The sequence below is a fragment of the Rattus norvegicus genome, chromosome 2, assembly GCF_021556685.1.
Source record: "Rattus norvegicus strain SHRSP/BbbUtx chromosome 2, alternate assembly SHRSP_T2T, whole genome shotgun sequence".
In the NCBI taxonomy this organism is placed as follows: Eukaryota; Metazoa; Chordata; class Mammalia; order Rodentia; family Muridae; genus Rattus; species Rattus norvegicus.
The window spans coordinates 224271153-224343241 of NC_141535.1; the positions used below are offsets into that span (position 1 = coordinate 224271153).

Here is a 72089-nt window from a genome sequence, read left to right on the forward strand (position 1 = left end):
GCTAATCCAGTACTGGTCAAACTAGTCACTGATGGTGTGTGCGTGGGTGTTCAGTGCTTTGTCTTTACCCAGCCGTAAATACGTTCTCCTGTCTTTAGACGGTGCTTCTCAGAGGAAGCGAGCAGGTTTACACCATGGCACGGATGTTACTACAGTGTGCATGAGCATCTGGGTTGCTGAACACCTGCAAGTGCCTGAAGTGCCTTGTGGAAAGAGGAGGCAGGGAGCTGCTGCGAGCATTGTCTCTAGGCTCCACCCAGCAGTTACCTAGCAACAGCAGCCAGGTAGGAGCCTGGCTCACTATAAAAAGACAGTTCAGCTTCTCTCTCTCTCTCTCTCTCTCTCTCTCTCTCTCTCTCTCTCTCTCTCTCTCTCTCTCTCTCCCTTCCTCCTTCTCCCTCCCTCTTCTTCTCCCTCTCTCCCTCCCCACTCCCTCCCACCCTCCCTCCTTCCCTCTGCTCATTATAAAAAGAACAGTTCAGTTTCTCTCTTTCTCTCTTCCCTCGTCTTCCATCCCTCCCCCTCCCCCTCCGCCTCTCCCTCTTCTCTCCTCCTCTCCCTCTCTTCCCCATCTGTCCATCTGATGGCTTGCTTGCTAGGAAGTGTGTGTGTGTGTGTGTGTGTGTGTGTGTGCCTGCGCGTGTGTGTGTGTGTGCGTGTGTGTGTGGGGTGTGTGTGTGTGCGTGTGTGTGTGTGCGAGTGTGTGTGTGCGTGTGTGTGTGTGTGTGCGTGTGTGTGGGGTGTGTGTGTGTGCGTGTGTGTGCGAGTGTGTGTGTGCGTGTGTGTGTGTGCGTGTGTGTGTGTGGGGTGTGTGTGTGCGTGTGTGTGGGGGGTGTGTGTGTGCATGTGTGTGTGTGCGCGCGCGTGTGTGTGTGCGTGTGTGTGTGTGGTGTGTGTGCGTGCGTGTGTGTGGGGTGTGTGTGTGTGCGTGTGTGTGTGTGCGTGTGTGTGCGTGCGTGTGTGTGTGGGGTGTGTGTGCGTGTGTGTGTGGTGTGTGTGTGGTGTGTGTGTGCGTGTGTGTGTGTGGTGTGTGTGTGCGTGTGTGTGTGCGCGCGTGTGTGTGCGTGTGCGTGCGTGTGTGCACGTGTGTGTGTGCGCGTGTGTGTGTGCGTGTGTGGGGTGTGTGTGAGCATGTGTGTGGGGTGTGTGTGTGCGTGCGTGTGTGTGCGTGCGCGTGCGTGCGTGTGTGTGTGCGTGTGTGTGTGGGGTGTGTGTGTGCGCGCGTGCGCGTGCGTGTGCGTGTGTGTGCGTGTGTGTGTGGGGTGTGTGTGTGTGCGTGTGTGTGGGGTGTGTGTGTGCGTGTGTGTGCGTGCGTGTGTGTGTGTGTGTGTATTTGGTGTCCTTACACCTTTTAAGGCTCCCCACAGTATCTGCTGGTTGTGGTTATGGGGGAAGTGGTTACTTTTTCTTTTTCTTTTTTTTTTTTTTAATTCTTTTTTTCGGAGCTGGGGACCGAACACAGGGCCTTGTGCTTGCTAGGCAAGTGCTCTACCACTGAGCTAAATCCCCAACCCCGTGGTTACTTTTTCTAATGGAGTCGGTATCCATTAAGTGGAATTTTTCTGAGAGTCCCGGCTCACTGATGGAAGTGTGGTTTGAGAAGTGAGAGACTGAAGGGGCTGCAGGAGGAACATTGATTCCTGGGTGGTCACATGACCACTATGTTTTTCAGAGTAGTCACAGAAACTGCTATCAGTTTGGAAAGGCTAAAGAGCCAAGGAGATTAGAGACAGCTCTAATTACAGGGGCAGCAGGTTTTACTGAATGCTCAAGGAATTCTAAACTCATAAGAAAAGAAGTTAAAAATAAAAACGTTGGTTATTGCTGTCTTTTAAGACAGTTTTTAGATCTATGTGTATGTATGTGTGCATGCGTGCTACCCATGTGATGGCACACCCCTATCGGTCAGAGGATAAGTCTAAGAGTCAGTTCTCTTCCTCGTACTGTGACACTTCTATCAGGGATAGCACTGGGGTCATTAGGCAGCAGCACCTTTACCAGGTGGGCCTCCTGTCAGCTTTGTTAAAAATCATTTAAAACACCATGTGTTTATTTGTGTGTTCACCACCACGTGCACACTCATGCTTGTGTCCCTGGGTGTGGAAGACACAGGGCAGCTTTCTGAGGTGATTCTCTCCTTCTATCTTATGAGCTCCGGGACTTGAACACAGGTCCTCAGTCTTGACAACAAATGCCTTCACCTACTGAACCACTCCGACGGCCCCCTACAAATATAATGAGATAAGAGAATGCTAGATTGAGTCTTATTTTTTTTCTTTTTTCTTTTTTTCTTTTTTTTTTGGAGCTGGGGACCGAACCCAGGGCTTTGTGCTTGCTAGGCAAGTGCTCTACCATTGAGCTAAATCCCCAACCCCCTTAGATTGAGTCTTAAAATTGGTTCTAGTCCGTACGGAGGTTTGTCCGCTAGCCTCAAAGCCACTCACAAAGGGGGAAGTTACATTAGTTGGAGCAACTTAAAATGTACCAAAAGGGTTTGTCAGTGTGAGTGGAGGGATACAGAGTAGGAGAGTGTGTTTGAGCTGTCCACTGGTGGAGGATGTTTTTGTGCACTGTGTGTTCAGATGCTGATTTATACACCCAGAGATCTGGTCACTGTCAGATTTTGGTACTGTCGTTATTATGAAGCATCTTCTGAATCAGCGTTTTGTAAAACATCATTCTCCATCATCTTCTGATTGGTCAAATAAAGAACTGAATAGCCTATAGCTGGGCAGGAGAGGAAAAGAGAGGGAGAGGAGGAGGGAGCGGGACAAGGGGAGGAGGAGGGTCTCCTGTGGGGACCAGAAGAGCACCAGCCACACACAAATGAAGATGCCAGCATGAGACTGAGATGGACAGGTAACAGGCCACGTGGCAGGGTGTAGGCCAGGCCAGTATTCCAGTTAGAATAACTGAGAGTCTGCCCAGCTTGAGTGCCAAAGCTTATAATAAATATAACAAATCTGTGTCCTCAATCAGACCAAGTGTAGGCATAGATAGATAGGGTTACAGACCTCTGTGGAGTCTGTCACAGGTCACTGCAGCTGATGGAGACACACAGTGTCAATCCCTAGGGAATAGTCATCCCAGGAGACTGGATAAAAGCCACTCTAAAGGGGACTGCCTCATCACTCGTGTAACTTCCTTGGAGAGATCACTGATGTGTGTTGTGTGTAGGGTATATGCTGTGGACTCTATGATGTGGCTAAGTCATGGTAACATTGTGGTTATGGGGCCTGGGCTTTATAATATGACTAAGTCATGGTAACATTGTGGTTATGGGGCCTGGGCTCTACATTGTGGTTAAGTCATGGTAACATTGTATTGTGTGTAGGGCATATGACATGGGCTTTATGGGGTGGCTATGTCATGGTAACATTGTGGTACAGGGGCTCCTCTCACACTCCTCTCATGGCCTCATTGGTGCATAGTGATCTTGAGTTAGAGAAGTCATGGCAACTTAGTTAAATCAGCTTCTCTTCAAGGGGGTCTTATAAATACAAAGAAAACACATTTGGTTAATTAGCAGGAGAATAAAGAAAGATGGGGGTAGGAATTGTCATGATTCATTCCAGGCAGGTAGACATTTTAAAAAGAAACACTGATAACGGTGACAAATCGACTTTGGAAAGAATGACATTCTGAAGGATCTACATTGTAAAAGCTCTTTGGTCAGGGCATTCAGAGACTTGGTGGAGTGACAATGATCTAGCCACAGGGTTGGGCAGAAGATATTGTTATCCTGTCCCATTAAAGGAATGTCCAGTGGGACTTGACTTTATGGAAATTTGAAGGGTGCTTTAAAATAGGACATGCTGATGCCATTAGGTGAAGAAAAGTGTCTGTCTCCCTGTGTTCCCTTAAGGGGCCATTTGTGTCCATACAGTGAGTATATCTGAAAGCCTTGTAGCAATGATGATCTGGGATATATTTAGACACTCTTTTAGCATAAAATGCAGATAAGAACTGTTATCGGCCATCAAAGAGCTTCAGATTGATGATAGCCATTGAGCAGATTCCCTGGTGGGAAGTTCCTGAGCATAGCTGGCAGCTTTGACCTGGCACTTAGGGATCTCAAATGGAGCCTGAAGGAATAGACATTGATGCTAGAGCCTGCTTTGCTTAGCTGGAGGACGATGTAAATTCTTAGAATTCCCCAGAAATACTTGGACAGAAGAGACTGAAAGGGCTTGGCCAATTAATCACCCCTTCTTCAGACCAAGAACAACACCATCTATCTCATAGTCTCCAACAATGCACACATGTTTACCCTCATCAGATCACTGACAGAGGAGTGAAATGGGTAATCAAAACATTGACTGCCTAAAATAGAAGACCTGAAGGGCTGCCCTGCATGCTCTCCGAAATGTGTGGACAGGCACACGGATGTCCCTGTTATACTTTCCTCTATGTCTATAGATCTAGTAATGAAAGATAAGTCTCTGGTGATTGTGATGGAGAAGGATTCGAGTATAATGGTACTATTGTTCCTTTCTTACCTGAGCTTTCATCCCTTTCCCCGTGATGGTGGCCATAGGACCTGGACTCTAACTACATGTGCTGAGATCAGGGACCGTTCTAACCAAGAAACTGTTTTCAAACCATTTTTGTTTTAAACTTAATGCTATCTGTACTCTCACCTTCTAGTTACCTTCCAAATTTAGGGAAAAAAATCACCAAACTTAGTAAGTATAGTCACACCTATAGCACTTAAATTTGACCCTTTATAGAATTATTGGGGAAAAAAATCCCATCTCAATTTATAATTTAGAAAGCACAGAATGTATTTCTCTTGGCTTGATTATCCCTGTTCAGGGTGCATACAATGATTAGTACCTCATGACTGCCAATAGAAAGTAATATATCTATTTTCTTTATCTTCCAGTATTCAATGTTTCTGAGAAATGATTTCCTTCTTGGTTAAAATGATTCCTTCCCTTCTTCATGCTTACTGTGTGTTACTGAGGAAGACTGACCCAAAAGTCTTGGAAACTGCATTTTGTAGGTGAAATTTGCCTAATGATTGACTAAGAGATATTTGAGGTACTTGGGGTACTTCTGGAAGAAAGAAGATGAATTGTGGAAGCTTCAAGAGTATATTTCTTGGGAAAGCATGCAACGACTTCATCTCAACCCTGTATGCTGATGTTTCCTATTGAGCAAAACCAGCGTTATCTGCATGAAGCACAATTAATGTCCTGTGTGACAGTCTGCTCCTTAGAACTGGACTTCCCTGGCCAATCCTAAGTGGCTGAGAGTGGGCGTAACTTTTTAGCAGTTTTCTCATGGATAGTCCTTGAATCTGAATTCCCCTATCGGGCTCCTCAGGAGTATCAGAAACAAACAAACAAACAACTGCATTTTTAAAAAGTATCTTTCCGGGGTTGGGAATTTAGCTCAGTGGTAGAGCACTTGCCTAGCAAGCACAAGGCCCTGGGTTCGGTCCCCAGCTTCGGAAAAAAAAAAGAAAAAAAGTATCTTGTCTATTCCCTGTCTTATTTTAACCATCATCTAAGTGTGAGGTTAGCCACACTGAAATGTACTGCATCCATGGTGCCATGGTGCTTGGAACAACTGCCAATGACCACAAAGCATACAGGGCTCAAGACGTGTGGAGCTTAGACTTGAAAGCAGAGTTTGCTTCTATGTGCCTCCTGGACTCTCAAACTCATCTCACAATCATGTAATGGCTGTCACATTGATTCCCCAGAGAAGGACAATCATTTTAATTCTTTAGCGTTGGCATGTCCTCATCAAATGACATTAAGGTCAGAGCTTAAATCTTCATTGCTCTTCAATTCACCATTAATTCTGATCTCTCTGCTCTTAGGTACTGGGATTACGGGCATACACTGCCATGTCCCCAAATATCACTATTTGTTTACTATGGCTATTCTTGTTGTGGTTTTATGGCATTGACATTGAATCTACACATATGCTGGCTAAGTTCCCTATTACTGAATCCTATCCCAGGTCTTTTACCTCTTCAATTGAGGCCAGATGTCCCTAAATTGTCCTGGCTGGCTTCAAACTTGGTTTCACCCCGTCTCTTGCCTCAGCCTCCTCACTCAGTACAGGATTAAAGCCATGAGCCAAACGTCCCAGCTGTCTTTCTAAGTGTGTTTGTTTGTTTGTTTGTTTGTTTTGCTTTTGTTTGAGACAAAGTGTCATGAAGTCTAGGGTGCCTTTGAACTCACTATTTAGCTGAAGATGGCCTTGAATTCTTGGCTATCTTGCCTCCATCTCTTAGTTGTTAGGATTATAGGTGTCTACCATTACAACTGACTTCTCTTTCTGATTTTTTATTGGATATTTTATATATTTACATTTTGAATGTTACCCCTTTTCTTGGTTGCCCCCTCTCCCATACCCCTTCCCCTGTTTCTATGAAGATGCTCTCCCTTCCACCTACCCACTCCTACATCACTACCTTGGCATTCTCCTACACTGGGGAAATGAGCCTTCACAGGACCAAGGAAGGGCTTCTCTTCCTATTGATGTCAGACAATGCCATCCTCTGCTACATATGTGCCTGGAGCCATGGGTCCCTCCATGTGTCCACTTTGATGGGTGGTTTAGACCCTGAGAGCTCTGGGGAGTCTGGTTGGTTGATGTTGTTTTTCTTTCTATGAGGTTGCAACCCCCTTCAGCTCCTTCAGTCCTCTCTCTAACTCCTCCATTGGGGTCCCTGTGCTCAGTCCGATGGTTAGCTGCAAGCATCCTCATCTGTATCAGTAAGGCTCTGGCAGAGCCTCTCAGGAGACTTCCATATCAGGCTCCTGTCAGCAAGCACTTTTTTAAAAAATTTATTTATTATATATAAGTACACTGTCACTGTCTTCAGACACACCAGAAGAGGGCATCAGATCTCATTACAAATGGTTGTGAGCCACCATGTGGTTGCTGGGATTTGAACTCAGGACCTCCGGAAGAGCAGCCAGTGCTCTTAACCACTGAGCCATCTCTCCAACCCAGCAAGCACTTCTTGACATCAGTAATAGTTACTGGGTTTGGTGGCTGCATATGGGGCTTTCTGTCAGCATCTGTTCCACTCTTTGTCCATGTATTTCCTCCCATGAGTATTTTGTCTGCCTTCTAAGAAGGACTGAAGCATCCACATTTTGTCTTTCTTTTTCCTGAGCTTCATAGGGTCTGGTGACTGTGAAGCCAGACACGAGAGCCTGGCAGGAAGTGCACACCTGTTACCACAGCACTTAGGAGGCTGGGGTGAGATTGTTGTTGAATTCAAATTCCACAACAGGTCCAGCCTGCGCAACTTAATGGGATACTATCTCAGAGTGAAAAGTGAAATGAGGCCTAGGGCAACAAAGAACCATGGTCCAGCCTACAAGTCACGAGGTTGCCAGACTTCCTCTTTAGTATAGAAAACCAAACAAACAGACTTCACTTTTTAAACATCACAGAAGGAAGACCCAACAACCAGCTGAGACCTTGCTAATGCCGTGTTCTTACCTTTCATTTGGATTTCATTTTGCCAAAGTGCCTGGGTTCCTTTTCTGCTGCTGTGATAAAACTCGATGACCAAGAGAACTTACCACAGAAAGCGTTTACTTTCGCTCATGGCTTCAGAAGGTTAGGATTCATGATTGCAGGAACAGCTGAGAGGTCACATCTTGGTCTACAGTCTTGAGGCAGAGAGAGCTAGCCGAGACTGGGAAGAGTCTTAGGAAAGCTCTCTCTGTCCACCTGGGGGTGGGACTCAGGTTGTCAGTCTTGAGGGTAGAGCCTTTCCCCGAGCCAGCCATCTCTCTGGTCCCATCTATGTGGTTTATATGCACAATGGGTATGGTATGCATAAAGAAGAATAAAGTTATGTTATTTACAGGGAAATGGGAGATGATCTTTATAAGTGAATCAGGTCAGTCTTACACAGACTTGCCACATGTTCTGTCTCCTTTACCGAGCCTCGGTATTGTCGGTACTTAATGTCACCCATGGGCTGATGACATGAACGTAGAAGCAAAACAGGGAGCAAATGGAACTAATGGGAGGGACAAGAAGGAGGGGGCAGTGGGGTCTGCAGGGAACTCCAAGTACATTATGCATGCATGAAAATGGCCGTCTTCAACCCACTATAACCAAACAGATCAAATAGAGCGAGAAAATAGGAAATATTAAAATAAAAACAAAACCACCCTATGAAGCCAAAGCCATAAATATGTATCCGCATGATAGAAGCACCCCTGATCCTTAAGTATTGCCTCGGAATATTTTCTATTCATATTTCTGAGACTTGATTGCCACCGGCCCCCTACGTTATGTAATATCAGTACTTGGGGGTGGGGGGTAGAGAGGCAGGACACTTAGATTTCCTCAGATTTAAGGCTAGCCTGCTGTACATAGCAAGCACCGGGCCAGGACCACTACTGGGTAGTATTTCCCCCTCCACTTCTCTTTACCAAAAAAAAAAATTAAAAAATAAAAAAAAATCTTGTGTTCATGAAAAAAATCCCTGAATTTTAGGCATTTATCCCTTTATTCAGCAGTATTGATCAACACTGTCTCTGTTCTCTTACTCTGTCCTGAACTTCAGTTCCACTCACATACAGCTGAGAGATCCAGTTAGCAGGGAAGCCCAGGAGTAAATGTCACTTCTTAGTTTCAAGCATTTTGAAGGAAGTAGAGCAAGCCAAAGAGTTAGTGTGACGGTAGGATGTTAGGTTAGTGTGCTCAAGAAATACCAAGAACTGGGCTGGGGAGAGGCTCAGCTTTAAAGGCTAGGCTCACAACTAAAAATAGAAGAAATACCAAGAACCAGCAGGAGGTCATGCAGAAGGTAAAGGAACAAGGTCAAAGGTCAGCATGAGGACTACAAAGTAGCTTGGATGGAATCACTGAACTCTCCCTCCCCCTCCCCTCCTCTCCCGTTCTCCTCCTCCTCTCTTTCTCATCCTTTACTCTAGTGTTGGGACCTCAGGTGTGCACTGTCACCCCAGCCATTTGGGTTGTTTTGAGGACCACGATAGATTGCTGATTACAGCTCTGCACAGCACATAAAATGCCAGTTACAAGAGAGGACAGGACATTCGAACAGCATTCAGTTGCCTGATTATATAATCGGGTTAGTAAGCCTTTATTTCCAATTAATAGAAGAAAGAGTGCCCTTGGGAACCATGAGGGGGCAGGCAGGGTGGGTGGAGCACACCCTGTAATCCCAGTACTCAAAAGTCTAGGCTACATTCTGAGGCCCCATATTAAAGAAAAAACAAAGTCTTGAGTGAATCCATGGGTGTTTTTCTCTTGCCGGACTTTTTTAGATTTCTGAAATCTGTTAGTGTTAGAGGGGCTTTTCTGTTTTTAAAATTTTTATTAAAAATGTCCACAGAATAAATTTTAATATTCTTTTCTTTCTCCTATCACCTCATCAATCCTCTACACCTTCCCACCCACTCAAATTCATGTTCTCTCTTTCCTCCAAAAGGAAATCAACAGAAGAACACAAAGTAAAGGCCAAAACAAAATAAAAAGCAAAATCAAGAAGACAAAACACTAACACAAAGTAAAACAAAACAAAAAGCACGCATGCACATACACATACACAGACACAGACACAGACACACACACATACACACACAGACACACACACACCACACACACAGACATAGACACACACACAGACATAGACACACACACAGACATAGACACACACACACACACAGACATAGACACACACACACACCACACACACACAGACACACACACACACCACACACACACAGACACAGACACACACCACACACACACAGACACAGACACACACCACACACACACACAGACACACACACACCACACACACACAGACATAGACACACACACACACACCACACACACAGACACAGGCATACACACACACAGACACACACACAGACACACACACACACCACACACACACAGACACACACACACACCACACACACAGACACACACACACACCACACACACAGACACAGACACACACCACACACACACAGACACACACACACACCACACACACACAGACATAGACACACACACACCACACACACACAGACACACACACACACACCACACACACAGACACAGACACACACCACACACACACACAGACACACACACACAGACACAGACACACACACAGACACACACACACACCACACACACAGACACAGACATACACACACACAGACACACACAGACACACAGACACACACACACAGACACACACACACATACAGACACAGACATACACACACACACAGACACACAGACACAGACACACACACACAGATACACACACACACACACACACACACACACATACAGACACAGACACAGACACCATGAAGGGAAACTCAGTTTTCATGATTTAGAATTAGCTAGCAGCCATGCTTGGATTCAAGCATGGGCTTTGCCATGAACCTCTCTGCTGCCACAGTGTCACCTGATCTGTGACATCTTACTATTATATATATGTAATATTTATATGTATTTTTACTACTTTTGATATATATATATATATATATATATATATATATATATATATATATGGAAGAAGGGAGGGAGAGAGAGAGAGAGAGAGAGAGAGAGAGAGAGAGAGAGACTTGAGATGTTGAGATGTGCTATGTATCTTAGGCAGGCTTCACACTCCTTGTCCTCCTGCCCCGTCCTCGCAGAGTGGGAATCGCAGGCCTGTGCTACTATGCCCAGCTTCTTCATTTCATCTGCATCTCTATCTTTCTCACTTGTCTGCTTGCCTCCTCCTGCTTCCTCCTCACCTACACCTTCTCCATCTCCTTCCTTTTTAAACACAGGGTCTTGTTGATCTTGGTGGCACATTTCTTTAATCCTAGTATTCAGGAGGCAGAGATGGGTGGATCACTGAGTTAGAGGCTGGCCTGGTCTACATAGAGGATTTCTATCCAGCCAGGGTTACATATGATACTCTGCCTCAAGCAAGCAAGCAAGCAAGAAACAAACAAACAAACAAACAAACAAATAAACAAACACTGGATCTCCTGTAGCCCAGGATGATTCCAAGTCACTATGTGACTGAAGTTGACCTTGAACTTATGACTCTCCTGTCTCCAATATTTAGCTATATTAATTATAGGTATGAAGCACTATGCCTGACACCCCCTTTTTGTCTTTTCTTTTCCTTTCCTCCTTCCCTCCCTCCCTCCTTCCCTTCCTTCCTTTCTTTGTTTTCTCTGTGGTGCTGAAAATCAAACCCTGGGTCTTCTGTGTGCTAGCTTTACCAAAAAGCCACAAACTAGCCCTAAATATCTATCTTCATTTAATTTTTTTATTCCTTTTTTTAATAAAAGGAATTGAACCAAGGGCTTCACACATGCTAGAAAAACATTCTACCAGTGAACTACATCCTTGGATTGAATAAAGAAGGAAAAAAACCCACTTTTTTTGAAACAGGATCTCACTAAGTTCAGTATGCTGACCCCAAACTTGTGATTCTCTTTCATCAGCTTCCAGAGCAGCTGGGATTATGGCCTGTCCCACACACCTAGCTTTCTCCATCCCTAAAAAGCCTGCACTCTGACATGAGTCAGGTTTGCTCTAGATAGAACTGAGAAGCATTACCTTCCACTACCTTTTAATCTTTCAACCCGGTCCTTGTTTCTAGGACCTGGGGTCAGATCTTATTACAAATTGTTGTGAGCCACAATGTGGGTTGCTGGGATTTGAACTCAGGACCTCTGGAAGAGCAGTTAGTGCTCTTAACCACTGAGCCATCTCTCCAGCCTTTAACAGGCATTTTTAACTGGACAGTTATTTAATTCAATGAATAGGGTTGAACCATGAAATGTTCAGGACAGACAGCAAAGAGTTAATCTAGTTAGTCTTTTCCTTTCAGAGTTTTGGCAGAGAATTTCTGGGAGAATTTCTTTGTAAAGGCTAGATGAGAATGAACAAGGAAGACAGACCCCATAGTGTTGCAGTAAAAATGAAGTTGGTAAGCTTTTATCCTGTGCTAGTGCTGACACCATAGGGCCATAAGGCATCTGCGGGGTATTTTCATCTCAGTCAGCAAAGTGTCTCACCTGCTAAACTATATCCCAATCTCACACTGCCGATGGCTACTCTCTGAGCCCGGCAGTAATCTCTCTACCCATCTAGTTTCCAAGGCAGGTCGCTGCCACACCAGTCTCATAGAGAGACCGCCTATCTCACAGCTCTCTTACTGTGGACTCGATTAAGTCACCACATGAAAGAACACGCCACGCAATAACCTCTGATCCAACTGATAAAGATATAATTTGTCTATTTAGACAACACAAAATCCTGTACACACCCGTCCCTTAAAACTAGTCATAATAACCTATATCTATGATCTCCCAGCTCCTCCTCTCTGGCTCTCTCTCCTCCTCTTCCTCCCTTCTAAAACCTCTGTTCCTGCCTCCCTTCCTTCTTGTCCAATGACAGGCCTCGTTTTATCTTGGGTGCCTTCGCCTGCATAATAACATCAACTTTCACCATAGTAGGGAGACCGCATGGGTAATAGAGGAGAAAGCGACTGCCCACCCGTCATCTTGTTGGACTACTGCTGCATGACAAATCACCTCAGAACGTGCTGCTTTCGAACAACATTCTGCTTGCTCACGGTTCCGTGCACGAGGCCAGGAATCAGGTACAGTTCAGCTAGCTGGTTCTGCTTGCCTTGGCCCTGGCTGGTGTCGTTCACTGGCATGTGCAGGATAGAAATTTCAAGAACTCTTCCCTCACATGTGGCACCTCTGTGTCCCCACATGGAGAAGGCCAGAATTTCTCCCAGAATTCTCTGCCAAACCCTCTAGACATGGCTTCCTCTGTGCATTCTGAGTGTACTTCTCACCTGGCAGTGCATTTCTCAGTAAGAACATTTTGACAAAGAGGGGCGGGGGGATAACCCAGAGACTGCTGAAGTCCAACCTTAGTTACGAGCCACTTTTTGTCCCAGTCCACAGAGTCTCTGACACAGACAGATTAGATTTAAAGAAAGTAAGAACAGAGTTTATCTCTTGGCGAGGTGTGGCATAATTAGGAAGACACCTTAATGTCACCACTCGTCCCAGGTGGTCTTCTGGCTTCGTAATTTTGAAATATGACAGAAGATCCCAAGAGAGCAGGTTCTGGCTTTTAGTGTCCTCTGCATCTTAATCTTATGACTGTCGCTGTTCACCTTGGCGAGGTCAGCTTGCATCATGATAGAGCTACAGGAGGGATTTGTTAAATAAAAATGACAAAAGACTAAGATTCTGGAAACCAAACTGGTGTCATCCTGCCACCAGCCAAAGCCACACTGTTCATCTGACCAGAGAGATCAGGACGTAGACAGCAGCCACTTCTCCCAAGGAAATCAGCCTCAGTTGACATGTAGTGAAGCTCCTCTTCCTTAAAAACAAACAGAAAACTAAAACAGACAAGAGACAAATTGAAGAAAAACTATTGAACCTAGGACAGACTGATGCTATTATTATTAAAAATCTATTAATATAATAGTTTATTAACACTAACCTTTTATTTTTTATTAGTACACTTGTTGGTTCTTTTAGAAGGAAAGTAATTTTGAAATGAACAATCAACTTAAAATTTTTATATTATCTATCATTTATGTAATTATTTCTGTATCTCTATAGCACTCTTCCTATTATCTATCTGTCTGTCTATCTATTTATTATCTATGTATCTACCTATTTATGTATGTATCTGTGTATGTATATATGTATCTATGTATGTATCTATCATCTATCTATGTACTTATCCATCTATGTATCTACCTATCTGCCTGTCTATCCATCCATCTGTCTGTCTACCTATCCATCTATGTATGTATATACGTATGTATGTATGTATGTTTGTATGTATGTATGTATCTATCTATCATCTATCATCTATCATCTTTCTATCTATCTATTATCTATCATCTATTATCCATCTATCAATCATCTATCTACCATCTATCATCTATCTATCTTCTATCTATCTATCTATCTATCTATCTATCTATCTATCTATCTATCTATCTATGTACTTATCTATCTACCTACCTACCTATCATCTATCTACTTGGCATTTATTTGTGTTTGTGCATTTGTGCACAGAATGCACTTGCCTATGGAAGTCACAGGACACCTAGCAGCAGCAGGCTTTCTTCTAATAGCATTTGAATTCTGGGCTTGAACTTAGGTTGTCAGGGATGACAGCAGGCACCCTGGCCTATTGAGCCATCTTGCCAAACTATTTTTTGTCCATGCTTGTTCAGTCATTTGTGTCCATAACAACAAGTCTCCTAACTTAGCCCACTAGAACATTCATCTCTATTTCCTGAAAAAAGTGATTAGAGAATTATAAATAAATTAAATCACGATTCAATTATTTGATAGAGATAAATAGAACTTTAACTTTCTTTAAAGTTTCGCTAGTGAGATGGCTCAGCTTGCTGTGCAAGCCTGAGTACCCCGGTTCAATCCTGGAACTTCAGTGGAAAAAGGGGACTGATTTCTGAAAGTTGTCCTCTGATTTGTCACAAACTGTGTGGCATGCATGTGTCTCAGACACATGAATGTATACACATATGTGCACATACATCATGGACATAGTACACTCTGCCTTCCACAAACATATAAAACATAAAGGAGGTAATTGGGAAAGATTTTAAAATTTTAATTAATTAACTTAATTAATTCTGCATGTATAGATGCTTTGCTTGCAGGTATGTTTCTGCACCACACACACTCCTGGCATCTGTAGATGGCAGGAAAGGGAGTTAGATCCGTGGAGATTAGCATTACAGATGGTTGTGAACCAACATGTGGCTGCTGGATTTGAACCTGAGTTCTCTGGAGGAGCATCCAGTGATCTTAATCTCCTAGCCATCTCTCCAGCCCCTAAGAAGTCGCTCATGATCTGGGGGTGTGGTTTATGAGTAAAGAACTTTCTAAGTACGCATCAGGACCGAGTTCTATCCTCTGTGTCAACAAGTAAATAAGCAACTAGTAAAATAACATTTTAAATTTATACAGCAGAGCGAGTAAAAGCCACTTGGCTCTGTTGCTCCATCAATGGTGTAATGTAAAATGGAAAGGGTATGTGTTCAAGACAATGTGTTCCAGAAGCCATTTTCCTGAGTCCAGTCAAGGCAGATCTTTCAGGAATGAAAATGTTTTTCTAGAAAAAGGACTGATTTTACCTTTCTAAAGCTTGAACTCTACACAGAATGAACACAACACAAGTCCTGGGTGCTTGGTAGAGAGGGGTGGGGTTGGGGGAGGTCAGGACAAAAAGACAGAGAGGCTTATGTAAGGATGAGAAAAAGGTGACCTGGGTAAGAGAAGATAACCTTGGTAAATGGTGAGAAATAAGACCCAGGGCATTCTGGGATTTAGCTAATTGTAGAGACTTGCCAAGCATGGGTTTCATCCTTAGCATGAGAGATGGAGAGAGAGAGGGAGGAAGGAAAGGAGAGAGAGAGAGGAGTGTCATGTGTTTAAAGGTGATAGTCTCTTCTTCCAGTTAATTCATTGTTGAAAGTTCAAGACCTTTGCTATTATTGGTAGAACAAATGAGAACCAAACTACTACTTGACAGAATGAACTTTTTAAAGACTGGGGAGCTTATGGGAGGAAGAGACAGGTGAATCTCTATGAGTTCAAGGCCAGCCTGGTCCACAGAGTGAGTTCCAGGACAGGCAGGGCTACACAGAGAAACCCTTGAAAAAACAAAACAAACAAAAAACCAAAACAACAACAACAACAATAGCAATAGTCATAAAGAGGAAAGTAAAGAATGGTACTTTGCCATGAGCCCATTTCATAGAATTTATTAGTTTAATTGGGCAACTATATGTATCTGTTCATTTCTTTTTAAAGCATCTTTTTAGATTTATTTTATTTTAGATGTATGAGTGTTTTGCCTACATGTATGTCTAGGCACCACACATGTTTCTGGTGCTTGCGGAAAAAGGTATCAGATTTTAGGTACCTGGAGTTACCTACAGTTGCGATCAGGGCTGAGCCCAGGTACTCTGGAAAGGCAGCAAGTGCTTTTAACTGGTGAGCCTTCTCTCCAGCCCTGAATAGCTTTTCCTAAATGACATGATGTGTAAGCTACTTGAAGACAAAACGGGGCCTCCTGGGACCACACTGACTACAGACCTCTTTATCACAAATGCCCGTGGCTGCTTGGCCAGTAAAACTCAACTGCCATCTTTAGACTGGTTTTTCTTTCTGAATTTTTTTTCTTATTCTAAAAAAATTTTCTCACCTCCGACTTCCTGATCTTGTTCAACTCCACTTCCTCTTCTGATCATGTGTGTGTTAGAAAGCTAAATCAATGCCCCTGAAAAATTTGGATTAGTATTAATGATTATACAGTTAGCTTCTATACAGAAGCAAAGAGAAATAATTGCTTGGGATGTCTGAAAGTCCCTTGGTGCAACCCAAATTTGAATTTCGGAACCTGGTTAGAGATGGTTGTGAATTACCGTGTGGGTGCTGGGCATTGAATCTTGGTTCTCTGGAAGAGCAAGAGGTCACTGCTCTTAACCACTGAGCCATCTCTCCAACTCCCAAATTTGAATTTTAGGAGAGTGGGTAAGAGATGTGAAGGAAGTGATAACTTCAGTTTTTTAAGTTTTATCTTATTTTTATGTGTAGGGGTGCTTGCCTTTGCGTGAGTATGTACCACACTCATGCCTGGTCAGAAGAGGGCCTCAGGTCTCCTGGAAAGTGGGGTTACAGATTAGGAGCTGTCACAGGGCTGCTGGCAGCAGAACTGTGGTCCTCTGCAAGAGCAGCCAAGCTTTAAACTGCGGAGACATCTAGATTAGGCTCCAAATGTAATCTTCAATCCTGTGCGAGCTAAAGGACTCACAGTAGCACATTATCTGATTATAAGTTTGCCTGGTTTTCCTGGGAAAATTCGCAAAACCCTACTATTTAATGGGTTGTTTAGTATACTATGTTACACAGCCATCGAACCAGGCATTGAAGGTGTCGTCAAGGAATGCTACCCACTGAATTCTCCGGTTACACAGAAATAAGTCTACATTGAAAACCAAGTGCTACGATATACAACGATAGGTCTTAATTTAGCCACCCCTAGAGCCAACCCTTGGTTGTGTGAAAGTGGAGATTAAAGAGAACGGGATATGGATGTAGTTCAGTGTCTATAGACTTTATGCGAGGTGTCTGTAGAGTATGCCTGCTTATGCGAAGCACGGTCCGCAGTACTGAAAAATAAAGACTATTAAAGAGAGCCGGCAGTGGTCCCCGACGGTCACCTATGTGACTGCCCGCATGTCACACACACTGACTCATCTAATCTTCATGCTAATCCAGAGAAGCGGCACCTCAAAGAACGGGCGTGCTTCTTGTATTTGTTTTGCATATGGGGAGTCAGAGGTACAGAGAGTTACTAAGAAATTCGACACGGGGATACCCACAGCTAGAAGATGCAAGAGATTCTGCCTCAAATTTGCATAATGCTCCAGCCCTCAATCTAGCCCCGCCCTCCCCCCTCCCCCACCAGCCCGTAAAACGTGGCTCTTCTAAAAGTAATGATTATTAAAGAACAACTATAAATGGAAGCATGATAACGACACAGACCGAAAATAACTGCTCGCCTCAAATTGTATAAGCAGTTTTCTAACCTCAAAGCTTATTGCCCGTCATTCCTTGGAAACATGTTTCTGTACTAAATGAAACTGAGGGCTTATACAGTTTTAATGTACTTTGATGCGCTTCATATGGAAGAGAGGTAAAGAGAGAGCTTGCGTTTGAGCCTTCAAAAGTTATTTTCAGTGCGGTAAACTTTGCTGCACAATGTCCAACTGTTTGCCCGCAACTCTGCTGGCTGGGATAGCAAGTGGGCCACCAGCCAGCACTGCGCTGCGCCTTCTACCGTACTTAACCTTCCCAAGGTAGAGTCGAAGCATAGCTGTGGCTCGCAGGGCATTTCCTCTTTTTAGCCAGTGTGGGAGTTTGAGAAGGATTGCGCGCGTTGACTATTGGTTTGCAGACAGCAGCAGTAATATGCATTTCCTTATTATTGAGCATTTTCTTTCCGTTGCATAAGTGGCTTGGAATGCCTGTCTTGTTGTATATAACTCATCCTCTCTTTCTTCCTTCCTCCTTTCCTCCCACTTCTGTCCCGTGTAGCTTGCCATACCCATCACTTTCTGCGAGTTAAGCAATAGCCCCTGGCCTCGCTATTTCTTTTTGTCATTGTTGACCAGTATTCGTCGTCATTTTAAACTTAATGCAATAGTAAATGACTTCTCATGGACAGAAATTCTTTCCTTAAGGGAAGGCTCATTTTGAAGGTTTCCATCCCCCCAGATATATGTGCTATTAAAGCTGAGGGGGACCGTGTGTGTGGAAGATGACTTAGGGAGAGGGAGGTAGGAATGAGACGTTATGGAGGTGGGCGGGGTGAGAAACAGACATACTCTCCCATGGGAGAACGCCTTCCACAGAACATACACATGTGAAAGACATGAAGGCAGCAGGGGGACTATTTAGGAGCCAGAGGACAGCAGAAAGTAGAAGAGGGAGCAGAGGGAATTAAGGGGTGGCCCATGTGGGACCCATGAGTGAAAATGTCACAGCGAAGCCCACTGCCTCCAGTGCTAACCATCACAGTTAAAAATGGTTTCACACCTTTTAGACTATTGGAGAAGCACACACACTCATCTTACTTCTCTTTTTAGAGACAGACTACCCATCAGGCAATTGTCCACCATATCTGCCTAAGACGCATGATGCGAATGGCTGTATCTGTCTCATTATCTCCTCTTCTCTCCCCTCAAGAGATCTCACAGCTGCCTCAATTGAGGAACGAAATTCCCCTGGGCTAGCTTACTTCAAAAAAAATTTTTAGACTTTTTCTTTTCTTTTTCTTTTTTTAAACCACAAGCTTAATTTGCACCTAGAGCTTCCTATTTTTGACTCTCAGTGTTACCCAACAGATACCACAGCGCAACTGCTCCCGTCCACACGCGCAGGAGAGAGCCCCTGTGGTTCTGATTAGAAGAATAACACTAACCTCCAGAGATCTTGTGTTCTTATTTGCAGAATCCATCGATAATTAGTATAGGGGTTTAAAAAACCGTGTCTTTTTTCTCTCTGGCAAAGGAGGATGGACAAAGGTGGAGCATTTCTGAAAACTTGCTGTGCTACACAGTTGGGGATTTTTAAATGTTTGCCTGCAAACACCTTCTTTACTGTTTGTTTGAAACAGGGTCTCACCATCTAGCCCTGGCTGGCCTAAACATGCTATGTAAACCAGGCTAGCCTTGAATACATAGATCCACCTGCTTCTGCCTCCTGAGTGTGGAATTAAAGGCATATACACCATGCCCAGCACAACGTACTTATTGAAAACCTATGTGAATATATTATTTTCTTGTGGGACAGAGTCTCAGTTTGTGGCTCAGACTGCCTAGGAACTCGCCATCCTCCTGCCTCACTGTTTTAAGTGCTGGGACTTCAGGGCCACGCTGCCATTCATAGTGAGAGGTTTCACTTTGGGAAAATTTATTCAGCTTTTTAAAAAAGTATTTTACATGGTGTGTATGTGTGTGTGTGTGTGTGTGTGTGTGTGTGTGTGTGTGTGTGTGTGTGTGTGTATGAATGCATGCCATGGGTATATGTGCCAGAAGAAGCCAGAAGAGGACTTAGATCCCCCAGACCTAGTGTTACAGGTGGTTACAGTACCTGACATAGGTGCTGGGACCCAAGTTCTCTTCCCCTGGAAGAGCAGAAACACTCTTAGCTACCAGGTCATCCCTCCGGCCCTAAAAGTTTAGTTGTAAAACTTCAAAATTACAGCTGAATGCCAAGACATTGTTCACAACATTGCTTGTGAACTTACATCACTAACATCATCAATTATCAGTGTTTGGATTGATTCGCTTTGTCTTTTATTACAATATGATTTCTTTCTCAATTAGTTGACAGTGACCTCAAACATCCTAGGACTTTACTGGTCCTTAAATATCATTAAACAATAATTCCTATTACATATAATACATACATACATACACACACACACACACACACACACACACGGTATATAATACACAAAACCACAATACTGTTGTTTATAACCCACACCCAGATTTCCCCAATTCTTCCCAAATCACAAAGTTATTACAGTCCAGGTTTCCAGAAAGGCCTGTGCATTCATTCATTTGAGGTTTCTTTAACGAAGAACAGCTATTGCAGTCTTGCTTTGCTGTTCACGACACATGCTTTGACATTTCTCCTTGGTTTCCTCGGATGGAGCTTGGGTGCTGGAGATCGAGCGAGGCTGGAGCTTGGGTGCTGGAGATCGAGCGAGGCTGGAGCTTGGGTGCTGGAGATCGAGCGAGGCTGTCCCCACATGGATCAAGTGCCTTCTTTTCCCCTTCAACATTTTTCCTCCTCTGTAGACTCTTGCCTGTTTTCTTGAGATAATTAACTGTCTTAAAAGCAGCTGGAGAGTGCAATGGTTGCAAACAGCAGCCTCCTTGGTAGTGTATGTAGCCTATTGTCTATATGAGTTACCTCAAGGGAACTTGGAAACAGTTTTCTGGCAGTTGAATAATCAAGTGTCTGATAATAATTGCTGTCCCTGATCTAGGCTCCAGACAGGTATGCGTGGTGCCTTTGGGAAGCCCCAGGGCATAGTAGCCAGGGTTCACATTGGCCAAGTCATCATGTCTATCCGAACCAAGCTGCAGAATAAGGAACATGTGATTGAGGCTCTGCGCAGGGCCAAGTTCAAGTTCCCTGGCTGCCAGAAGATCCACATCTCAAAGAAATGGGGTTTCACCAAGTTCAATGCAGATGAATTTGAAGACATGGTTGCTGAGAAGCGGCTCATTCCTGATGGCTGTGGTGTCAAATATATCCCCAGTCGTGGTCCTCTGGACAAGTGGAGAGCCCTGCGTTCCTGAAGGCTTCCACAGTGCTCTCCTATACCCTATCAAATCATGTTCAATAATAAATCTCACATCAAATCTGAAAAAAAAAAAGCAGCTGGAGAGATGGCTCAGCAGTTAAGAGTCCTTGTTGCTCCTGAGGAGGATGAGAGATCAGGCCTCAACACCCTCAGGGCTGTTCACAGCCACCTGCTACTCCAGCACTGGGAGAATGCATGTCCCCTTCTGGCCTCTGCAGTCACTTGGCTCATGATATACATATGCAGAAAAAAACACTCATGCATTTCAAATAACGATAAATCATTTTGGGAAAATGTTTAAACATTACAATTGGCTTGTTGCTTGTGGTCACTTTTCTGAGTCTAGTGCTTTGCTTTTCTGTGATAAATTTCACTCAACGATAACTCTGATTTCACAAGCATGTTCCAAGGTGACACCCCAGGTCTCCCTCAAGGGTGTGACTTGCATTTCATCACTCAGGTTTTCTTTGCTTTGGGTAGGTTTTATCTGAAATTCTTATTTTCAGATGACTAGTGCTAGTATATCTTAAAAAACCAATTTTTAGCGTTATTTTATCTGCATGGGTGTTTTGCCTACATGTATGACTGTGTACTACATGGGTACCTGTTGTCTGTAAAGATGAGAAGAAAGTGTCAGACCCATGAAACGGGAATTACAGAGGGTCGAGGGCTGCCATGTGGGTGATGGAAAATGAACCTGGATCTTTTACAAGAGCAGCAAGAGCTCTCAACCTCTGAGCCAGAAAAATCAGTGTATTTTTTCAAAAAGAGGTTAATTACATGTCCTTGAATTTGTGATAAAAATGCATTTTAGCGGATTCTTGGCTCAATAGTCTTGGGGTCTGATTAGCTTGTTTGACAGAGACCTTGAGTTTGAGGCTTAAACGAAGTAAAAAGATGGGGTTAGGGAGATGGCCCCTCAGTCAACAGCACTGGCTGCTCTTGCAGAAGACTAAGGTTTGGTTCCTAGTACCCACATGGCAGCTCACAGCCATCTGCAGTGCCAGGTGCAGGGGATCCAATGCCTCCCTTTGGCTTCTGTGTGCACTAAGTAAGTGAGACACACACACACACACACACACACACACACAGACACACAGACACACACAGACACACACACACAGACACATACACAGACACACACACAGAAACACACACATAAGCAAAACACTCATAAACATAAAAATAAAACTAAATAAATCCTTAAAAAGAAGTACAAAGAATTTAACACATTTTAACTTTTTATTGGTTCTTTGTGAGTCTCACATCAGGTACCCCAATAACCCATTCATCCACCCCTCCACCTTTGCCACCTCCCCACAACAGAGAAAAAAAAAGCCTCTTATGGAAGCTGTAGTGTGTCATAGTGTGTCCCACAGTACACCCTTTTGTGTATACTTATCTGCTTGCAGATGTTCATTGATGTGAGTACCCTCAAAGGGACAAGGCCTCAGCTTCTGTTGCTCTACCAATATACTGGATCCTCACTGGGATTCTTCTCAGCTGTCCTGTTGTTGCTGTGTCAGGGAGATCCCGTAGTTTTGGATCTGTAGGACTAGCCTCTTCATGCACTCCAGCAGTTTATTGATGGGTAGGAGTTGGGGTGGGCCAACTCAAAGCCCTGGACTTGGTCAGCCCAGTGGCTCTCCTACTCTCACTCACAGGGCTAACTCTCCAGCAACCCCTGAAACCAGGGCCAGCTCTACCCTGCTGCCCAGACAAGGTGCAGGGTCACTCTTCCAAGGGTTGCAGCTGGTGAGGGGCCAGTTCTTCAACTCTCAGGACCCCAGAGCCAGCTTTCCCGCCTGCCTGCTGTAGGTGGTGAGGAATGAGGAGAGGAGGAGGGTATCACTCCCTCATCTGTGCCCTCACCCAACAAGCAAGAGGCAGGGCTCTTCTGCATTCACAGCCTCAGGCTGGCTCACCTACAACCCCCACACCAGGGCCAGCTCTTCTGCCTGCCTTAGGCATAGGCAGCATGGGGTGAGGCGAGGCATCTCTCCCTCACCCATATCTCCACACAGCTGACAAGTGGTGGGGCCAGCAATCTCATGCTCACATCCTCAGAAACATCTCCTACTGTGCTGCCCAGGCAAGGTTCAGGGCCCGCCCTCTTGAGTGCTTCCTCTGGTGAGGAGTAGGGCCAGTTCTCCTGCTCTTATGACCCCAGGGCTGTGTCTCCTGCCTGCTGAAGGTGGTAAGGGAGGAGAAGGGCATACCTCTCTCATTTCTCTATGCCACCTCAGAGGAGAGAAGTGGTAGGGTCAGATCTCCCACGCTCATGTCCTTAGGGTCAGCTCACCAACAACTCCTGCAATGTCAAGGTCCCGATCTCCAGAGTACTGAAGCTGGCTAGGGGTGGGGTCAGCTCGCCTGCTCTTCTGCCTCCAGGGCCAACTCTCCCATGATGCCCAGATGAGGGTGGGGCGGGTTCTGCACAACCTTCAGACATCAACATGTCCCTAGGCAGCAGCCTAGACTAGGGATGTCTGCCTGGCTGTTGGTGTCAACAGACCCCTGTTGCTGCACTACCACAAACCCAGACATGGCCCCTGGAGGCAGCACAGATCAGGACCCCCTCATGGTCCCAAGTGGCATCACTAGCTACTCACACCAGCCTGTTCTTACTACCCTCAAGTCTCCCGTTCTGCCTCTCTTCATTGTACACATCCTTCTGTTTCTCTTTCTCTTCCATTTGTTTGCCACTTACTTGCTTCTTTTAGTGGTGCCTGGAGTCTCTGAGTGTCTGGGGTCATCCCAGGAGTGGTTTCAGAAATGCTATGCGCCTTTGGTGTATTATGGCGCTGGGCAGGGATAATCTCAGACATGGTTTACCGCTGTAGGCCTGAATGGGTGCTGGACTGGTGGTCATCTCAGGCTATCTCCTTGTCCGGGTCCTCTGGCACTGGACTGGTGGGTATGGTAGGCTTGATTTTTTTTCAGGGTATGTTAAGCTACTGATAATTCAGATATTCGTAGGTCAGAACACGGAGCGTAGACGTAGCCTCTCTCCTCTCTGCCACCTACTGCTGCACGTGTGACACAGCAGCCACACCTGCAAGGCCTCTAGGGGCAGGACATGTACGTAACATGTAAGTCAATACACCTGTTGAAAACTGTTGTCATCCAGTCGCTTTAGGATTGGCTCATTGGAGAGGAAGTTCAAGCGAGGAGGGCCAGAGAGAGGGGGCGGGGCTTATTTCCTCTGTTTTCGGGTGTGGAACCTGGGGTTAAATCACCTAAGGGCATAACTAGTTGGGAACCGAGAAAATTTAAGGGACTCAACATCTGAATTCTTAGCCTAGATTTGTCCTTTAACGCTCCTTGAACTTCAGTTAACATTTTTGTTTTCTCAAAGAAATAGACATGTAAGAGAAGAAGACATGGTGAAGGTCTTCAAAATGCGTGATAGCAAAGATGTAAGACGTGAGAGAGCCGGTTACAATCTCAGGAACAATGGCGTCCTCTGGTTGATTTAAAGGGACAGTTGTAGGCAGGCACACGGCACATTTCTGGACTCCCAGTGTTGAGGACGCTGAGTCGGAATTGCTCTTTTCAAGGTTCTAGTTACTTCAAGTAATAAACCAATTACTCTTCTCAGTACCACCAGATGTGATAGACAGTTACTGTCCTCATTTTACAAATGAAAGCAAGGAAACACAGGATTATAGTACATCTTCCTTTTTCTTTTAGAAGATTTATTTATTTACTATATATAAGTACACTGTAGCTGTCCTCAGACACCAAAAGAGAGCTTCAAATCTCATTACAGATGGTTGTGAGCCACCACGTGGTTGCTGGGATTTGAACTTAGGACTTTGGGAAGAACAGTCAGAACTCTTAACCACTGAGCCATCTCTCAAGCCCCTATAGTACATTTTCTGTTTTTTAATCGATTGGTTACTTTTGTGGTGCCAATGTTCACACTCAAGTCCTCACTCTGCAGTGAGCCACACCCCAGCCACACCCTCTAAATTTATCAAGTGTCAGAGAGGGCTGAAAACTTTAAGGGATGTGTTTTGACCATTGTGGAATAATCTCTTATAGATGTATTTATCTATATGAGTGTTTTATCTGCATGTGTGTATACATACCATATACATACCTGGTGCCCACAGATGTCTAAAGAGGTTATCAGATCCACTGGAACTGGACTGACAGACAGCTGAGAATTACCAGGGCTCTGGAGTCTCAACCCGGGTCCCCTGAGAGAGCAGCAAGTGTTCCTGACCTCTGAGCCATCTCTGCAGCCTTTGTTTGATCTTAAGACTGACACGGATGTCAGTCTTTTGGGAAAATGGTTTCTTTATTGGTGCCCAGTTAATGAATAGACTAGCCACACTAAACTGAACTGTGCCTCTAACTGGCAATTTCCCAGAGTCACCAGGGACTATGCTCTAAGAGGATGACAATTTTGGTGAGACAACCACCGGAAATTTCCCTTACAGTACCATCAGTTGTTCCATATGGCTTTCTTCTGCCAATGTGAACTCTCAAGATGGCTTCCTGCAGGTTATATCATCCACAAAAAAGCTTATTGCTCCACCAAAAAAAGCTTATTGCTCTATGTAGGGGAAGCCATACGAGTGTGCTAGAAACCGGATATCTGTAGCCAATAGTTTCCTTTACCAACAGAAAACATTAAACTACATGCCTTATCTATGATGAATTTAGTCTGGTTTTCATTAAAGTAAAACAATGTAGCTATTGTTATAAAGTAATTTAAAAGGTCATTAGAATAGACTCAAATACAGTCTGTAACCAAGTAAATAATAGAAAATAGACTTTTTGATCAAGAGTGTGATCTAAGTTATCAGGCAGGCTTGGCCTGACAATGGGTTAAAGTTTAGCTGATGTTTAAAGTCCACAATATCTCAGACGCTTCTGTTTGTCCTAGAAAGATTTTTGGTTCTTTTTTTTTTTTTTTTTTCGGAGCTGGGGACCGAACCCAGGGCCTTGCGCTTCCTAGGTAAGCGCTCTATCACTGAGCTAAATCCCCAGCCCCCCTAGAAAGATTTTTGCCACAGTGCAAGTTGATTAGAATACTTTTTACCATCTAAATCTCCCCATGGACCTAGTGAAGATGTGTGTTCCTTGCTCCAGAGGGCCGTATCTACAGGTGTGACTGCAGGAGTAATTGGGACTGGTTTGGTGGGCCCAGAGAAAGACACTAGCTCATGTTGCTCCGTATGCTTCTGATGTGAGGACACAGGGAACAGAGCAGGGTTTGCTGTGCCTGGGTCTGAGCTTGTAGAGCAGGAAGGCAAGAAGCACAAGGCATGGGAGGATCAAAGCAAAAGAAGAGGGGAGAGAAGATGGCAAAGACACAGCGGGCTATTTGTGAAGCTCGCTGGTAAGCGGCATGACATGAGGTCACTGTACTCTAACTTTAGAATGTTTTCAGTACCCGAAGGAAACTTGATGCCTGTTGGCCTCAGCTGCCCAGACCAGTCCTTGACAAACACTTAATGGCTCCTTCTCTGTGCATGGACTAGGATGGCCACACCAGCACACTGTAACAATAAGTAATGTAATAATGTTGCATTTTCCCTTTTCTTATTTGCTACTTGTACCCAGGGTAGTGTTTTCCAGGCTCCTGCACTTTGTGATATATATTACACATCCTTTCCTCGTTTTTCTTTTCAGTTTGTCTTTTTTTTCAGACAGGATCTCAGGTAGCCCAGGATGACCTTGAGCTACTCACTCTTCGTTACAGGCATACGACAGCATTCCCACTCTGTTTCTTTTTACTGGGGAGTATTCTCTGACATGGATATACACTGTTTTATATCACTCATTGGTAGGCATCAGAGTTGTTTCCACGCCGATTCCTGTAAATGAAGCTACTGTGAAAACAGATGTGCACATTTTTGCCTGTTCATATCTCGTTCTTTATAAACACATAGGCATTAACTCGGTCACAGAGCAGTTCCATTTTTGCACTGAACAATTAATTAAGAACCTTATGGTTTTCAGAATCAAGAGAGGTCATGAAAGTTGTCTGCCTGGTTGTTCCACATTTGTTCATGGTCGCCCATTTAACTGCTTTTTATTTCTCAGAGGTTGCTAGCTACAGTTTCTCTTCCATTCCCCAGCCTAGTCATTCCTTTTTCTTCAAAGTAAAAGTTTTTCTAGTTTTACTGATCATTTTTTAAATACTGTTTTCCTGGTCTCCATTATATGTGTTTCTATTTAATTTTGGATTTAATGTGCTGTTTTGTTTTCCAATTTCCTCTGCCCACTTCCTTCTCCTTTGCTTCTTCCCCCTTTCCTCCTCCTGATCCTCCTCTGTCTTCTAGATCTCTTGTAGCCCAGGGTGACCTCAAACTCAGTTTGAGAATGCCTGATTCTTCTAATTCCACCCATCAAGTGGTGGGATTACAGCTGTGTACTACCACACCTGTCATATTATTATTATTATTATTATTATTATTATTATTATTATTATTAACTAGGCAAAGCTAGTTTATTGTATCCAAAGTCCCAGCATAAGTTTATATAAACCAGGCATCTGCCCTATTATTATTATTATTATTATTATTATTGTTATTATTTCTAGTTTCTTTATTAAGAAAAGGCTCAGGGGACACACAAGAAGAGAGAGCAAAAAGATAGCAAGAGCTTGAGGAACAGGAAGACTGCTGTGAAATCAAGTCTTCTGGAAACGATGGGGAAGCCCTCCTGCCATGCCTCAGTACTGTGACTGTCTAAGGATGACCTGAACACTAACAATACCAATAAACAAGGCATTGTAAAGTGGGGAAAATTCCATGAGGCTCTACCCTAGACAAAGACTACAGGCAACTAAAGACTGCTCAGGGAGGGGGATTTAGTCATCCTCATGGATAAGCCCTTAATTTGTTAGCCGATTCTAAGTGGTCATCCCCCAAATCATTTGTATACGTACAAGCAACACTACGTGGACTCCCAAGGCTATATTTATATACCTGTGCATTTATACATATATAATAATAACAATTAAGAAAGAAGCCATGGATTTGAGAGGGAGCAAAGAGGGGATTTTTGGAAATGGTAGAAAGGGAAAAATGAAGGGGGGATGATATTTTAATTAAAAAAATAAAAGTGTTATTATTAAATGTGTATTTTATATTCATGTTTTACTTCATAATTTTTTGAGATGCAATACATTTGTTAGATAGGCTGGAGCTAGCAATGCAGACCTGGCTGACCTCGGACTCACAGAGACCCACATGCCTCTGCTTCTCAAATTTTTTTTTTTTCGGAACTGGGGACCGAACCCAGGGCCTTGCGCTTGCTAGGCAAGTGCTCTACCGCTGAGCTAAATCCCCAACCCCGCCTCTGCTTCTCAAATGCATGTGACATTACACTGGGTTTTATTTTATAATAAAAAAAAGTATGGGGTTGGGGATTTGGCTCAGTGGTAGAGCGCTTGCCTAGCAAGCGCAAGGCCCTGGGTTTGATCCCCAGCTCCGGAAAAAAAAAATAGAAAAAAAAAGTATGTGTCTCTTTCTGTATCTGGGTTTCTGGATGTGATTTTATCATCTTATGAGGTGGGAAAGGGCATTTCACACCCTGGAGTTGGAGTTACAGGCAATTGGCAGCCACTTGATGTGGGTGCTGAGAACCAAACTCAGGTCCTGCTGGTGCTCTTAACCACTAAACATTACTCTGGCCACCTTTGCTAATTTCAGACAGAAGTTTAGTTCATTGAATTGACATTTGAAAGTTTTTTTCTTCTTTAAACACAGATGTTCACACCTGTGCACTGTCTGAAAACTCTGGGAGTTGTATCTCATAAAGGTCAAACAAATAATCAGGGTAGGTAACTTAGACACATTTCCATTGAAGAAGTCTTACAAAGTTTGTGAGACATAGCTCTTAGAATTTACCCCAGCGTAGGGTTAAGGGACGGTTAACAATTGTTTTTAGTTACTAGTTTGAAGGTTAGTCTTGGGAGGTGTTACCTACCTGGTAATTTTGGCTTTCTCTGTAATCCAGGGACCAGAAAGAATAGAATTCAGGACTCTAGGACCTAGAGAATTGGTTTAGGGGTAAAGATTAGTGGCTGCTCTGCCAAAGAATTTGGGTTCCAGTCCAAGCACCCACGTGGTGGCTCACAATGGTCTGAAACTCCAGTTCCAGGGGATCCAATGTCCTCTTCTTACCTTGGTGGCACCATGCATACATGTGGTGCATATTTACACAGACCGGCAAAACACCCATGTACACAATGTAAAAGTAAATAAAATCTTAAGAAAATAAAAATAGGAATTCAGGGCTCTGCCCCTAGAAATGAAAAGGGTCAAGGTGTGTAGAGCGTGGACAGAGAGCTTCTTCCCCAGCAACCAAGTGTCACATTCTCTCAGTGGCATGTGTACCAGGCATAGTGGTCCTATCCCCCATTATGCAACACACAAGGGGTTGTCACAATGTGTCAGATCATTGCTTCCTTAATCATCCCTAAAAGAGGTTCTAGGGAGCTGGCTCAGTGAGTGAAGTGACTGTCATGTAAGTGTGAAGACCAGAGTTTGGATTCCCTAACCGACTGAGTGTGTAGACATAAGCTTGTGGCTCTGGCTCTGAATGGCCAAGTCGGGAGGCAGAGACAGTAGGATTCTGGGAACTCGCTGGCCAGCTAGTCTAGCTTCAAGCTCAGTGAAGAAAACCTGCTTAAAAAATAGGTGGAGAGTACTAGAGGGAGATATCTAAATTTAACCTTGGGCCTCCACAGCTGACCCCTGTGGAAGGATTGTTGGATCCCCCAAAGGTATCGAGACCTACAGGTTGAGAACACTGGTTTAACAGTTCTTGGAGTTTTCCAGTGGAATCTGTAGGGGTTCTTATACAGAAGCTTGTATCTGCAAATAAGAATGCTCTGGCATCTTCCTTTTCTAGTTATATTCCTTATTTTTGTTATTGCTGAGTTGTTCTGGTTGAGACTTCTAGTACTAAATTGAATAAGTCTGGAGAAAGGGGACTCCACTTAAACTGGTTTTCATGGAAAGGGCATTTTCAACTAAGTCAAGCTATTTAATTTGAAGCAATATCACACTCTCAACACAAAGCTGAGTATATACACACACACAGACACACACACACACACACACACACACACACACACACACACACACACACAGGCCATGGATGTCACCCCATTGGTAGAATGCTTATCTAGCGTGTACAGCATCCTGGTTTTCATCACCAGTATATTTTAATGGAGAAAGACTGGAGGCAGAGCATCAGGACATCAGGAGCTCAAGACTGTTCTCAGCGACATGGTGAATTGAAGCCAGCCTGGGTAACATGAAACCATACTCAAGCAAACCAAACTGAATGCACATGCCTTTAAATATGCAGCAAGCCCCAAGCCTTTGTAGGTTTCTTTAATGTCTGAATTACTGAACAGGTGGTCTTATTATGTCAACGTAACTACTCACCACTTGTGGTTCATTCCAAGGTCTTCGACATAGAAGACTAGCATAATGTTGACAGAAAACAGGAGAAATACCATAGTCTTGGGTAAAGGCAGTGAGTGTATACTGTTATTCTTTCCATATACATTTGAATTGCTTTGAATGTTTATTATTATTATTATTATTATTATTATTATTGTTGTTGTTACTATTGAGAGAAGGTCTCACTGTATAGTTTTGGCAGCCTGAAGCTTACTATGCAAATCAGGCTGGCCTTGAACTCATGGAAACCCACCTATCCCTGCCTCTTGAGTGCTGTGATTTAAGGTATGTGTAACCATGCCCAACATTTGAATACCACTATTGATGGGAGTTCCAGATGGCAGTTCTCAGCCCATTTACAGCTGTAAGTATGTGCCACTTTATCAAGGGGTGTGGTCGGTTATGTAAACATATACACCAGATGCACACATACAGTTAAGTCTTCCACTTGGTAGCTTTATGGAACCCAACCTTTATAAAATGTTAGCTACATGATGAGGGCCACAGCGCCTGCCTCTTCTTTGTGTTAAGAGTGTGATATTGCTTCAAATTAAACAGCTTGGCTTAGTTTAAATGCCCTTTCCGTGAGCACCAGTATAAGTGGTGTCCACTTTCTCCACACTTACTCAATTTGGTGCTAGAAGTCTCAGCTAGAACAACTCAGCAATAAAAGCAAAAATAAGGAATATAACTAGAAAAGGAAGATGCCAGAGCATTCTTATTTGCAGATGATAAGCTTCTATATAAGAGCCCCTACAGATTCCATTGGGAAAACTCCAAGAAGTGTTAATCCAGTGTCCTCAACCTGTAGGTCTCGGTACCTTTGGGGGATCCAACAATCCTTCCACAGGGGTCATCTAAAGCCATTGGAAGCATAGATATTTATATTACCATTCAACTTAGCAAAATTACAGTATGAAATAGCAACTTCATAAAGAAGAAAGCAATTTTATGGTTGGGAGGGCCACCACACGTGAGGAACTGTATTAAAGGGTTGTGGCATTATGAAGGTTGAGAACCACTTGGGTTAAAGGCTTTCAGCAAAGTGGTAGGTTACATGTGAATGAACATATACAATCAGTAGCTTTCATGTACACCAAGGGCCACCGTACTGAGAAAGAAACCAAGGAAGCAACCCTCTTCACAAGAGCTCAAACAAATATCTTGGCGTAAACTTCGCCAAGGAAGTGAAAAGCCTGTTTTCCATAATAAAGAATGATTCTTTTCGGGTTTGACAGGAGAACACTGAGAAATATTTCAGGTGAAGTATCCTTTAGTAATACTGGCCATCCATGGCTGGGATAGGAGATCCAATGACCCAGCAGAACAAAAGACATTTCTTACTTGTAAAGGGAAGAGAATCTTTGACTAGAGCTAAGGCCTTATTACAGGGTGAATAATGTGTCTCAAAGCCGCTATGTTCTGGTCGCTTAGAAAAGGCAGGATATAAGAGGAAAAATGTTGCTTTAGGTTAGGGCAGTGAGACGCTAGGGCTATGGCTGCACTTTTTTCTGTGCTTTAACTTTTCTGATAGTTATAGCTGGGAGCCTGCCTGCTGTCTCTGGGGTGGGAGAGAAGATAGATGGATAATTCCCTCTACAGAAGCAGTATCTGTGATCTGATATCGCAGCCCTTTTTGCTTACATGAAATGAAACAGCTTTATGGAACCGGGGTTAGAGGAAGGTAAAGCCCAAGGGATTATGACACTGATGTCAGTTCTGGCTACTTCCTGCTGCATTAAGGTGGGGTAACTAAGGGCAACACAGTCCCCCTTGATCCTATAGTTGGTTAGTTGGTGTTCCTTGAGTCAGGGGCTGGTATCTGTATTTGTATGTTAAGAAATTGTTATTCTTCTGAGTCTGTGTGGCATGCTGGATGGATAGCAGCAGTCTAGAAAGGGTCCTATGGATATGTGAACCAAAATGGACATTAAAGGAGACACAACCAGTGTGAGCTGAAGGAAACTATGAGCATCTAGCAGGACAAAGAGACAAACAGGAGTGCGGTTAGAAAAGTCAGAGGAACTCTGTATGGGGGAGAAATATGCTTAATATATAATATATTCCTGTTGCAGGATATTGAATCACACTGTGAACCCTGATATTGTGTTATTTAATGAAAAAACATTGTGAGTTGTGGTATGACTCAGCTCCTAGCACACACCTTTAATCCTTCTGGCTGGAATATGGACACATCCTTAGCACACACTTTTAATTCCGAACAATGAAGGTAAAGGTAGTTTGTAGAAGGAAGCACCCATGTTTGAAAGTGATGTCTAATTGAGCGACAGGCAAAGCAACGAATCAAAGAAAGACATGACAGGATAGCATATGCTCAACTCTCACCAGAAGAAGAAGGGAAGCTACTTAAGAGAGCAGGAGAGAGAGAGAGAGAGAGAGAGAGAGAGAGAGAGAGAGAGAGAGAGAGAGAGAGAGGAGGAGGAGGTGGAGGAGGAGGAGGAGGAGGAAGGGGAGAAGGAGGAAGGGGAGGAGGAGAAGGAGGAAGAAACAGTTTTTACTGGCACAGTTTTATAGGGATAGGTTGATGAGCTAAGAAGCTAGACACAGGTGGAGATAGAATGACACAGAGAACAAGAAGGGGCCAGAAGGTTAGAACATATTTTCAAAGTTAGTGTAAGGCCAAGGAGAGCAATTCACTCAGAAGTCAAGAGAAACCAGTTTGAATCAGTCAGCATGGGGAAGAGCTTGAGTCACAACATCTGGGTTGAACCAACCAATAGTGTTCAGAAAGAACTAGAAAAAATGAGCACATCCAGCAGTAAGTCTCAGAGGCTGGGAACATTCTACTTGGATTAGCTTGTATGGAGGCTAGAGGATTCCAGGACTAGGCCTAGGTTAGTAGACTAAGGCAGTGAGCCTCCAAGATAACAATGACACCAGGCAAGTAAAAGATACTTTTACAAATATGTATATGAAAGTTAAAACCAGAACCTAACTTTCAATGGTATTTATTTATGTCGTTGTTTATTAGTAAGAGAAATTTTGGCTTTGTAGCCCAGGCTATCCTCCAACTTGTTATGATCCTTCTGCCTTAGCCCCCGAGTGCTGAGATTACAGGTGTGTGCCACCAGGCCTTGCTTATTTTTGTGTGCTTTTGAGAAAGGATCTTAATAAGCCAGGCTGGCTTTGAAGTGGCAACAATCCTCCTGTCTGAGTGCCAAGTGCTGACATTACAGGTGTGTGCTCCCCACCTGGGTTCAAAGCCTCCCTTTCAACTGAGGACCCTCTTGAGTGTCTGCTAGCTGTAAAGTATGGCTGTCCCAGTTATACACACAAGGACAGAGAAAATGGCAGATTTAGTCTATGGTTTCATTGTGAGGCAGTCTGGCCAGGATACAAGCTACATCTGTCACTTTAGCCTTAGTTATGACCAAAGAGCTTCTCATGACATTCCTGTGGCTTCTTGTCACTTCCACAGACTTGGGCCGATGGGCAGAGCCTTGTGGTTTCTTCTGGATTGAAATGCCATTAGTGATTCGTGAATTGTACTTGCAAGCAGTTTAAGCCTTCACTACTGATTCATGTGAACTGCACTGCTGATATCCTGACAATTGGAATCACTCAAAAGAACAATATCTAAACAGGCCTACACTCTTGTCCTATTAACCTTTTCTTCCTACTATCTCTGGTGGGTGGTGGGCTAGCAGGGAGGGTAAAGGGTTAAGAACCCTTATTGAAGTAGGTTTTGAAATATCAAAGCCTACACTTTTCCATAATGAATTTGGGGAAGTGTTAGTACATGTATTTATTGCAGTAGTGTGTATAGAATGTGTCCTTTAGAAGGAGATGCTCCCCTCTTCAGTAGTTGACACTGTCTCAGGTCTTATGACTGGTGGGAGATTGCGGATTTTTAACTGTGGAGGCTGATGTCTGCTTTCTGTTTTCTAGCGCTTGACTTTGTCTGCAGTCAGTGGTTATGTTTCCTCTAAGAATTCTGTAGTACGGTGTCCTGCTGGCTCTGTAGTAATCCACTTCCGCGTTGCTTTGACTAGTAACTGTTACAGCCCTGTTTCTACCTTTGTGGAATTTGTCCTCACCACTAATGTAGAGGAAATGAGTATCGCTGTAGCATCATTTCTTCCAGTCTAGCCCGGCCTTTGGAGAAATAGCCTGTCTGAAATTCTCAAGAAAATAATGGCTACTCTCCCATAAAACCTTTCTTTTTGAGGCAGGATCTGAGGCAACCTAGCATGACCTTGAACTCAAGCTACAGATCAGCTTGACCTTCAGGATCTCATGCTTTCACCTCTTTAGTAAGGATAAAAATAAAGATTATGACATAGGCCTGTACCACTGAACATGCTTTTACCTGGTGCTGGGTCTTGAACCAAGAGCTTTGGGAATGCTAGACAAGTATTCCAGCTGTGCTACATCTCTAGCTCATTTGTTTGTTGTTTGCGTCTTTCCTTCCTTCCTTCCTTCCTTCCTTCCTTCCTTCCTTCCTTCCTTCCTTCTTTCTTTCTTTCTTTCTTTCTTTCTTTCTTTCTTTCTTTCTTTCTTTCTTTCTTTCTTTCTTTCTTTCTTTCGACAGAGTTTCTCCGTGCAGCCTCAGCTGTTCAGAAACTCATTTTGCAGACCAGGCATTCATTTATCTATCTATCTATCTATCTATCTATCTATCTATCTATCTATCTATCTATCTATCTATCTATCTTAGAGACAGAATTTCTTTGTGTAGCTTTGGCCGTCCTGAAACTTGACTTGTAGACCAGGTTGGCTTTATACTCACAGAGTTCTGACTGCCTCTACCTCCTAAGTGCTGGGATTGAAGGTGCGTGCTACCACCCAGCACAGCATTTACTGCTACTTACTTATTTCTAGGGAGCTGGATATGGAATCCAGAGCCTTGTATACTCTAGGCGAGTGCTCCACCACTATATCATTAGTCATTTTTTTATGGGTTTTGTCTTAAGAGAGTTTCATGTAGCCTAGGCTGGCCTTGAACTTGTGATATATCTGAGAATGACTCTAAACTCCCAATCCTCATGGCTCTATCTCCTGACTGCTCAGATTATAGTCTGTGTACCACTATGCCAGATTGAATCAATTATTTATTTTTCTCTATTTTTCTTTTGAGACAGGTGTGCAGTCCACGATGGCCTTGAACCTATGTTAGTCCTCTTGTCTTCACCTCTTGAGTGGTAGAGTTGCAGACAAGTGCCACCGTGCAAGGCTAAACATTGATTCTTTCCTTGTTTTCATAGAAGCGTTATGTACAGCAAACACAGTTCCTAAGCACCCTCTGAAAACACAGGTAAGCTTTCTCCCTCGCTCCCATCCGTTTCCCCGTCCTTACTCACTCTGCCCAGGCATTCCGGCTCCTCTGCCTTTCTTATTCTACGCTATGATGGAGCCTAAGCTTTAGTGAGGCATCCGGATCTGAAATTGGACTGGCTTCAACTTTTAAGAAGATGGGAGAAGGGAAGTTGAAAAGGCTGAAGACCGAAGGTCTGAGATGTAGGAAGAAAATGAAGAAAGAGTAATGGTATGGATGAGGAGGGAAAATTCTCGAGGGAGAGCCATCTGAATCCTTAAATTAGAAATTCAGAATAAACAAATACCAAGAAGCACGCACCTCATATGCATACCCCTTTGTTTGTAGCTTTCTGTAGGGTGGTCAGGACAGAGGCCAGACACAGTGTAGTTTTGTCTTTTTCTCTCTCCCTTTCCCTCTGTGTGAGTGAGTGTATAGATGGCAAGGTACCCCAGGGTATCCCTGATTGGACTGAAACTTGCTTTAGCCTTCTGAGTGCTAGGATTGCAGGTGTGGGCTCTATATCAGTCACCACAGAGAGTTAATGAGTAAGACAGGAAGGCACAGAGATGGGGTGATTCACTGAGAAGCAAAGTCTTATGTTATTGAGGATTAATAAGAGAGTTTTTTTTGGGGGGGTGGGTATTCAAGTGCTAAATTTTCAATTAGTCACTTCGAAGGTTTTCTTCTGTCTCCAGCTCATTCAGTTGACCAATTCTTCCTGGGAACCAGCTCTTCAACCCTGTAACAGGAGTCTCAGCTGCTTTCAGCTGGTAGTCTGTTTTTATTTATAACACTGCTCCCTTCCAGAAAACAAGAGTAGGTTAAGCTTGGAGTAATACTCTAAAGTGCGTGAGGGCCAGAATGTCTAAAGCCTGGGAACAGAAGGACAGGGTGATTAAAATCAGCGCGAAGCTTGCTGACGTACTCGCAGGAAACTTCTAGGGACACATTAAAATGGAAACAAAGAGGTCACGTTTAAGAAAAGGACGCCAACCTCGAATTTCTCTTAATCTGCAAAAGCCAATTCTCTTTACAGTCAATAGCCTTGGAAAGGAAAATTAGCCAAGTGCACTAGTGTTTTTGCTGGCTGCCAGCTCCCCAGCATCCGGACACATTGTTGCACTGATTTTCTCATTATGGGCAAGCAGGAGCCTGCAGTTTCCTTGCTGAAGCTGAAGGGATCCGGGCAGATGCGGATCACAGGCAATTGCTGTGTGACTCATGGCTGAGGCTGCGAATCTTGGGAGTTGAAGTGAGGACGAGGTGGGAGGGGTTTCCCTTCTCAAAGCTGGTGTTGGGAGGTGTTCTAAAGTGAACTCCTCCACACACCCTGCTTTTAATGAAAGCTTAGTACTTAGCTAAGCTCACTGGCTTTCTGGAGAAGTCTGTGCCTGTAGCTCCCCGCCTTTCCTCACCACCTCTTTGTGCTTTCCTGGGCTACTTTTATTTTTCTGAAGCTTCCCCAGTTTCAGGTTTTAGCATATGTGACTATTTAGAGCTAATCGCCACTCTGTAAAGCTTTCCTTATTGAGGTGTCTAAACAACTCTGTGGATTTAACCCATAAAATACTGGTTACAAGACATTGGGAAGTATTAGGATTAGTATTAGGTACCCCATTACAGACTAGATTTGCCATGTACGGGGTAGTATGGCCCTAGACCTGCTGCCTCATTGCTGGTATCCCAAGGCAGCATTCATTCTCTTTTCTCTATCATCCTTTTTCTGCCTTTTTTTGGGGGGGGTTCAGCGAGAATTTCTCTGTGTATTCCTGGGTCTCTTGGATCTTGCTCTGTAGACTGTGCTGGCCTAGAGCTCAGAACTAGAGGGTCTGCCTGCCTCTGCCCCTTGCGTGCTGGGATCAAAAGCATGCACCACCATAGCCTGGCATCCTCTTCGTTAATGTTAGGATTTCTGCTCTGCTGGTTTGCTTTTCTCACGGGGCTATTGTGAGATTTAATAATGCACAAGGAAGTATTGTACATTTCACAGAGTCTTGTGGTATTGTTTTGTGATCATAACAGTCACCCCTGTCCTGATTTTGAATGGGGATCAAGGATGATATCATTGAAGGAAATGGGGCATGTTTGTTTGTGATGTCTCTGTGCAGGAAACAGGAGGAGAAACCGTGAACCTGTACTGTTTGGCTTAATCATCATCATCATCATCATCATCATCATCATCATCATCATCAGCAGCAGCAGCAGCAGCAGCAGCAGCAGCAGCAGCAGTAGCAGCAGCTGTCTTTTCATAGGACTTTAACCAGTGTCAAGGGTTCTCTGTGTATGCACACAACGACGTAGAAATAGCAGCTATTTGGAGGATTACTTGTTATTCATTATATTGGATCCCCCAAACTGTGTGATTTGCTTTTTTAAACAGCTATTTTGGAATCTTGGTCCCTTTCCCTAACAGTCTTCAACATCCTCTTTTCTAGAACACAAGTGTCTCTTTGCTGAAGTCAAGAGCCACTTGGAGCTCTCTATGGCTAAAGTGATTTTGTTGGCAACTACTAACTAGTAGTGACTAAAGATTACAGAGACTAATGGATAACTATTTTTGTTACTGAGCATTTCATGAGCCATTTTTTCTGTGATAGTTGTGTGTCTATTTGTGTGCATGTATATATAAATGTTTGCCCATTGCGTGTGTATGTGTGTCTGTGTATGTTTGGTGTGTGTGTGTGTGTGTGTGTGTGTGCACTATGGTCAGAGAAGCTGTAGAAGACACAACATTGGGATATCTGGAGTAGATGTTTGTTACCTGTGTTAGGTTTCCATCTCAGGATGACAGGGAAGGTTGACACATGCTTTCCAGTTGTCTTTATTTGGGCTACTATTGTTATGATGAAACACCATCATTAAAAAAGAAAAAAGCAAGTTGGGGGAGAAGAGTTTATTTGGCTTACATTTCCACATTCATAGACCATCACTGAAGGACGTTGGTACAGGAACTCAAATAGGGCAGCAGCTTGGAAGCAGGAGCTAATGTAGAGGACATGAAGTGGAGCTTCTTACTGGCTTGCTCCCTTGGCTTGCTTAGCCTGATTTGTCATAGTACTTAGCACCACCAGCCAGGAATGGCCCAACCCACAATGGGATAGGCCCTCCCCCATCAACCACTAATTGCTAAGAAAGTGCTCTGCAGGCTTACCTACAAGCAAGTTCTATGCTGGCATTTTTCCAGCTGGGGTTCCTCCCTCTCAGATCACTCTACCCTGTGCCAAGTTGACTTAAGATTAGCCAGTCCATCAGATGAACACATCTGCCCACTGCTCTACACACAATCTATTCAGAACTCAGATTCCTGCCTCTTGCTGCCTGCCCATCATTTTTGCTTGGGTTCTAATAGGATTTGAGTTAAATTTAAAAAAATAGTGGAGTAGGCTTTTCTCTCCTGAGCTCATAGTTAGACAGAGTGGGCCATTCTTTCCTTCAATTCCCCTCACTCGTTCTAATCCCATGTAGTATGACATCCTGGGTGTTACTTCCTTCACTGGAATTTGTAGGATGTACAACCTTCTGGGACTAAGCATCCATCCAAGGACCAGCACTGACTCCCAGTGAGGACAACTGAAAACTAGAGGAGAATCTATGCTATGTTCAGGAAGCATTGTAGACAGGTAATAACCACAGACCTGCCAGCCTCCTTCCAACATCATCCTGTCATTCCACAGTCAGCTGTCCCTGCAGGCATTAGTTTGTGGTAGTGGTAGAGCACGGCCGAGTAGCCATAGAGTTGAAGTATCTCCTCCTGCAGGGAGAAGGCACACTCCTGAGTCTCAGGGAAACAGATTTCACAAGTTTGGAAAAGTTAAAGCTTACAAGATGCACAAGATTCCTCAGCCTCCCCAACATTATAAATGCAGGGAATGGCTGCTGGGGATGGCGTAGGGATTCTCCATCTGGCCAAGGTGCTAGGAAGAGACACTCTGGACATTCAGAGGGGCTTCCAAGTCCTGCATGGAGCTCCAGGACCTGGGCTTTTCTGAGTCATCCCCTGCACTTAGGTGAGCTTTCCAGTGATGCCTCTGAGATATCCTACTCCCATAAGTAACTAAGAAAATCACCAGTTCGCCAAGTTGGACTTCGATGGGACAGTGACTTTGGCCTGTTACTGGTGCCCTATGTGGAGTGAAATAGATGTTTGCTCCTGTTTCTTCAGGAAGGTTCTCACCCAAGAAGCATTTTCTTGAGGCTCTGAGTTCAGTCTCCAGCATCACGAAAAGAACATAAGGCAAAAGCCAGCCGTCTCTGTCATCGTCATGTTAGGTTAGCCCTGAGTGTGTGCTTCTGGTTCCAGGATCTTGCTATCTACTGTGTTTTCTGAGTGTCCTTCAGAAAAGCTGCCTTTGGCTCAAAACCAAAGATGAAAAGAGAAGTTACTGTTCCCCTCCTTCTCCACCTACCACAGGACCATGACACGACCCACGGGACACTCTTACCCTGACTGGACTACAAATTAGCACAGCGTTTTGTTGGTAAGTCACTTCGTGTTCTGTTTTACTGAACAACACTGACATAAAGCACCCAAAGGCAGGGAGCACTGTGAATGCCAGGCAGTTTCACTAACCTGGAACCTACGCGTGCTTCTCTTGAGTATGAAGCAAGATATTGCTCAAGGGTTTTTAGTTTCATTGCTGGAGTGAAGTGGCGAGATCACCACCCTTTGAATAACATGCCACTCACCATTTATACCTAGTTCAGGACCAGCAGATGTTCAAAGTGAAGCACAGAGTGTAAGTCTGTTTCTGGGACGGTGGCTGCAGATGCTAATTTTGACCCATGGAGAGCAAACACAGGAGAGCAGTAGAGAAGCTGGAAGGCCACTGAGCTGGAGGAAGTGAGGACCCTGCCAAGGAAGCAGGGAGGCTTTCTTTCCTCTGTGTGGGACCTGGCAGTTGTTTATAACAGAGAGCCCTTGGTTTATTATTCTTCCCATTTTACTCCTTCACATTTTTTTTTGATTTTTATTTCTGACAGCATAGCCTGAGGATTGTTTAATACAGTTTAATACAGTTTAATACAGGGCAGTTCTTCCTCCAGTAGGAGCAACCACTTGAATTAAAAATTCACTCCCTGCTCTGGAGCTGGATAGAGAGGTTTCTTACCCTGTAGAAATGTGACAGAAGCAGCTTGTAGTTTTTTTTGTGTGCTCTGGCCCAGGCTACCCGCTGACGCTTCTACTCCCTTGTGGATGAGAGTAAGAGAGAGGCACTTGGCTTCCAAGCATCAAGTGACCTTGTCCATGGTGTAAAATTAAGGTTTTCGTAGCTCCACATACCTGGTGCCGTTCTTAACTTTCTTTATCGGTTTGTTTCCACACCTCCCCATCCTTCTCCCATTTCTTCTTCTATTTCATTGGCATTAAAGTATTCTTTTGAGGGAGCTGGAGAGATGGCTTTGCAGTTAAGAGCACTGACTGCTCTTCCAGAAGTCTTGAGTTCAATTCCCAGCAACCACATGGTGGCTCACAACTATCCGTAATGGGATCTGATGCCCTCTTCTGGTGTGCCTGAAGACATCTACAGTGTACTCACATACATTAAATAAATGAATAAATAAATAAATAAATCCAATTTAAAAAGTATTCCTTGAAATCACTCAAAGTCCTATTTTATTGGGTTTAAGATATGTCAACTCATTAATGGCAAAGGCTGTTAGCAAATCAAAACCACTGATGGTTTCCAGGAAACTGAAGCGATTGACTATCCCCAGGCCTGGTTTTCAAGGAGGAGGGGAACGTCTACGTAGTGTTAGACCACAAGGATGCCACCCTCATGAACAGAGTGTTGAAGAGCTGGCTTCTTTACAAAAAGGAACATTTGGACGGTCTCTCTCTCTCTCTCTCTCTCTCTCTCTCTCTCTCTCTCTCTCTCTCCCTCTCCCTTTTCCCCTCTCCCTCTTCCCCTCCCTTTTTCTCTCTTTGTGTCTGTCTGTCTGTCTGTCTGTCTGTCTGTCTGTCTCCCCCCCCCCCACCTTGGGTTTTCTACCTTCTACCATGCCAGATGCAGCTTCCTCAATCTTAAGTTTCCCAGGTTATAGATCTATGAGCCACTGGATTTTGTTTATTATAAATCACTCAGACTCAAGCATTCTCTTAGAGTAGTAAGAACAAACCACAGCATCCAATGTCATAGAGAGAGCATGGCGAGAAAAGGAATAGGCTTGTCAGCTTTCCCAGAAGCCCTGGAAGAGAGGGGACCGTGCCGGGTTCTCTTAGATCACCTGTTATTATAGTCAAATTGCACCCCAGCCAGATCTCTCTTTACTCTAAAATTTTTTATTCTATTTTAAAGCATGTTTATTACATTTCTGTGTGTATGTGTATGTGTGTGCATGTGTATGTATGTGTATGTATGTGCATATACGTGTGTGTGTGTGTGTGTGTCTGTGTGTGTGTGTGTGTGTGAGATGCACATACCACAGCACATGGGTGGAGGTGAGAGGACAAAGTGAGGAAATTGGTTCCTATTCTTCACCCTATAGATCTATAGTTTCTGGAGATGAACTCAAGTTCAGGTTTGGTGGCAAGTGCCTTAACCTCCTGTGCTGTCTTGCCCTGCCTCCCTTAAGATGCTTGGTCCCTTACTTTATGTGCACTTTTCTCCATCCTCTGCTTAAACTCCCCTTTCTCATTAAGTTACGCAGAATGATGTACTAGGGTATTAACAATGTGTGAACTTGCCTTTAGATTCTGACTGAAGACTTGTGACGCTTCAGGGGTTATTAGTGACTAACAGCATAACCGGTCCTGACTCCCGATTTGTTGATTCTCCATGGTGCAAATACTCATGGTGACTGGTAAAAGTTACTAGTGTAAGGCTCACTGACTGGTGTTAGGAGGAGACAGATACAGGCATGAGCCCATCTTAGCTTGTCACTTAATGTTCATTAAGTTATTAGAACACAGCCTGGTCCCGGTACATCAAAGGACTTCTTTCCCTTGCTGCTACTGAGATCATTACTCTGTCGCTGTTCTTTTCCTCTTCTGTGTGTTTGCATGTGTATGTATACTCGGTCATCCACTGAGAACTCAAACAGGCCTAGCATTTGCCAATTCCATGAAAATATATGTGTGTTGGGTGATTTCAAACTACTAATGGTTTAACGTTTGGTTCGCAAGATTCCTGAATCTGAAACATGCTTCCTTAAACTGCCAGAAGCTTCTCTAGATCACACAAGTTCTAAGAATTAGAAACGCATCTGCATTTCTTTTCTTTCTTTCTTTTTTTATTAACTTGAGTATTTCTTATATACATTTTGAGTGTTATTCCCTTTCCCGGTTTCCGGGCAAACATCCTCCTCCCCCCTCCCCTTCCTTATGGGTGTTCCCCTCCCCACCCTCCCCCCTTGCCACCCTCCCCCCAACAGACTAGTTCACTGGGAGTTCAGTCTTAGCAGGACCCAGGGCTTCCCCTTCCACTGGTGCTCTTACTAGGATATTCATTGCTACCTATGAGGTCAGGGTCCAGGGTCAGTCCATGTATAGTCTTTAGGTAGTGGCTTAGTCCCTGGAAGCTCTGGTTGCTTGACATTGTTGTACATATGGGGTCTCGAGCCCCTTCAAGCTCTTCCAGTTCTTTCTCTGATTCCTTCAACGGGGGTCCTATTCTCAGTTCAGTGGTTTGCTGCTGGCATTCGCCTCTGTATTTGCTGTATTCTGGCTGTGTCTCTCGGGAGCGATCTACATCCGGCTCCTGTCTGCCTGCACTTCTTTGCTTCATCCATCTTGTCTAATTGGATGGCTGTATATGTATGGGCCACATGTGGGGCAGGCTCTGAATGGGTGTTCCTTCTGTGTCTGTTTTAATCTATTCCTCTCTATTCCCTGCCAAGGGTATTCTTGTTCCCCTTTTAAAGAAGGAGTGAAGCATTCACATTTTGATCATCCGTCTTGAGTTTCATTTGTTCTAGGCATCTAGGGTAATTCAAGCATGTGGGCTAATAGCCACTTATCAATGAGTGCATACCATGTATGTCTTTTGGTGATTGGGTTAGCTCACTCAGGATGATATTTTCCAGTTCCAACCATTTGCCTACAAATTTCATAAAGTCATTGTTTTTGATAGCTGAGTAATATTCCATTGTGTAGATGTACCACATTTTCTGTATCCATTCCTCTGTTGAAGGCCATCTGGGTTCTTTCCAGTTTCTGGCTATTATAAATAAGGCTGCGATGAACACAGTGGAGCACGTGTCTTTTTTATATGTTGGGGCATCTTTTGGGTATATGCCCAAGAGAGGTATAGCTGGATCCTCAGGCAGTTCAATGTCCAATTTTCTGAGGAACCTCCAGACTGATTTCCAGAATGGTTGTACCAGTCTGCAACCCCACCAGCAATGGAGGAGTGTTCCTCTTTCTCCACATCCTCGCCAGCATCTGCTGTCACCTGAATTTTGATCTTAGCCATTCTCACTGGTGTGAGGTGAAATCTCAGGATTGTTTTGATTTGCATTTCCCTTATGACTAAAGATGTTGAACATTTCTTTAGGTGTTTCTCAGCCATTTGGCATTCCTCAGCTGTGAATTCTTTGTTTAGCTCTGAACCCCATTTTTTAATAGGGTTATTTGTCTCCCTGCGGTCTAACTTCTTGAGTTCTTTGTATATTTTGGATATAAGGCCTCTATCTGTTGTAGGATTGGTAAAGATCTTTCCCCAATCTGTTGGTTGCCGTTTTGTCCTAACCACAGTGTCCTTTGCCTTACAGAAGCTTTGCAGTTTTATGAGATCCCATTTGTCGATTCTTGATCTTAGAGCATAAGCCATTGGTGTTTTGTTCAGGAAATATTTTCCAGTGCCCACGTGTTCCAGATGCTTCCCTAGTTTTTCTTCTATTAGTTTGAGTGTGTCTGGTTTGATGTGGAGGTCCTTGATCCACTTGGACTTAAGCTTTGTACAGGGTGATAAGCATGGATCGATCTGCATTCTTCTACATGTTGCCCTCCAGTTGAACCAGCACCATTTGCTGAAAATGCTATCTTTTATCCATTGGATGGTTTTGGCTCCTTTGTCAAAAATCAAGTGACCATAGGTGTGTGGGTTCATTTCTGGGTCTTCAATTCTATTCCATTGGTCTATCTGTCTCTGTACCAATACCATGCAGTTTTTATCACTATTGCTCTGTAATACTGCTTGAGTTCAGGGATAGTGATTCCCCCTGAAGTCCTTTTATTGTTGAGGATAGTTTTAGCTATCCTGGGTTTTCTGCATTTCTTACAACATTTTATTTATCAACATCGGAAAGGAAGAGTTTGACTTTAGAGTCTGTAAAGGAACCCTTTTCTCTTCTGGGCAATAACTCAGGAATGTTTCCTGTGCTTTTCTCCTAACTTCTCCTTCTTCCCCTTGTTGAGTAACTTAATATTTCAATCCCATGAAATATTTTACAATAATGATACTACACAACTCAACTGAAAGTTTTTAGAAAGCCGTGCACACAAAGTCTTGTCCTAGAATTTATAAATCTACAGTTTGATTGTTATTTTGGCTATTTTGGGGAACTGCTCAGAATCAAACCCAGGCTTTTGTGCATGCTAACCATGTAATGTATCATGAGCTACACTTCTAGGCCTGTTATTTTGGTTTTAATCATTGCACTACTTAGTAAATAGGGACGAATTCCATCCAGGAGATGCCTTTAGGGATATCTTGAGATATTAAAAAGCACACAAATTGAAGGCATGTTCATGAAGCAGGAGGAGCAAAGAGACAGCTTAAGGAGATTTAAGGAGATCAGCAGTCTTCCTCTAAGTTTTTTGTTTTTTGTTTTTTTTTGCATGACTTACGCTATAAACTGAACCTGTCTGAACCAGTTCTAGAGTAGATAAACCAGTTGGAGTTTGCATGAAGTCTGTCCTGTTCAGCAGGTACCACAGAGTTAGAAATGGATTGACAACAGAAGACTGCAGGATGCTGCCTGTTCTTTGAGGCTAAATAAATAGATGGGTTTAATGGTGGAGTGGTGTTGTTACAGGTTATCATGGCAGACAGATGGCTTGGAATGAGTTTCAGAATGAGTAGAACAACCTGGATCTTGCTCATATCTCTGCCCCGCCCTCCCTTGCCTTGAGCAGCTATGATCTTCTGACCACATGAGCCACTAGTTTCCTTCCCTGTCATTGCTCATACAGATTTTTCTTGAGACCAGCACTATCCAAGACAAGACAAGGAAGGGATTCTGGGAAATGTAGTTCCAGCTTACCAAATAGCTAAGGCTGAGAGCTATCCTGTCAACCCTCCTGAGTTGCATCTTTGTACCAAGGAGAACTGCCAAGCTACTGACTCTTCACCAGTGGCCGTGTGTGTGTGTGTGTGTGTGTGTGTGTGTGTGTGTGTGTCTGTGTGCGTGTGTGTCTGTGTGTGTGTGTGAGAGAGAGAGAGCATGTGTGTGTGTGTGTGTGTGTGTGTGTGTGTGTGTGTGTGTGTGTGCGCGTTTGTGTTCCACTGCATTTAGTCAGGGTTGCTTGCATGAATAAGACCAGGGGAGAGTTTACTTGAGTGCGAACAATTTACCAGTGGCTGTACCCCTGAGGAATGTGACTCTCCATCCCTCAGCAAATATTAACTGATTAACTGCTTAGCTCCTCAGAAAGGTGTGAGGCCTTCTGCACTATTCCCCTATGCATAATGGGACATTGATGGGTTCAACCTTGTGCAGGTTTCATGTAGCAGCTATTGCTGCTGTGAGATCATGGCTGCCCCAGTCACACCATGTCCAGAAGACAGTATTTCATGGGATTCCTTCCTTTCTCCTTGTTCTTAAACCCTTTTCATTATTTCTTCTGTGATATTCCCTGAAATTTAGATGGGGTTATACAGATGTCCCATTTAGGGCTGATAGCTCAATGGCCAATTATTCTTGGCACTTTGACCAGTTGTGAGTCTTTTCCTTAACCAACTGCCAACTCCAAACAAAAGCTTCTCTGACCAGGGCTGAATATGGCACTAATTTTTAAATAGAAACATAAATACCTATAAGGCAGTTTGACAACATGTCCATTTAACAAAGAAATCATTGTAGTTTCTCCTGCAGGGATCCTGTTTTAAATTGTAATTCTTTATTTGTGTGCATGTGCATGCAGATGTGTAGATGTGCATGGATAGCCATGTTCCACAGTGTGTGCATATAGGTCAGGAGTCAGATCCCTTCTACCATGCCACTCATGGGTCTCTAACTCAGGTCGTCTTGGTGGCAAGTACCTTTAGTCATGAGCCATATTACTGACCCAGTGTCTATTATTTTGAGTTCTTCATATATTCTAGATATTAATTCTCTTTCAGATGTATAGCTGCCAAAGATCTGTGTGGATTCTGTAGGTCATCTCTTCCTCAACAGCTTCCTTTGCTATACAGAGTTTTATATTAAATACATTCTTTCTTTCTTTAAAAGATTTATTTATTTTTTATGTATATGAGTACACTGTAGCTGTCTTCAGACACACCAGAAGAGGGCATCAGATATCATTACAGGTGGTTGTGAGTCACCATGTGGTTGCTGGGATTTGAACTCAGGACCTCTGGAAGAGCAGTCAGTGATCTTAACCACTGAGCCATCTCTCCAGCCTCAATACATTCTTTCTATTCTTATTCGTATTATGATTTTTTTAAATCATGAGCATGGGAGATTGTAGTGACATTTTTGAATCATTTTAATCCCAGATGTAGGGATGTGGGGCGACTTTGGGCTGAAGTAGCTGACCATGATTTGTCTTGTGTTCTAGCAAAAGGATGGTTTTGCCAGCTACAGTTCATTTCTGTGATTGTGTGACATTTGGAATTCTGGGAATTTTTCTAGTATATAAACACTAGAGCTCCAGTAGGTAAGGTTGTTGGTTGTTCAGGCCGGTTGGTATGGTTTGTTAGTTATAGTGCTCAAAAAACAAAAACAAAGAAATTTGATTCAGAGATCTCTCTCCCCTCTCTTCTTCTTTTTTGTTTCTCCATCTTTATTAACTTGGGTATTTCTTATTTACATTTCGACTGTTATTCCCTTTCCCAGTTTCCAGGCCAACATCCCCCTAGCCCCTCCCCCTCCCCTTCTTTATGGGTGTTCCCCTCCCCATCCTCCCCCCATTGCCGCCCTCCCCCCAACAATCTAGTTCACTGGGAGTTCAGTCTTGGCAGGACCAAGCGCTTCCCCTTCCACTGGTGCTCTTACTAGGCTATTCATTGCTACCTATGAGGTCAGAGCCCAGGGTCAGTCCATGTATATAGTCTTTGGGTAGTGGCTTAGTCCCTGGAAGCTCTGGTTTGTTGGCATTGTTGTTCATATGGGGTCTCAAGCCCCTTCAAACTCTTTCAGTCCTTTCTCTGATTCCTTCAAAGGGGGTTCCGTTCTCAGTTCAGTGGTTTGGTGCTGGCATTCGCCTATGTATTTGCCAAATTCTGGCTGTGTCTCTCAGGAGAGATCTACAACCGGTTCCTGTCAGCCTGCACTTCTTTGCTTCATCCATCTTATCTAGTTTGGTGGCTGTATATGTATGGGCCACATGTGGGGCAGGCTCTGAATGGGTGTTCCTTCTGCCTCTGTTCTAAACTTTGCCTCCCTATTCCCTGCCAAGGGTATTCTTGTTCTCCTTTTAAAGAAGGAGTGAAGCATTCACATTTTGGTCATCCTTCTTGAGTTTCATGTGTTCTGTGCATCTGGGGTAATTTGAGCATTTGGGCTAATATCCACTTATCAATGAGTGCATACCATGTGTGTTTTTCTGTGATTGGGTTACCTCACTCAGGATATTTTCCAGTTGAATCCATTTGCCTTTGAATTTCATAAAGGCATTGTTTTTGATAGCTGAGTAATATTCCATTGTGTAGATGTACCACATTTTCTGTATCCATTCCTCTGTTGAAGGCCATCTGGGTTCTTTCCAGCTTCTGGCTATTATAAATAAGGCTGCGATGAACATAGTGGAGCACGTGTCTTTGTTATATGTTGGGGCATCTTTTGGGTATATGCCCAAGAGAGGTATAGCTGGGTCCTCAGGCAGTTCAATGTCCAATTTTCTGAGGAACCTCCAGACTGATTTCCAGAATTGTTGTACCAATCTGCAATCCCACTCTATTCTTCTTCTATCTAGTGATAGAGGGTGAAACCAAGACGGATAAAGAAGAACCCACAAAGTAGCAAAGACCAGTTATAGGAGATCTTTCCATCTGATATCTTCAATTTCTTTCTTCAAAGGCTTAAAGTTTCACCACACAGGTCTTTTACTTGCTTGGCTAGAGTTATATCAAGCTATTTTACATAATTTGTGGCTATTGTGAAGGGCATTGCTTCTTCGATAGTTTTTCTTGGCCAGTTGGTCATTCGTACATAGGAGGTCTACTGATTTTTTTTTTTGAGTTAATTTCGTATCCAGCCACTCTGCTGAAGGTATTTATCATCTGTGGGAGTTCACTGGTAGAATTTTTGGGATCACTTATGCATGTTATCATATCATCTGTAAACAGAGGTACTTTGACTTCTCCATACCCAGTTTGTATCCCTTGTTCTCTTTTAGTTGTCTTATTGCTCTAGCTAGAACTTTAAGTACTCTATGGACTAGCTATGGAAAGAGTAGACAGCCAAGTCTTGTTTCAGATTTTAGTGGAGTTGCTTTGAGTTTCTTTTGATTTATTTTGATGTTGGCTATTGGCTTGCTGTAATTTGCCTTTTTTACGTTTGGTTATGTCTAGTTAGATAAAAGTCTCTAAGACTGTTATCATGAAGGGGTGTTGGATTTTGTCAAAGGGTTTTTCAGTATCAAGTGAGATGATCTTGTGTCTTTTTCTTTTAGTTTGTTTACATGGTAGATTACACTGATAAATTTTCATATGTTGAGCCATCCTGTATTGCTAGGAGCCAAAGAGGATAAGGACACCACAAGAAAACCCACAAAATCAACAGACATGGGTCCATAGGGGCTCACAGAGACTGAGCTAACAGTTAGAATCTGCATGAGTCTGACCTAGGCTCTCAGTATAGATGTATTATGGTTGCATAGACTGGTCTTCTTGTGGGACTCCTAACAGTGGGAGCTCAGGCTGCCTCTGACTCTTTTGCTTGCTTCTCTTGAAATAAAAAAAATTGTTGGCTCTCTGCTGCTCCCTGTTCCAGAGACAGCCGCGTCTTCTCGTGCAGTGCCAGCCTCGTCTCATAGACAAGATGGTAAAGGTTGGTGTGAACGGATTTGGCCGTATTGGGCACCTGGTTACCAGACCTGCTTTCTGCTCTGCATCTGGCAAAGTGGACATTGTTGCCATCAATGACCCCTTCATTGACCTCAAGTACATGGTCTACATGTTCCAGTATGACTCTACCCATGGCAAGTTCAACAGCACAGTCAAGGCTGAGAATGGGAAGCTTATCATCAATGGGAAGCCCAGCACCATCTTCCAGGATCGAGATCCAGCTAACATCAAATGGGGTGACTGACGCTGGTGCTGAGTATGTCATGGAGTCTACTGGCATCTTCACCACCATGGAGAAGGCTGGGGCCAAAAGGGTCATCATCTCTGCCCCTTCCGCTGATGCCTCCATGTTTGTGATGGGTGTGAACCACGAGAAATATGACCACTCCCTCATGATTGCCAGCAATGCATCCTGCACCACCCACTGCTTAGCCCCCCTGGCCAAGGTCATCCATGACAACTTTGGCATCGTGGAAGGGCTCATGACCACAGTCCATGCCATCACTGGCCCCTCTGGAAAGCTGTGGTGTGATGGCCGTGGGGTAGCCCAGAACATCATCCCTGCATCTACTGGTGCTGCCAAGGTTGTGGGCAAGGTTATCCCAGAGCTGAACGGGAAACTCACTGGCATGGCCTTCCGTGTTCCCACCCCCAATGTGTCCATTGTGGATCTGACATGCCACCTGGAGAAACCTGCCAAGTATCATGACATCAAGAAGGTGATGAAGCAAGTGTCCGAGGGCCCACTAAAGGGCATCCTGGGCTACACTGAGGACCAGGTTGTCTCCTGCAACTTCAACAGCAACTCCCACTCTTCCACCTTTGATGCTGGGGCTGGCATTGCTCTCAATGACAACTTTGTAAAGCTCATTTCCTGGTATGACAATGAATATGGCTACCAGGCTAACAGGGTGGTGGACCTCATGGCCTCCATGGCCTCCAAGGAGTAAGAAACCCTGGACCACCCAGCCCAGCCCAGCAAGGCTACTGAGAACAAGAGAGAGGCCCTCAGTTGCTGAGGAGTCCCCATCCCAACTCAGCCTCCAACACTGAGCATCTCCCTCACAATTCCACCCCAGATCCCCATAACAACAGGAGGGGCCCAGGGAGCCCTCCTTTCTCTCTTGAATACAATCAATAAAGTTTGCTGCACCTCCCCCCAAAAATGTTGGATTTTGTCAAAAGCTTTTTCTGCATCTATTAAAATGTTTGTGTGGCTTTTCTTTGAGATACAGTACATTTACTGACTTGTGTATATTGGCCCAGCACTGGAATGAAGTCAACTTGCTCATGTTGAAGAATCTTTTATAAAAATGTGGTTTAACGTGTTGGGGGCATGTACCATGGTAGGATGTAGAGGATGGACTCCAACTAGTGAGTCAGTTTTTCCGTTCCACCAGTTGGGTTGTGGAGCATCAGCGTAGGTGGTCAGGTTGGTGGCAAGCACCCGTATCTGTCATGCTGTTTCACCAGCTGTGCCTGGTTTCATTTCACTGTGATTCCTCCTTTCCTTCCTCTCTTTGTTTCTATTGCATGTGTCTGAGTGTTTTGATTACATGTATGTCTGTGAGCCACATGTGTGCAGTGTTGAGAAGGTCAGAGGAGGACATTGGATCCCGTGAGACTAGAGCTACAAAATATTGAGCCAACATCTGGGTGCTGGGAAACAAAGGGTCCTCTGCAGGAGCTGTCAGTTCTCTGACCTTGGAGCCGTCTCTCAAACTCCCACAGTTTTCAGTGTTCTTTTCTTTTTGTTGCATCTTTGTTTGGTTTTGCCATCAGGGTAAAAATACCAATTTCATAACAGAAGTTGGGATGTTTACATTCCTATTATATTTTGTGGAATAATTTGGGAAGGATTGGTGTTGATTCCTTTTGAAGGCCTGGTAGAATTTCACAGTGAAGAGTCACCATTTTAAAAAAACACTAAAAATATGCATATTTAACACTATACTGCTTATATGCTGTAGTTTCCATCACATTTGCTCTCCTCTACTCTTTTTTACCTTTCTTTGATCCATTTTCCTTTTGAAACAGTTTCTCACGCAGCCCCGGATGTACTAAAGCTCACTAAGTCCAAGGGTTAGCCTTGAACTCCTGATCCTCTGGTCTCTCCCTGTCAAGTACCAGAGTTAGAGATATGTAGCACCATGCCTGGATTTTTCTTTCTTTCTGCTGATTTTTAAGTGATATTTATCATTTTTAAAGCACTTCACAAATACTTAACATTTCTTGCTTATTACAGTTCTAGGGGGGACTTTAAAAAAAACTTTTATTTTGCACAGGAATTGAATCATTTGCCTGGACTCTTGACACCAATTCAAACTGCTACTTGCCTCAATATTTTAACCATTTTTTCAAACAGGGCCAAGTAGTCCGAAGTTGATATTTTTCTCTTTTATACACTGTTAACCTTTTTTTTTTTGCAGTAGGAATTATGAAAAAAATTACTCAATATCATAATCTCTTCAAACGGTGAACATGTGACAAGGTCCTAGTTTTTCTTTTTTGTTTTTTTGTTTTTAAATCAATTTGTACCTTTTTATTCCCACCCTTCCTCTAAGGTGATCTCTCAGGATCATTTTTCTAGATAAGCTGTATTTCCTCAGCCGGTGAAATGGGGCCACTGTGGCTTCTCGGGACGGCCGGGCGCAGAGGTGGGGGCAGACATTTCCTCTGCCTAAACAGATTGAATGAAAAGATGATTCGTCATGCACTGATAATTACAGCACAAAAGCGATGTGATTACATTTAAAGCTCCCTTTTTCTCTCTAAGACCCAGAAGCTTCCTAACCTCTTATAAAAAAAAATCCATTCACCTGATATTAAAAGCTTCATTCCCTGCACCCACCCTCACTCTCTGACCCGAAGCATATAATGGTAAGTTCTAAGAAAATGATGCAGCCGCTGCCACAGCGGAAGCCTTTGTTGTTCTCTCTTATCCTCGTACACAGACATCTCTGAATAGAGGCAGGTGCTATTTGGGAAAAAGAAGAGAGAGAGAGAGAGAGAGAGAGAGAGAGAGAGAGAGAGAGAGAGAGAGAGAGAGAGAGAGAGAGAGAGAGAGATCAGGTCCCCACAGTAAATGCGGATGGCAGCCTGAGCATATTTACATGTTGTTTCTTCCTTCTTTTTCTTCTTCTTTTTTTTTATATTTTTGCAAAGGTAATGCTAGATAAGTTTGGAATTGTGGAGTCTACAGCTCAGCTGCACCCACCCTTTTTCTATAGTGATTGATTCTACTATTTTAAAGCTGTGTTCCGTAATTAATCCATATAAGTTGTCAGGATGCAGATGCCCCAGTACTTGGCCAAGCAACGGTTTCAGGCAGGATTCTGGAGGTAGACCGGAGGCTCTGCTTGCTTGCCTATCCCCATTTCTTATTATCTGGAGAGATTCTCTGGAGTCCTTCTTTGCAGATGCAGGCAGCACATCCACTGGCAGGATTAAACAATCTGGAGCTGGATTGCGGATGAAAGCGTTGCTTCCTGCATATCAATGCCAGCCACAAATCAGCACCCACAATTGTTCCATCATTAGTGAAAGCCTTCGAGCGGGAGTGGTCTCAATCTTCAGCCTGCTGGCTCTCTCCTCGGATTTCTTTGACTAGATTGCGTCCCGTTACCTTCACAATCTGTTCGGCGTTATCGGCACACAGACTGACAGACTTTTAAATTCACATTTAGAAAAATGGGAAAGCAGTTTGGAAACAAAACAAAACAAAACAGACCCAACCCCGGTACTGGAAAGAGTAGTGCATCAGCCATGTCGATTTACATCGACTCACACTACCAATAAACAACGTTCAGCCACCGGGAGCAAATAATACCATCCACTTAATTTTAGGAGTCCTGGAAACGGGACCTGGATTCCTTTTGCTTTAAACATGTGGACTTAGCTCTCTCTATCACACTCCTTTTAAATAGCCAGGCATTCTATGAGCTCCCACCTATACCCACAGGAATAAGAAAAGGGTTAATATTTGGCAGGGCTTTGGTCCTCTGAGATGAAAGGTGCTGTGGGGATTCAAAGGCCATTAAAATTATATGCATGGCAAACGCTGTTATCATTCAGTTCAGACACATGAAGCCGCTAGCTGCGTGCACAGTAAAAAGTAATGATGAGAATGAATTCCTGTTTAATGAGTATTTATCACACGCTGGCCATGTGTGAGCTACTTTATATTAGCTTTTGCTTTTCATTCCCACAACACTGTGATTATCTCTGTTTTACATGCACAGAAGTGTTTGGAGAGGTTAGGTGACTTGTGTAAGACCACACAGCTTAGGGTCACATATTTAAACCAGTGTCCACTTGTCTCGAAAGCCTGTGCTCTACACTATGGTGTCCTTTGAAGGCTACTCTCAAGGTCACATTTCCTGCAGCCATCTATAAATCACGTGTTCCACATTGATGCTTTTGATTGGTCATTTCTTGCCCATCAAGAAAACCCTAGGTACGGACTCCTTACTGATCTCGATCACTTCTATGCTTCGGTTCAAAACAAAAGACCTTAATTTTTGGGTTCTTAATAGATGTCTGAAAATCAATCTGGTAATTCCTCAGAAAATTGGAAATAGTTCTATCTGAAGACCCAGCTATACCACTGTTGGGCATATAACCAAAAGATGTCCCATCATATCACAAGAACATGTGCTCTACTATGTTCATAGCAGCCTTATTTGTAATAGCCAGAAGCTGGAAACAACCCAGATGTCCCTCAAACAAAGACTGGATATAGAAACTGTGGTACATTTACACAGTGGAATATTATTCAGCTATTAAAAATGAGGACATCATGAGTTTTATAGGCAAATGGGTGGAACTAAAAAATATTCTGAGGTAATCCAAAAGGACTTGTATGGTATATAATCACTGATAAGTGGCTATGAGCCAAAAAGTACAGAATACACATGGTACAAGCCATAGACTATAAGAAGTTTAACAAGAAGGCACAAGTGAGGGTGCCTCAATCCCACTTAGAAGGGGGAAGAAAATAATCATGGGAGGCAGACGGAGGGAGGGACCTGGGTGGGAGAAGGGAAGGAGAGGGCCCTTTGCTTTGCAACAACCCTATTTTCTCATTGAGATTAGGCCTAAGCACTACTTATCCTAAATAGCACAGGGAAGGGGGAACAGGATCAGAATGGGGAAGGCTAACAGGAGAGAGCCCCAGAGGGCCAGGAAAATGAATGGAAATAAACAGCCTCAGGGGGAGGGAGGTGGAGGGAATCCTCTAGAAAGTACCAGAGACCCTGGAGCCGATACACTCTCAGGACTCAAAGGGAGAGACCTTAGATGAAATGCCCAACACTGGGGAGAGAAAGCTCAAAGAACGCACCTTCAGTAGGAAACAGGGCCTCAAGTGGAGGGACAGGGCTACTAATTCACAGTCAAACTGACCCAGAACTGTTCCTGTCTAAAAGAACAGCAGGGACAAAAATGGAGAAGAGACTGAAGGAAAAGTGGTCCAATGACTGGCCAACTTGGAATCCATCTCATGGGGGGTGGGGTGGGGTTACCAAGACCTGACACAATTACTGTTGTTATGATGTGCTTACAGACAGGAGCCTGGCGTGGCTGTCCTCTGAGAGGCCCTACCAGCAGCTGACTGAGACAGACACAAATGCCTATGCTCAATCATTGAACTGAAGTCAGGGACCTTTATGGTTGAATTAGGGGAAGGATTGAAGAAGCTGAAGGGGAGAGCGATCCCATAGGAAGATCAGCATTCTCAACTAACCCAGACCCCAGGGAGCTGTCAGAGACTGAGTCACCAACCAGGAGCATACATGGGCCAGTCCAGGGTCCCTGACACATGTATAGTAGAGGACTGCCTGGACTAACTACCAGGGAGAAGATGTGCTTTATCCTTCAGAGGCTTGAGGCCCCAGGGAAGGGGGAGGTCTTGTGGGAGGGGCTCTCCAAGACAAGGAGGAGGAAGAATGGGATGAGGAACCATGGGAGGGGGAATCGAGAAGGGGGGGCAATGGCTGGAAATAAATTAAAAATAAAAATAAACAAAACAATAACAACAACAACAACAACAACAAAAACAGACATATTGGGGTTGGGGATTTAGCTCAGTGGTAGAGCGCTTGCCTAGCAAGCACAAGGCAAGGTTTGGTCCCCAGTTCCGGGAAAAAAAAATTTACTTCATTCTTGAGTCAAAGTCCACTTTTTAGATGAAAGTCTTTTTTTTTTTTCTTTTTTCTTTTTTTCGGAGCTGGGGACCGAACCCAGGGCCTTGCGCTCGCTAGGCAAGCGCTCTACCGCTGAGCTAAATCCCCAACCCCAAGATGAAATTCTTAGATAAAGTATATAAGTTTCTGCACCAACAATGAAGCCTTTCTGCTAATTAATGGCATCAGCATGAAGAAGTTACTTAATCTCTTTGGGCTTCAGCTTCCTCATAAGGAAGACTTGACAGTGATTCCTGTCTCGGAGAGCTAGATGGAGGGAGAGTGGAGTTCCTCCAGATGTACCTCGAATGGAGCTGCAGGCACTGGTTTCATCCTAACTTTCTGTACAGGATCCATTCTTCCTCTTTCTGAAGAAAGGAGATATATCTTAGTAATCATCATTAAAACAGAACACACTTGAGGCTACCTCTACAGGAGATAATTATTCTTTATTTTCTTCCCTGTGCTATTTAGGATAAGTAGTGCTTAGGCCTAATCTCAATGAGAAAATAGGGTTGTTGCAAAGCAAAGGGTTAGCCTCCGTGCTGGCCTATTTTCGTAGGAAATATGGGGTACTCAGGGCCTCTGCTTATTATTTCCCTGTTTGTCACAATGAACATAGAGCTTGGCAGTTGCTAGGGACCCATTTCTCATTGAGCCTGAAGTAGGCTTTTCTTTGTACATGAACTTGCAGTTCCTCCAGCAATGTGTGAGTGCAAATTGGAGAAATTAGAACATGAGGCCAGATCACCCACATTTCCTCTCTTCACAGGTGTTGGGCTCATCATTATGTTAACAAGGATCCCCTATTCACGTCCCTGCTGTCTTTCTAGGAGTTCCGACCAATAAATGTTTTCAATGCTTATTTCCTTTCTGGAACCTGTTTCTCAGAAAGAATTGATGCAATCCACACTAAAACATGTTTTGCTAGATCAGATAGTGTGAGCTAGGTCTTGAAAGCCTGGCTTATTCATACTCGACAAGGGTTAGATCCTCCCTGACTCAAGACCTCAGTCTGGGGCTGCTTACCCTCTCAGAGAGGATTTGTGGAAACATGCTGATGGGGAGCACACTTGCAGGTGTGCAGAACCAGTGTTTGGAAGACATTGGACATTGAGCTTCAGAAGTACTGCGGCCTGATGATGAAGGGAAACTGAGCAAGGGCCATTAACCAGCATAGGCTAAGTTTGAGAGGCAGAGCACCTGTTTGGTCATTTATAATGAGGCTCTTCTCCCTTGTAGTGGAGTGTCAATAGCACTTCTAAAGAATAGTCAGGATCTGAGAAATACAGTTCCAAACACCCTTGTCAGGAAACTGAGGGAGATGTTTGGAAAGACCCTTCTTACCAGTTTGATTCTGTCGTCACCATGACTATTAAAGCTTTATATTCCTGATCTGTTTTTCCATGGTACAAGTTGCCAGACCTGTATGTGTGGGAGATCATACTTAAGAGTTTCAGTGACCTGGCATTTTTGAGGTTTTTAAATGTCCAGGGGTTAGGATCATAGGAGAATATATCCTGTGGTGTCGTAGTTAAAATGCTGCATCTTGCATTCCTACTACAGGACTGGAAGTGCAGACACCGGAAGCTCTCTTTGTGTTTGAGTGGCAATACCCTTTACAACTTAGACTGCTATTCCAGCCCACTGACCTTGTTCCAAAGGAAGGGGCTAGCATTTGCAAGCTGAGAAGGGCTCTAAAGCAGGTGAGCGATACAGTGTGGTCAAAGTTCCTGAGATACTGACTGAGGGTGTTGATGATGTTCATGGTAGGCAAAGGGGTGTTTTGTAGTTTAAGGAAGCTTCTAGTGGGTGACACTCAAGGAAGACCTTTGGAATTCTAGAGCAAGATCATATCACCTGCAGTGGAGGGGTACATGTTTTCTGAAAAGCAAACCCTGAGGCAGGATTGAATCCTACTAGAGATAGAGCTCTTGGCCACGAGGTGCCAGCTGAGACATCATTTTGAATTAATTCCTGCTTCACCAGTCAAGTTGCACATATGGAAAGGACTGGTTGCAATCTGTCATTGGATAGAAATGAAATCCCAACATGACAGCAGCAGAGTACACGTGAAAGCTGCATGATCAGCTTTCTCAAATACCCATGTCACACATCACATTGCATTAATGATGTTCCCAAAGTTTGCACTGGTATATACCTTAGAGTGTGTCCCCTCTGGTCACAGTAGGAGAACCAATATAAGCATAGTTGGTGGATGAATTGTCTCTATAAAAATGGAAATTTACTGTAAGACTAGTCTACTCATGTCAGGTACAGCTCATTGATAATATTTTAATAAACTCAACATTTTAATGAATTCCAAGTTTTCTTTGTGAAGATTTTTAGCGAGGAAAGTAAAAATTTAAAAATCCAATAAACTTATAATTTAAGTGGGTTATAGTTATATTAACATGCTTTCCCTCCCCGACCACCTAATTTAGTATAATAAAGTTCTTAGAGCTTTATTTAAACATTTCCATCTGCCCAGCAACTGGAGTCCATCTGGAATAATGTATTTTTATCAAATTCTATGGGTAACTCAAACCAGGACCCATTGATTTGAAGAGAAAATGGCTGTCTTTCATAGGTTTCACACATGAGCAAATTGATCTATTGCTGTGCAATGAATAATAGTGTTATTTGACTATACACTTAGGTGAAAGTCTTGGAAACTATATAGTTGAGTATTTTGCATTATTATTGCTATTTTCTTTGGATTTCTCTTTGGGAAAGGCCTTCTTCCTTATAATTTTTTTCACTTCTCATCCATACTAGACAATAAAAGGACAGTCTGGTCTAAGGATGTAATGACGAGAATGCCTCCCAAGGGGGACCCACAAGCTGGAAGTCATCACAGCATCTTTCATACAAGTGACTTCGTCCCTGGTTAGGGAAGATCATCTCACAACATGGGGTACAGGATAACTGTGTCACATTGGATGTAGTTTCATTACTCACTGTCCTTATCAACATATGAGGCCAAAGTCCGGAAGCTCAGGGACTGAGTTGTGCTTGATTACTCCTCCCTATCTAAATGATGAAGCCTTTGAAAGGCATTTAATGACTTGTGACGTAGTTTCTCTGTCTGCAATACAAGTGGGTTCAGTAGGTTCTGTATGTTTTCTCCCAGTTCTGATTTTTAAAAAAGATTTATTTATTTATTATATATAAGTACACTATATCTGTCTTCAGACACATAAGAAGAGGGCACAGATCCCATTACAGATGGTTGTGAGCCACCATGTGGTTGCTAGGATTTGACCTCAGGACCTCTGGAAGAGCAGTCAGTGCTCTTAACCACTGAGTCATCTCTCCAGCCCCTCCAGTTCTGATTTTTAATTTCCAGAGAGTTTTAAACTTGGCTGAGGCTCACTGAAACAAGTATCAGTCAAAAGAACTTATTTTCAAGCATTTTCTTAAGTTATGTAGATCTATATAGGCACTAAGTCTAGTTAATTGTGTTCATTAATCATGCGTTATTCTCCCTCCTACAAGATGACATTTAAAGGTCCCATTGTAAGGTTTAACGTTGCTTTTGCTTTTGTTTCATCTTGTGTTTTTTTCTGGCAGATTTTGAGAAATAGTAATCGACCCAATTAACTAGATAGATGATATATGCCATCCTGTGTGTGATACAGCTCACGTAGGAACTCTTGAGAGATGATTGAACAGGATTTCAATATATGGCACCTTCTATTTTCTATACTTTACCCAGCTTCTACTAACAGTTGTGTTGTCTCACCGTTTGCCCATGTGTTTTTTTTTTAATTCTTTACATTTTTGGTCATTTTCAGGTAATACATTTAGTGAACTCATTGCATATTTGCAATGTACTTCTTCCTGGTATTTGCCGAGGACCTGTGTCTTTTTTTTTTTTTTTTCTTTTTTTTTTCTTTTTTTCGGGGCTGGGGACCGAACCCAGGACCTTGCGCTTCCTAGGCAAGCGCTCTACCACTGAGCCAAATCCCCAACCCCCCGAGGACCTGTGTCTTAATTGGAGTATCTATTGCTGAGAGGAAACACCATGACCAAAAGCAACGTGGGGAGGAAAAGTTTTATTTCACTCTCAATTCCTCATGACAGTTCATCATGAAAGCAGTTTGGACAAGGACTCAGATAGGGCAGGGAGCTGATGCAAAGGCTATGGAGGAGGGTTGCTTACTGGTTAGCTCCTCATAGCATGATAAGTTTGCTTCCTTATAGCACCCAGTACCACCATCCCAGGGGTGACTCAACTCACAATGGGCTGTGTCCCCATTCATCAATTGCTAATTAAGAAAATGGCCTATAGACTTGCCTACAGCCTGACCTCATGAAGATAAATCCTTAGCAGCGGTTCATTCTCCTCAAATGAGTTTTCTTCCCCCAAGGAGGCTCTAGCTTGTGGCAACTTGACATGAAGCTCGTCCGTACAACCAGCCTTGGCCATTTCATCCTAATATTTTTCCATCCTCAGAATAGCCACTGACTTGAGGGTATTTAAAAAGATCTCCCCCATGGTTGTTAAATCACCTTCTTTTGAAAATATACCATGGATAAAACCAGGCTCATAATACCTCTGAGAGTGCCTTTCCTGGAGGAAACACTTACTGGATGCTTACTGAATACAAGGAGAGACTAAATTAAAACAGAAAGTGTATTTTTAAAGCTCATTGCTGATGGTGATCATCAGACAACTATATCATCTCAGACGTTTCCTTGCCTGCAAGTGTCATCATGCCTCTCTCTTAGTTTGGGAGATTTTATCATGTCTAACAACAGTACTGAGGAAACCATTTCGTTGGTTATAAGGCACTGAAACTATTATAATTAGCATGGCCTGGGTGCTCCTCCTTCTTGAGAGAGCCATAGACATTTGCCCTTTGTTTGGTTGTTTCTCAGAACAGTATTCCTGTCCTGACTCCTAAGTAGAAACTTCGCTTGCTTGGCTTATTTCACAGTTGATTCCAGCCTTTGACTTCCTGTTTTCACAATGCACCAGCCAACCAAATGTATCTGTGGTTTTAAAGCATGTGCCAATGGAACAGATATTAGACATAAAAATGAATACACACATCCCAAAAGACCTCTGTTAAAGTCAGTAAGATTGCACAAGGCAGGAACCTCAGGAACCATTCTAAGAGGAGCGAATTGTCAGAAATTAGTTCATTCATTGCAATGTCTGAGCCTTAATAAACCATTCCTTATCTCTTTTGGCCAGTGGGCAGCTTCTAATTGGTAAGGGTCCAAGGTAAGGCGGACACATGGAAGGGAACCTCTCTGCCCGCCTTTATACATCAGTGAGATAGCCCTATCATACATCAACGGACAGCCTTCAAGTTGACAACAGGAAAAATGTGACTCAGCTCTTACAAAGGGGAAGTCCTGTGCCGAGTGCAGACAATGGCTCTGTCATTTTACTGTGCTGCTGGGCTGTCCTCTTTGTGAAGACATGCAGGGCCGAGGACTCAGCCTTCTCCTTTGGGACAGAGCATTTAGCATCTAAGGTGGAGCAGAGCAAAGGAAACGGTAGGAAATGTATGATCAGGATGGTAAAATGATACCTTCAAGTCACTTGTACTTTATCTAGGAATGAAAACAGGAAAGGGCCAAGCACTGAAACAAAAGCATAAAAGAATCCAGAAACCAAAAATCAAAACGCCGAAAAACCCCGCTGCCTTTGAACGATGGAGTCTGGAGAACAAGAGAGAATATATTCTGTGAAAGAGTCACTTATTTTTTTCCCTCCGACATTTATGTATTTGCAATAACCTTTGCAGAAATATCACCCTGCTTATTGATGTGGAGCAGACCCTATATGACACTAAGCACTATCTACATATGGTTCACATGTTATCTTGTCATCAGAGTTTGGAGGGGGGGGGCTTTAATTTGCGACTTATAAAGCTGAAGAGAATGTGGTTCTTTCTAGTATCTGAGTACTTCAGGCTTACCTAAAACACCACCGCCCACCGGGCAGACCACGCCTGTGGCGTTCATATCCAAAACCATGTTTATGAGGTGAGCCACTTTATGTGTGTGGTCCTGGGTGTGCAGTCACTTGATGCCACTTTTCTCTGTGTGAATGGCCTGCTCTTAATTGCTGCTCCAAGGCGTCTTGTCACATCACCTTTCCCAGTGTCTCATTTATGTGCATCTGCGTTCTCTTCTGCATCTATAGAGGAGACTGTGGTGAGGGTACTCATGAGGCCCCCCAGTGAGACACTGAGTTATTAACAGCAATGAGAAGGTGACCAATGATTTTCAGGCCTTTAGAATTTGGTAGGAAAGACATTTACAACAGTGGAATAATCATGCATGGGAACACAGCTTTTAAAATTCAGTCTTTTGAAAAAAGTGTTAATTCTTGGCTGAATTGTCTAGACTATAGAGTGTGACAAATCTATTTTACTATGACCTTGTAACTTGTCGTTATTCTGGTATGGGTTCTTGTGTAGCAATGTCACAGTAGCTTGTGACAATGGCCCCTTCCCCCTCTGCATCATTACTACCTTCACCTTTGTGGTACACAGTGCCTGAAATGTGTCATTATGTTTGTTTGTATCAGGCTTAGATTACTCAAACTTACTCGAAGAGCAGAGCAGTTAGGAAGTAGTGTGAGTTAGGAATTTTTGCTTTGTTTTGTTTTTGACAAGGTCTGGCTTGGCTGGTCTGGTACTCTCTACAAGGGTGGCCTCCAACTCCTAAAAGTCTGCCTGCCTCTGCTTCTACCTCTCCAGTGTTGGGATTAAAGAGGCGTTCCACCATGCCTCACGATGATTGACTCTTGACTTAATTCTACCCGCTGGTTTCTCGAGCCTTGCTTCATCTCAGCTTAGAGAGAAGGTCCCTGCAACCCCACCGGCTGCCCAGTCTTCAGCGTGGTAGAGCCTTTCCTTTTTCTGTCCCTGTTCCCACTCGTTCATGTCACCTAAGTAGTAACAAAATGACTATAGCCTCACTCACCGAAGCGATTGTGTGAGTCAGAAGCAAATGCTCTGGCAAGTTGGAAAGTTTACTACCTCTTCTGAGCCCCACAGTAGCAATAATTGTATTATCTTCTACAGAGCTGGAGGAAGAAAGTTGTACACACCTTCTCGAATATCCACTTGGCTAACCCCATTGCTGGCAGCAAAAATGGTCAAATCTTACCTTGTCAATAATGCCCTGACCATTCTCTTTGGGCTGTGAAGTGCCCACACTACAGTCTGGAACCCCTGACCTCATCCTATCATTTCTCTCTTTCCTATAGTATACATCTTCTAACAAGCTGGCATATTTTCTTGTGTAGACTTTCTCTTCATGTTTTGTGCTTGAATATAAGGAGAAAGAATCTTAGCTGGCTGACTAATGCATCTTATGCTCCAAGGAGAGCATGTTGCATGCATGATGCTCAAGATTTGTAGAAATAAATTAACATATATCCATCTATTGTCTTCCCTTATCTGAAGCTCTGAGTAGAGCAACACAGCTAAGTGCAATTCCATAGGGTCTAATGGAGAATTATTGCCAAATATAACCGAATTTTGTTCTCATCCAGTGAGATTGATCACAAATGAAATATGAAGACAGCGTTCAAATAGACTCAATCCATTAAGAGATTTGAAATACCTACTTAGGTATAGGACTAGGATGCCAGAAGACGGATGAGTATGCTGTTACTTCTGTGAGGAGTTTCGTCTACTAGGAGACACATATTAAAAAGTGCCCTCTATTGTAGTTTGATGAACACTAAACTAGTCATAGAAGTCCAGAACAGCATGATGGATGGTTCATCAAATAGGATGGTTCTGTTCCACGGGAAAAGTGGACTGCAGGGGAGTGGTGATGGGGAAGAGGCATGAAGATACCTCAACTACATGAGCTGTTTCCCCTTTCCCACCTGATTAGTTTTCCCTTTAGGACTATTTCCTGTCTCCTGGGTTCCATATCGAGCCATCATGTAGAGTGGAAAGAGTAAATCGGTAACCTGGGGCTCATCTACTGAGGCTCTTAAATTTTAATTCTCCTTCCCTATTCCACACCAGTTGCTGTAGGCTTGGGTTTCATGAGCCTATATTGCTCAGTGACGTTCTGAATCAGCCTGTTTTCCTCCCGATAGCGTCTCCCAGGTCTCATCTTTCTTCATGCTTTCTCTAACTGCCTACTTTGTACTTTCCTGGTATTGCCTCACTCCCAGCTTCCTGTACCTTAACTTATCTTTTTTTTTTTTTTTTTTGGATGAAAAGCAGTTGGCAGATGAGTCACCGGTACAGTCATTATGACTTTTCTTTGATGCTCACAAGAATTACAGATTCCTGGTCTCAACGGTTTGTACTTCTGCTTCAGATGAGTCATATATTTTTAGGTAGTGGATCAGAGGCTCTGTTTTCTCGATGGTTCTGAATGTTCTTCAAGGTCTGATGAGTGTTTCTGCTTAAAGAATTGATGGGCAGGATGCAGCCAGGCAAAATAGGAAGAGACTACAAAGAAAAAGAAGTTATACTGGGGGTAGTTCCTTCCCAGGGGGAAGTTGTTTGATGACATCCTATTTTTAATGTTTGTCAAAAGATTCCTCAATTGATGAGTACTTTAAACCTTCAAAAGCCCCCGAAGCTTCAGTGGATGAAGGCTTTGAGCAGGTCTCAAGTATTCTCCGTGGTGAGAAAGACAGAAACAAATTAGTTATATCTCCTATAAAACCATAAATAATTTAAGACAGAGGCAGGACGCACAGAAGAAAAATATTTAACTTCCCAACTACTCTAAGTTGGGAAGACATTTAGGTTACATTTGTCCTTTCTACATCTTGGAACATGGGGCTTTGCGTACCGAATTACATGAGTCAGTAAGTTGTGGGCTAGATAAGGAACGTAGGGGTTGACTTGTTTCATGCCGACTGTCCTGTTTGCTTTGTACTGCTGTAATAAACACCACAACCATTAGCAACTGGCGGGGGAGGAAAGGGTTTCTTCAATTTTACAGCTTAGTTTATCATGAAGAGACATCAGGGCAGGACTACAAGGCAGGGAAACAGACATCATGACCCACAGAAACAGAAATCATGGAGGTATGCTGCTTACTGGCATGCTCTCCAGGCTCAGGTTCAGCTACCTTTATTATATATTAAGACCACTTGTCTATGGGTGATACCTCCCATAGGGGGCTGGGTCCTCCCATGTCAACCATTAATCAAGTAAGTTCTCTGCAAACTTGTCTGAAGGCTGATCTGATGGAGGCACTTTCTTGATTGGAGATCCCTCTTCCCAGATGACTCCTGCTTGTGTCAGGTTGACAAAAATTAACCAGCACATTAGCAATCCAGTTTTTATGTCTATGGGGAGAAAACATTCTGTTCATGAACTACCCACTAATGAAAATCATTGAAGGGCAAATTAAGCAATTGCGATCTTTAGCTCAAGGCAATGGGTAGACATCGCACTTCTTGAGTTTAGAAGAAGGGAAGATTTGTGAAAAGTTCACTGAATAAACACCATTCACAGAGGATAAGTTGAGTGCTCTAAATGTCTCTCATCCTCCCACGATTCTACTCCTCTTATATTGAGAATAAGGAGCATCAGTAACTTTGTTCTTTAAAGATAGGTAATGAGTTTTAAGAATTTTATACTTTTATACTTTTTTTTTTAAAAAAAAGCAGTGAGATAAGGAGTAAATAGTGAGCATTTGCTCAAACTTTCTCCTTTTAAAATTATCCTTTTTATGGTTTGAGAACACCATACGTGCATAGCAAACATTTGAATACAATCTACTTCCCTTCTCTCCTCTCTAATTTCTTTCATATTCCCATGCATATTTCCTTCTTAACTTTCAAGATATATTTTTTAGTGTTTTTAGAATCTCATAAATTAATACTGCATTGACATGATTTTCTCTTCCTGTGTGGCTCTCATGCCTTCGCAATGTCATGGTCTCTATTTTAATTACTGTTGTTCATATAGATTATAAATACAACCTGATGAATCCATTTAGTGTTGCTCATGTGTGTATGTGTTTAGGGATGACCACTGGGATCTATCAGGGGGTCTTACCTCGGGATAAGAATGGCTCTTCTTGGGTTGGAGAAATGGCTCAGTGGTTAAGAGCACTGACTGCTCTTCCAAAGGTCCTGAGTTTAAATCCCAGTAACCACATGGTGGCTCATGACCATCTGTAATGAGATCGGATGCCCTCTAATATATATATATATATATATATATATATATATTCTTTAAAAAATGGCTCTTCTCTCAGCCATTGATTGCCTATACCTTTTCATTTAACAGTGAGCTTGTGTGAGATTTCCCCCCGCCAACCATTACAAATAGCCACAACTGGTCCAACATGCAGTGTACAGCTGACCATGTGGTGCCCTTTCATGGTTGATATATCTACAGCATAAACCCCCATATCTAAAGCCCAATCAACATTGAGGAAGAGGGGCAGAAAGATTTTGAGAGCAGAGGACCAGGACATCTGCTGCAAGATGGTGTCTTCTACATATGATGAGAGTGCACACATGAGATTTCAGCATGTGTTCTTTCTTTGTGAACTTATTGAGTCCACTCGGTTGCTGCCTGTGTGTCAGTGGACAGATTGTGACACCGTGGGTAGTGTCATGCAGGTGTCATTCCCCAAGTTATAGTGTGTGGATTCTTCTTTTTTTTTTTTTTTCAGAGCTGGGGACCGAACCCAGGGCCTTGCGGTTGCTAGGCAAGCGCTCTACCACTGAGCTAAATCCCCAACCCCTAGTGTGTGGATTCTTATCTTACCTACACACATACCCCAGAGGTCACTGTTTACACCAACACTTAGTTTGCTTTTTCTTAATAGTGTTTATGACTGCCTGAAATCACACTCTATTTTAGTCATTGATATCAGCATCTACCATCACGAGTATAATTTCTCGGAGTTCATGGCGTTCTCAGGAATACAGAAAAGCAGTGCACGGCTTATACCATGTCCTCTGCAAATACCTTAATACATGAGATTTCATGATGTGAAAAAAGAGTTCTGTGGACAACTTCATTTGGAGGATGTGGAACTAACCAGTCATTAACAGTTTTATTTGCTGCAGCACTCATGGAGTCAAGGAATATTTTAATGTATAAAATACGAGTGTCAGTATGGAAGGATAGTATTTTGTGTTTTGATATTTGACTGTTCATCTTCTCTGGTGGTGCTTGCCTAACGTAATGAGCATATTTCAGTGGATAGTCAAACTAGAGGAAAGATAGCAAGTCATTCTTCTTCAGCAGGAAGGCACACTGCATGCTCTAGGGGATCCTTATTAGAGACCCGAAAAGACAGGCTCAGGAGAACTGGCTTTGAGCTGAGATCTGGAGATCTGGGTACAGGGCAGGAGTAGAAGAGGAATGGTGAGAGGGGAGGGATCACAAAGATAACTTTGCCTAGCATTTGAGAGAGAGAGAGAGAGAGAGAGAGAGAGAGAGAGAGAGAGAGAGAGAGGGAGAGAGGTGTCACAGAATGGGACAAATATAACAGAATATAGAACTTTGGGACATGTACTAAAAGCATATTTTCCCCTTAATTAAATGCATGTATACTGAGAGGTGTGTAGCCATTTGGGGGACAGGATGGTTTTGTACAAACTAAGGATGCTCACATAGCCAGCAATCAAAGCAAAACAAAACAAAACACCAGTCTGCAGCATTACCATGGACTCCGATGATGACTGATTTTAGTTGTACCCACAGTATTGCATTTTTTTTAATTTGGTTTTTTTTTTCGTTTTCATTTCAGACTTCTAAAATTTAAAATTTATTCCATATGTACTTAATTTACTATTTGAGTATTTGGGGATAAAAACAAGCACTGCTTTCTGTCTTGTAACAGGTGCACTCAGAACTGTACATCTGTAAGTTTCAATTATTAGTTTTTGGGACAGGCGCTTGCTATGTGGCTTAGGCTGTGCTCTGGCTCTTGGGTATCCTCTTGCTTCAGTTCCTCAGTCCTGGAATTATAATCACATGCAATTGAGCATGGTTTCCTTTCTAAGTAATTCTTATTCTTCAGTCCACCTAATTTATCTATTTAGACAGGATGTTACAGTGTAGACTAGGCTAGCCTCAGGCTTGTGCTCTTTCTGCCTAAGTCTCTAAAATACTACAGTTATAGTTAAGCACGATGGCAATTAGATTTGCTTTATGTATTTTAATGTTATTAGATCTATAAGAGTTTAGATTCCTACTCCCAAAGTTTTATGAAGCTGGGTATCAAACTCAGGGACTTTTGGGCTAGTGCTCTATCACTGCATCACACCCCAATGCCAAAATTTAGGATCTGCATTTGCTTTATGTTGATACCATTTTAAAATATGCTTTCAAAGAACAAATAATATATTCTCCATTTTCGCTATGCAACCAGTGCAGCTATGTCAACTTTCTCTTGTTGATGTTAGCATTGTCTACATTTCAACATTCACATTCTAATATTCAATCCTCCTTATCCATAAAGTTACAATGTTTCCTCCATATCCTTTTAGCCACAATGTTTCTTCCCTATCCTCATAGCCACAATGCTTCCTCCATATCCTTATTGTTACAATGTTTCCTGCATATCTTTATAGCCACAATGCTTCCTCCATATCTATATAGTTACAATGTTTCCTCCATATCCATATAGTTACAATGTTTCCTCCATATCCTTATAGTCACAATGTTTCGTCCATATCCTTATAGTCACAATGTTTCGTCCATATCCTTATAGCTACAATGTTTTCTCCATATCATTATAGTTACAATGTTTTTGTTCTAAGAAGACCATTTCTGGTAGTAATTTTCATCAATGTCAGTTTTTGACTTTTAATTGGAGTTACCTACTCTCCTATTTCTTTATCTAACCACAGACTTATTCACACCTAATGTCTTCTGTTTCTTTCCCCATGTGTGTTTTATGTGATTCCTCCTTTCTGCAAGGCTGCTTTTTTATGTTTTTATTTGTTTGATTTCTGAGACAGTCTCACCAAGGAGTCCTGGCAAGTCTTGAATTTTCTATGTAGACCATGCTGCCCTTGAACTCACAGAACTCTGCCTTTCAAGTGCTGCGATTAAAGGCATACCTTACCACACCAGGCAATTGCTGCCCCCTTGATTGTTACAATTGTTACATATTACAAATATTTTATTTGTAGGATTCTTATGTGTTATGACGTTTATTTCCTATATCATTTAGCCACCATATTTTATAATAGTTACCATAGATATTATAGAATATATATACATATATGTATATATAAAGATTTGACATTTTCTAAACAATCAAGACAATATAAGACCTTAATTATATTTATTTGTCTCCTGCCTTTTGTGTAATTTCTATCATTTATTTTAATTTTCATGGGATCAAAGGTGTGCAATGTATTATGGCATTTTATGCCAATATTTATTGCCACCCACATTCCCATCTCTCTTCTCCCTTACATTTATTTTATAATAAATGTATTTATTTTATAATAAATGTATTTATTTTATAACTTCATAGTATATTTACACTGTGAAAGTGATTTTATCTTGGAAGCCATATCCTTCTGATACTGTGAAGACATCATGGCATTGTTTCCTGGCTTCTACTGCCACTGCTGAGGTTGGAACTCTCATGCTTATTGTGTCTTCTGTAAAGAAAGCCAGGCATCTCTACTCCCCTATCTGTTTAAAGATTCCGTGGTTCAGCTTTTAGCATTTACTTTACTTTCTCTCCCCCTCATATTTTGAAGTTCAGGATATTAAGCCTGAATATTTGTGCACACGAGGCAAATGCCTTACTCCCAAGTTGAACTTCTAGACCCAGCATTAAAAAACAAAATAAAGCTGGAATGTCCATAATTGTATGGTGTAATGGCCTCTCTTAGAAAGGGCTGCATGCATCGATCCATTCTTAGCACCCTGTAAAAAGCTTAAGTCCAAGTGGATTAAGGACCTCCACATCAAACCAGATACACTCAAACTAATAGAAGAAAAAGTGGGGAAGAATCTTGAACACATAGGCACTGGAGAAAATTTCCTGAACAAAACACCAATGGCTATGCTGTAAGATCAAGAATTGACAAATGGGATCTCAAAAAGCTACAAAGCTTCTGTAAGACAAAGGACACTGTTGCTAGGACAAAATGGCAACCAACAGATTGGGAAAAGATCTTTACCAATCCTACAACTGATAGAGGACTTATATCCAAAATATACAAAGAACTCACGAAGTTGGACTGCAGGGAGACAAATAACCCTATTAAAAATGGGGTTCAGAGCTAAACAAAGAATTCACAGCTGAGGAATATCAAATGGGTGAGAAGCACCTAAAGAAATGTTCAACATCTTTAGTCATAAGGGAAATGCAAATCGAAACAACCCTGAGATTCCACCTCACACCAGTCAGAATAGCTAAGATCAAAAACTCTGGTGACAGCAGATGCTGGTAAGGATGTGGAGAAAGAGGAACACTCCTCCATTGTTGGTGGGATTGCATACTGGTACAACCATTCTGGAAATCAGTCTGGAGGTTCCTCAGAAAATTGGACATTGCATTACCTGAGGACTCAGCCATACCTCTCTTGGGCATATGACCAAAAGATGCTCCAACATATAACAAAGACACATGCTCCACTATGTTCATAGCAGTCTTATTTATAATAGCCAGAAGCTGGAAAGAACCCAGATGCCCTTCAACAGAGGAATGGATACAGAAAATGTGGTACATCTACACAATGGAATATTACTCAGCTATCAAAAACAATGACTTTATGAAATTCAAAGGCAAATGGATGCAACTGGAAAATATCATCCTGAGTGAGGTAACCCAATCACAGAAAAACACACATGGTATGCACTCATTAATAAGCGGATATTAGCCCAAATTACCCTAAATGCATAGAACACATGAAACTCAGGAAGGATGTCCAAAATGCGAATGCTTCACTCCTTCTTTCAAAGGGGAACAAGAATACCCTTGGCCGGGAATAGGGAGGCAAAGTTTAGAACAGAGGCTGAAGGAACACCCATTCAGAGCCTGCCCCACGTGTGGCCCATACATACACAGCCTCCCAATTAGACAAGATGGATGAAGCAAAGAAGTGCAGGCCGACAGGAGCCGGATGTAGATCGCTCCTGAGAGACACAGCCAGAATACAGCAAATACAGAGGCGAATGCCAGCAGCAAACCATTGAACTGAGAACGGGACCCCCGTTGAAGGAATCAGAGAAAGAACTGAAAGAGTTTGAAGGGGCTTGAGACCCCATATGAACAACAACGCCAACCAACCAGAGCCTCCAGGGACTAAGCCACTACCCAAAGACTATGCATGGACTGACCCTGGACTCCAACCGCATAGGTAGCAATGAATAGCCTAGTAAGAGCACCAGTGGAAAGGGAAGCCCTTGGTCCTGCCAAGACTGAAGCCCCAGTGAATGGGATTCTTGGGGAGAGGGCAGTAATGGGGGGAGGATGGGGAGGGGAACAACCATATAGAAGGGGAAGGGGAGGGGGATGTTGGCCTGGAAACCGGGAAAGAGAATAATATTTGAAATGTAAATAAGACATACCCAATTTTATAAAGATGGGAAAAAAAGAAAGGGCTGCATGACCAAGACCTGGGCAATATCAACAGACACCTTAACTTGGAAGGGAGAAAAATCTCATGGGGTCCCACCCCTAGACAGAGAACTACCTACAGGGTGACTAATGACTTTCAAAGCCTATCCACACATGCGACAAAAATGGACTCAGCAGGTTGTATTCGTATATTTGTTCATATCTGTGAATGTAGCAATAATAATCAAAGAAAAAGAGGCTATCAGTTTAAGGAATGAGGTGCAGGGATGGTAAGGAGAAATGAATGTAATTATATTTTAATTAAAAATGAAAAAAAATGCTGAAATGCTGAGGGATAATTCCATTAACTTTGCTTAGTTCAGAAAAGTGTCAGGATCTGTAGATTCATGCCTTTTGCTAATTTTGGAAAATCCTTTACAATTAAAACCTTGCTTTTCCCATGATTACTATATTTCCTCTATGTTCATGGGATTCTAACATGATTAGGAAAATTTCAGTGTATTTCGCTATCAGTTTTGGTTAACCTCCATTTACATGAATATTTCCTTTTTCTTGATATATA

General features: G+C 43.1%; 1 protein-coding gene, 1 long non-coding RNA gene, 1 other non-coding gene and 2 pseudogenes across 3 annotated transcripts; 4 read left to right on the top strand and 1 right to left on the bottom strand.

The window, feature by feature from the left end:
- Window positions 1-12457: 12457 nt before the first annotated feature.
- On the top strand, window positions 12458-38512 carry LOC147996559 (uncharacterized). Its single transcript, XR_015676968.1, has 4 exons — window positions 12458-12643; window positions 35477-35506; window positions 35600-35649; window positions 37761-38512. It is a non-coding gene; the product is annotated as an uncharacterized LOC147996559 (long non-coding RNA).
- LOC120101230 (small nucleolar RNA SNORA70) lies at window positions 20442-20563 on the top strand (annotated as a pseudogene).
- On the top strand, window positions 20601-21004 carry Rpl10l4 (ribosomal protein L10 like 4). The gene has a single exon (XM_087642746.1). It carries the CDS (start codon window positions 20630-20632, stop codon window positions 20930-20932), a length of 303 nt encoding a protein of 100 aa, XP_087498872.1. The 5' UTR covers window positions 20601-20629; the 3' UTR covers window positions 20933-21004.
- LOC120101282 (small nucleolar RNA SNORA17) lies at window positions 23883-24014 on the bottom strand. The gene has a single exon (XR_015679337.1). It is a non-coding gene; the product is annotated as a small nucleolar RNA SNORA17 (small nucleolar RNA).
- An 11243-nt stretch (window positions 38513-49755) lies between the features above and the next one.
- On the top strand, window positions 49756-50856 carry LOC108350114 (glyceraldehyde-3-phosphate dehydrogenase pseudogene; annotated as a pseudogene).
- Window positions 50857-72089: the final 21233 nt, after the last annotated feature.

Excerpts from the sequence above, each read along its gene's own strand:
- Rpl10l4 (XM_087642746.1), top strand. The coding sequence starts at position 20,630 with ATGCGTGGTGCCTTTGGGAAGCCCCAGGGCATAGTAGCCAGGGTTCAC.